Raw genomic sequence first — 72089 nt, forward strand, 5'->3', positions numbered from 1 at the left:
CTAGTACATTCTGTTTCTTTCAGAGCACATTAGGCCTTTATTTTTATTTTTTTTTTATTCCTTACAAATGAACTACTGAAAAACCATCTCCCTGAGCCTTTCTGTTTTAATCGCTTCTGTGTTCTGAGGCATTGGGGGAGCTACATAACTAGCAGGGGCCGATCAGCAGATAAGCTTGCATAACACGGGCTTAATTATACAAACAAGTCTTTCTGGAGAAAGTCTTCTGACAATTACCTACCGAAATAAATATACCTTGGTGACTGTCAATAGTAATAAAACCTGCACAATCATTTCTTAAAGCTTTTATTGTTTGCCTGTAATTAGCATGTTGATGTGATTAAAGCTACATTTGACTTCTGATAAACCCCAGACTCCTATAGATAACATTTCCAGCAGTTCAAAGCTGCTTTCATTAGAAGCGATATTTATCTGATTTGTAACCAATCAATTGGAAATAAAACTTTCCTGTGGCATGCCGTTAAAACAGCCAGCAGCAGCCGTGGTTTCCTCAAACCCCTCTTCTCTATGTCCTTGGATGAGATGGATTCCATATGGTTGGGTGCAGGAGAACCGGCAGGGAATTGAAAAGGTAGAGAAGGCAGCTCTACGGAGGCCCCGCCACACTTACTGCCTTATTTCTATTTGCTGCTGTTAGCAGGCATGGTCACTGCTGTAACCAATTTTCCCAAAAAATACACTTTTGTGTGGCAGTAGAAGAGCCTGCAGAACTGGGGTTTGCAAAGGGCATATTTGCGATGTTTACGGTGCTCCCATGTTTTGACATTTATGTTTGATTTTTTTACCAGAGCCTTTCAATCCTGTTTTTAACTTTATCATCTTTGCCCTTCCCCAAAGTTATTTCTCCTTTTATTTCCATATTATTATTCTCCTTTTGTATCCCCTTTCTTTCTTCCTTTCTGATTTGTGTTTTTTTTTATTGTGTCCGTTTTCTGTTTGTATTTGGTTTGCAACTACTTTAAATTTCCTTGCTCAAAAAAATCACAAAGCTCCAAATTTCGAGATTCTGACAAACTGACAAATAGTGACATTCAAAAGTTTATCTGACCCAGCAAATATGCTGAGGACGTTCTAAATGTCCATAAGAATTTGAGCAGCACAGAGCTAATAGCATCTCTATATTATCCCTGCCGTGATGCTGCATCCTACACCTCAATTTCTGTATAATTTCACCTCTGCACGAACTAATTGATTCCTGTTCTCAATAGGAAGAAAGAAGAAGGAAGGAAGGAAGGAAGGAAGGAAGGAAGGAAGGAAGGAAGGAAGGAAGGAAGGAAGGAAGGAAAAGAAAGAAAAAGGAAGAATAGAAAAAAGAAAGACCACTTTCAGAATTTGTATGCATTTATTCAGAGCACTTCTTCCCTCTTATCCTCCACACTCTCCAAACATTTCATATTTTTAGAAAAGAAATAGAGAAGTAAAGTATTTTCTATAATGCATCCAGTGTTGACATGCAAACCTTTATGTATTCCCAGCCATGGCTCATTAAAATCTGTCTTTAAATATATGGTAAACATGTGCATAAATGCCATATATGCCATGCTTTTTAAGTAGGGCTTTAAAGTGACTGTACATAAACAAAATATTTTATTGCCATTAAAATGAAAACATGAAATCTGTGTCTGTGAAGCCATTTATACTAATCTGAACATGTTCAAAGGCTTTCAAGTTTTATTTAATTATATGGTTTCTCAGTGCCCATGTCAAGTGTTTTCACAAACACTGTAATTTATAACTTTATAGATAATCCTGTACATTTCCAACCTTATGTAAACACATGTATGTCTTTGCACAGATAATTCAACTGCATTGTTTTGAAAACACTGATTCTTTCTAATCCTAAAATGGCCTCAGTTATGACATTTAATATCTTGGAAAGGAATGTCATTTCATGTATTTATCACCTAGAGGCAGTTGCATTTAAAAACTGAGGAACTAGGAAGAGGAAATATTTCTGTAAAGTGAACAACTAAGAAGATAGCAAGATTGGGTGTGACAAGTATGTCTTCACTGGTCTGGTGTTTATGAATATGTCTTATAGCCAGGAGAATTTCTGGAGAAATCAAAGCTCAGGGAAAAGGTCAGTAGTATACAGTTTGTCTCTTGAAAGCAGCTTTTATCAAATAGTTTAAACATTTTCTTTCCAGTTTTTTAAGAAAATATCTTAGAAATGATTAAAAATCCATTTTAAGTAAGTCAACTGTAAAGTAATTCTTCACTTTAAATACATTCTCTCATTTCTCCATCTCCTAATTAATATACATTCAGGTAAGTTTTTTGGCAAATAAATTTTGGCAAATAAATAAAAAAAAAAAAAATAAAAAATTTTGGCAAATTTTATGCTCCTAAAACACAAAAATATTTATTCTCATCATTTTGATTTGAGATTCCTTAATTTAAGGTTATTAATTGTGCCCTTCAGATAAAATTTTCATTTCTGTTGAAAAAATGTTAAGTATATTTTAGGAACTGAAGCTGGAAATTTTTTGCACATAAATTATCTTATATTTCAGCAACCATACGATCACTAAAATAACAGACAAGTTCAGAGCACTTTGGAGTTGAGCAGTGCTTTTAAAATATAGTCTGCACATAACTGAAACCACAGTGACAATATTTCAATAGAAGGAAAAATGGTTTGCAGATTTACAAAGAGAAATCATATACTTCTGCAAACTTTTACTCTCATAAGAGTTATCAGGCTTACAGATGAGTAAGATTAAGATAATATCACATCAGATAACAAAAGTTAGAGAGGGAAATCTGGCTTAACTGGGTTTTTAAAACTTGGTGTTTGGTGTGTGCTTATATGTTTGTGTAGAAAAGAGACACATAGGTGACCATGGCATCGTGATGAGCTGTTTTTTTCTGTGCGTGTCTCTATTATCTACTTCTCTTGTATTACCTATCATATACCTATCATATACCTCTTGTATACCTATCATATATATATATATATATATATATATATCCTTTAAACTTTTTTTTTTTGGTGGAGAAAACATACACTTACCTAGCCATTGATTGTAGCCACACAATGAAAAGTATCAGAATGAAATCTTAAAAACTCTGAATTGTTTCCTTTTATAAGGCCAAAACGCAGAGTGTCTGAAAATCATCAAGGCACTGAACTAATGGTTTCAGTTTTTACCCAAGTGTTTGGCATCATGTAGACATGGCCACAGGCTCTGTTCCCTGTTGGCTGTGGGTTCTTATCATCTGTAGATACGGGATATTTCAAAAGAATTCAGCAGAGCAGTGGCAGGAGTGGTTGAAATGACAGCCTCCAGGCTACATACTTAAAGAGGGAATGTCTGACCACCTTCTCCTGCAGTTAGCCAAGCCAAATCATTCCAGTTCACATCTCTCATTTTACACCTCAGGCAATTTTCTCCCACATCGGTCTTTGCAGTTGTGTATATTAATGCCTTTAGTTTTGTTTCCTGAAATTAACATGACTGTTTTTACCATCACTATTTTATCCTATACATAATGGATATTTAAATTTTGTTCATAAATCCTATGCATGTCATTAAAAAATGGCTCTGTGTTTCTGTGTCTCTTTGAGAAACATTCCTGATAGAGTGAAAGAAAAGGAATTTTATTTCAAATTTTACTTGGAGACAGAGCAGGGTTCATTCTTCACAGGTAGGTCTTTCACAGGTAAAGATACAGAATGTCCATGAATTTTGGGCAGGGTATGACAGGAACAAATAGTCTGACTCTACTGTCCCATTAAACTATAAAGCAAATTCAAGTTTAAGTAACTCAATTTGTTAAAGGAATTGATTTGCCCTTTTATTTTTATTTTTTAACATGCCTGATCTGAAGCACACTTATGAGTGTGTCTTGATGTTGAATGTCCTTTCCAGTCTGATCACACATGATGGAAACAATAACACAAGCAAAATCCACTCCAGCTCCCCAAGCAATCTGTAAATAAATTAATATAGTAACTTCTACTCTCTGGATCTCAAAAAACTAGCTCTTAAATGATGCTTGGAATCATCCAAGGAAGTCCTCCACACAAAATCGTGGCATTGGGCAAGTCTGCTCACAAGGGCACGTATAGGAAAAATTACAAACCCTCACAGAGAAGTGGATCACAGGCAACATTAATTTGCATTTGTGAACATGTCCCCAAGCTACTCCTCGAGCCTGCTCTCTCCATGTTGTATGAAGGCCTGATGGAAGCTGCCAGGGTGGGCTCCGGAGGCACGCCTCAGGTTTGCTCTGGTCTCAGCAATTTTTGCAGAGTCACTGCAGAGCCCAGAAGAGAGAACACCAAAACAGAACACTGAAAAAACACTAAAAAAGTTTTAAAAGGGAAGAAAAGAAAAAGAAAGGGTGGGGGAGAAGAAAGAGCAGGCCATCTCAGCTCCAACGGAAGCTATGCCAAGAAGCAACTAACTAAAAACAGACTGAACAGAGAGGGGAAATGAGGAAAGAATAAAATGGTTTGGAGTCAGGCTGACAAATGCACGAGAGAAAAATTCACATGGTTTTAGAGCAGTACTTGGCAACTATCTCAGAATTTCATGTGTGTGTATGTGTGTGTGTATGTGGGTGTATGTGTAGTTTTTCATTTTTATTTCTGGAAAAATAGTTTGTGATTTCTTTTTACTGAAAAAGATGAGTTATTTTCCTTCTTTTAGAACAGTGCCGAGGCCACCCCCATCTCCCCTCAAAAAATCTACCTTCACCGACTTGATATAGTTTTTAGACATGTTTTCTTGTGCTGAATCACTAGATTGCTTTCTATGGTCTCTAAGCAGAGATAGTACTAAAACCCAAATGTCTGGGTTCACTGTCTTTTTAACTAGTTTCCTAACACCCCCTTAGGAGGAAATAGAGGACCAAGGGGTTGTTTCAAAAGGAGGCAGGTTGCAACGTGGGACAATTTAGATTCTGTATTACTCTGAATAGTCTAAGCAGCCCCAGGGCTGTGGTCTGCACACATTTGGCTTATTAGATCTAATCCACTGATGGCTTGTATGGTAACGAATGTCTGAAATGCTTGTCTATGATTAGAAATTTTTAACGCTGTCCTCATGGGCTCTGCTGCGCTCTCCTGCTTGTAAACAGAGGCTTAACGCACTCAAATCATCCGTGGAACTGTGTGAGCTGGCTACACCAGCTCACCATTGTGATGCTAATTTCCGTCTCACCTTTGACCAGGAGGGGTAATTATATATAATTTGTAGAAGCAGTTGTTTGGCAATGAAAGAACCTAAGGGAACATGGAAGTTTGTTTAAACTAAATTGAATACCTTTTAGATAAGAAATACAAATGCAGTTTGAACTGGATTATTCCTCTCTGTCCTGTGATCAAAGAATGGTGGGACTGTGACAGCTCTGAAAGCCAGGAAGCAGTGTGTGGACATTCCCATGTGGACCTCTCTCTGCAAGGCTACAAAATCTAGACTTGGTGAAGCAAAGACCCTCCAAACAGCTGCCAGGGACTTTTGTTTTCTTCTATGACGGACATAGTCTAAAGGCATCGACAGTGACTAATTAAAAATGCTTGTTCAAAAGAGTAGCATTCAAGCAATCTTTTTCTGTGCTTCTCCCTTGCCCTCACTCCCCTACCAAACTTTACTAAGTTGTGTCAGGATAGACACTCTGAAGAAGTCACTCTGGGAAGTCACTCTGGAGAAGTGTGTAGGTGACCTCAGGTGGCCACCATTGTTGCCCCAAGACATGAAAGTTCCCTGTGCCTCTGAGAGGAATCTCTTGAAATATTTGTTCTACCTTATATGACCCAATTTCCAGCATTTTTTACTTCAGAAGTAAGCTCTTCCAAGGGGTAAACCTTTTAGTAGTACAGAAGAAGATGAAATCCAAGCAGACTGATGTGGATAATAATGATTCCCAGGTATAGCAACAACCCGCTTTCTGAGGTTGATGGTGGTAGCTAAGGCACATATATTTTAACCATTTTAACCACAGTCAAACAAAGAGCCAGAATGTTGGTATTTTAGTATTAATTGAAATATTATTTCTATCACTTTCTACTATCGATTGAAAGTTTCAAATACTTGAAACTCAAATCTGGCCACTCCCATGTCTTGGAAATAGCTTGAGTTTTAAAGTCAGACAAGTCTGGATTCACACATTAACTATACCATATTAACTGTATGACTCTTGACTTCTCTGATCCTCAATACCTCACCCCTAAAATGAACATCATCTTGTGGGATTTTCAAGATAAGATACAGAAAGTGCTTGGTATGTTAAAACAGACAAACAAAACAGAGGAAATAACCTCAATACTCAATGAAAGTTTGTTCTTTCTTCTCCCCTAAAAATAAAACAAAACAACAATTTTTAAAGGGAGCCATTTTGTTGCAAACCATTCTAAGGTCCAGTACTCATCTCTCCTTAATAATTGATGCCCTTGTTATGCCATAATAGATTACCATGGTTGTAGAAGTTAAAGAAGACATGATGACCCAATAGCCTAAATGATGAATCTGCTCTATAATCTGCCTTTGTACCAAGTATCTATAGATGGTTTTCTTATGCTGTAATAATCATAATCATGTTTTTGAATGTTGTGGTGAGAGCTATAGACATATTTTTTCATTTATTTCACATAACAAGTTTACAAAGTCATTTTTCCTATTTTAAAAATGAGAGAGTTGAAGCTCAAGATGGTAAAGATGTTTGCCATCACACAAATAGTGGAGATGAGATTCAAATCCAGTTCTATTTGGCTCTAAATCCTAAGCTCTCAACTGCTATGTATGCTGTCTTATACTACTGGACAACACAGTGCAGAACTTCAGCAGATAATCATTTAGACTCTACTCCAATACTCTGATGACATGAAATTCACTTTGCCATCTAGGCAACTCATTCTACTTCTTGATAGTAGTGCTTCTCTACAGTTCTTTAATTGGAATCTGATGGTCTTCACTGTGAGGCCGACAAGGACATTTAAACACTTATATGCAAAGAAATGTGCTATGATAGGAAGTAAACAAGAGAAGAAGCTGTTGAATGCTCTACAGGTCCCCTGGCCATTATCAGGTTTCTCGAAATATTCCCCAAGGTCACCAAGTGTTATGTTTCATTTGCATGAACATTTTCATGACCAACATTTTAGAACTGTGCTTGCTGCATTTGGCTATTAAGAAACTGAAGTGTGTCTAGTCCAAACTGAGATGTAAATGCGAAACATACACTGGGTTTCAAAGACCTCATGCCTAAAACAACAATAATAATACTTTTGAAATATAACATAAGATGTTTACTAATTGATTATATATTGAAATGATCATATTTTGAATATGAATAGTTTATTAAAATTATTTTCACTTAAAAAAAGTTTAAAGTATGTCTACTAGAAAATGTTAAATTCCACATGTATAGATTTATATTTGCAGCTGACATTTTATTTCTATTGCACAACATTGTTCTGTACCCTCAAGCCTGGAATGTACCAGATGTTTGAAATGTATCAAATCTACACCTTGCCCCATAGAGTCTCAGAGAACAATAAAAGCAAAAACTTATTTTTCTCCCGACCTATGCTGCTTTGCTGCTCTGAGTATAAAAGCCATTTTGTACGCACCAAGGGACTGGGGCACGGCTGTTGGTAAAGTGACTATCCCTTATCCACCCTTGTTTAAGGTTGACAGAATCTTTATTTAAACCAGAAATATCGCTGTTTGTGTTACAGGGGAATGCATGGCCTTTGCCCTTAAGATCCATGATGTTAGCAATGGAAAAATTCAGGCATTTGTCCCCAGGTTTGCTGAGTGTGAGCAGATGGGGTACAGAGGAGATGTGGAACAGAGGACGAATGGGGAGCTATACTAAACAGGCTCCAGGTGTAAGGATGCTCACTGAACACATATAATGAGTTCTCCATCTAAACACAACACAACGTTATACAGGGTAACCAACCATGTTGAAGACCTGAGTCAGCTCTGATAACTGTTCCCTGAGAAATCAAATGGTGTTTCCAACCACCCCACCTAGAAACAGTCTGTTCAGGTCACAGAGAGGAGGCTGCAGCTGATTTCCATCTTGGAGGAAGGCATTGTTCCCGTTAGCCTGCCTGCCACCGGCCTGCCTTCCTGGGACTACAGCTGAGGCATATTTAGCCTCTAAAGCTAGATGTTTTAGTGCCTGGCTTTTTTTAACTGGCATATGTTAAGAGCTTTGAATTAACAGGTGCATAAAAACTGTCAAAAAACACTTAAATCTCAAGACAGACTGTCAGTTGTATTAAAAAATATGGTGTTACATAACCATGCACTCTCAACACGTCCAGCGTGTAACAGCTTGGAAAGTCCTTTCTCCCTGCTCGCAGCCCAGCAATGTGAATCCATCCCATGAAACAAAAGGCCAGCGTCCTTTAACTCTTGATGGAGGGTGTGGGGTGTGTGTGTGCATGTGTGTGTGTGTGTTCCCAAATGCGTGTGGATGGGGGAGTGGGTCAGACGTCTGGAGGGGCGACGTTTCCCTTCTGCAACAGAAACTTCTTTCCATTTCAAGACTCCCATTTGTAAGGAAAAAAGAACTCTCAGAGCCCTGGGAGGCACATTTGAAGTTGTTCTTTTTAAGGAAAATAAACAATTCATCATGTAATATAGTGAAATTCAAGTTAAAATTAGCAAAGGATGGCAGAGAGTGAGAGAGAGAGAGAGGGAAAATGTGTTGTTTAAAGTTGAGTGTATTACACAAAAGCCACTTTGTGGTTAAAATATAAAGTAAATAGAATCAAGTATGATGCAGTTAAAGCAAAGAATAAATAATGTTTGCTTCCAGGATATTAAGAGTTGCTTTATTATGTTAAGATAATAGTTATAGATCAATAACTCTAAAATTGGAATGAGAGAACCAAGCATTTCTGAATTAAGTATTTTCTTGCATATAATATGTACTATAAAAGCATTTTTAAAAAATCAAATTAGAAGTTAAGTATGACCTTGGCTATGTTTTATAGAGTGATGTCTTGGATTCAGCATTGAGTCCTAATCTACCACATAGCTGGGTAACCATGGGCAAGTCCGTGACTTAGGCCTCATTTATTTTTTGAATTGTGATACGCAGGTGGAAGGGGGTGGGATGGGAGAGAAAGACTCCTTAACATTTGTATTGATTCTAAAAAGAGTAAAATCCTATGATTTATGAAACTCTACCTGGAATAAGAGGGTCACTTCTTAGATACCTCTATGTTGAGTACTAGAATCACTATATTGAAAAGATGAAGCAGGTTTCTGTTTGTTTATATTTTTGTTTCTTTTGTGTCCTGGCATTAAACTTGTTGTTGTTTCATTTTAATGTGCATTCCAGAAGGCCATCATCGGTCAGACTTCCCAGAAAATAGACTGGAATGAAGAAGCAAAAGTTGATTGGAGGCTACGTTTGAAGACAATGGTTAAGTGGGTCAAGGAAGTAGCACTGGCCAGAGAGAGGTTGTGTTGTGTGCATCATAACAGAGACCTCAGATGGTCGAGGAGTTCTGGCCCTGGTTCTTCTCAACTGAGACAAGGGGGCCAGTCCTTTGTGCCCCCTTAACTATTAGTCTTCGATTGCAGGCTGCCTCCAAGGAAGGGGGTACTATCTTTGGCAAGGCCATTCTCATTAGCCTAGGGCAAGTCCTGAGGAGAGTATTGCCAGTAAGCCATTAGTGGCCAACACCTCCCCCCCCCCCCTCCAGCTGGGAGACTAGTGGCTTTGGCCCTGAAAGGGTCATCCAGTAGTGCACCACCGTATCCACTATAAAGACAAATGTGGGTGTCTGTTCTCAAGGCTATTATTGGAGTTTTCTCTTATAGGATGTATGATCCTAGACAAGATACTTAATTTTTGTCTTCTTAACCCATACTGTGCTCATTCCCAAATTGGAAATAATAAAAGAATCAGGTACAGTTATAATGAAGACTAAAAGAAATAATGTTTGTAAAGCACCTAATGGAGTGCCTGACACATAATGTACACTTTGCCTTCTGCTCTTATTAAATGATAATCCTTCTTTGTGTCTAGGGATAGTTTCATAAAAGGGAGAGCTAACAGATATTAGATTGTCTTGAGGTTAGTCCACAGATGAAAATATTTTCCTGTTGTAAACTGCCTTCCTTTTTGAGGAGTGCTGACATTTTGGATCTAGGTTGTACTTTCTGCCTTCTGAAGGATGTCACTCTCGTCAGAAAAAACTTACTGAAATGATACAATCTCCCCTGCACCACCCCCAACCCCGTCTCAACATCATCCCCAGCTCTAGCATTACTGAGCATTTAATTGTTAATACATCAGGGATTGACATAGTATGTATCCTCCAGAAATGCCTTTCTGTCCCACGTATACATTAATTTGAGAGGCTATCACTAAGCACCCTGCCAAATTCCTCAGACATCAGTTTATTAAGATGCACAGTGTTTGGAAGGGATAGAGGGGAGGTAGACAGAAGCCCATAGTTATTTTGCCAAATCCCATTTTAAATATGAAACCAAGCCAAAACCAGATACCAGACAGTTCCCAATGCTGCTTGCCCATTGGAAGGTGTTAACATTACCGTTACTGTTTTATCCATATTGATTGGCAACGACAAGTTAGTTTCTGTAATGAGTATGGAGGAGAAAGAGTTTTTGCCAAAAGGAATTACATTCTAAGAGAGATCAAAGTGTGGGTGTTGCATCTGATACACATTTCCTCTCTGCTCGGATACTAGGCCTTATGGCCTGTTTTGAAATTCCGATGTGCATGTCACATAGTTAGGGCTTGCCCCTCACTCCTGCTCATTTTCTCTTCCCCCCCCCTCCTCTTTGCTCACGGACTACGGTTTCTTGGGGCTTCTCCCCTGCTCAACGTCAGCTAGTCTTATGCAACTATCAGAGCAGGCCAAAGAAGGAGATGCCGTGTCATAAAACCAAACTCTGTTGGTAAATATTTTGATTTCAGAAAAGCCGAAAAACAATTGTTATTTCGGAAGTCGGACAGCCAAGTCCCGGAAGGAAATTCCTGGAAAGGGCCCTGGCCCTGGCATTGCCAATCTCTTTAGCTGGGAGATATTTTTATCTTTGAATATGGAACAGGAAGATCATTTTCTCCAAACATTGGAATGAAACTGAATCTTTCCCAGCCCGCCAGCAATTTATAATAGAAGAAAGTCACTTGAGCCCTAACTGTGGAGAAGTTAAAACCATATCAATAAAACAAATGAAAAAGACCCAAACAAACAAAACCCACTTTTCATTCCACTGTGTGAGCTAAACAATCCCATCCCTCAGGGTGTATTGGCTTTTTATTTTAGTTTATTTACATTTAGCCATCCATTTTGCCTCTCTTTAAAGGAATCTGAGGTGTCTCCGGGATGGAAATCGAGTTTTTCTAAGTTATGTATATTAGCAGTCTTCGGTGTGCCATCTTGATGATTATTTAACGCATCAAATCAGCTTCTTTTTTTCAACCTTTAAAATAGGTATGTAACAAGTCCCTGAGAAACAGTGAAAACTCCATTCATTTTAGACCTTCAGTTTTACTAAAAAGAGATGTTCAATGGCCTCATAACTGATTCATACTGGACACTTTGGTCAAAATGTAATGCACTTGTGTTTCTGTAGCATAAACCCCCAAGTAAACCAAATCTTGTACTGACTTATAGAGTTCGGGGGGGGGGGGGGGACGGGCCTTGAACGCCCACAAGATGATGGGGGGAAAGAATAGGATAGAGGCGTGGGGAAGGACCTGGAGGTGAATGGATGCATTGTAAGCACCTCGCAAGATTACCTGGGAGCCTCTCACTTTCCAGACCCTCACCTCCGAATTGCCTTGCTTTGCCACAGCCCACCAACTCCGATGGGCCTGCTGGCTCACCTGCTGGGGTGAGAGGTCTGCTGCTTTGTGAATGCCCTGTCCTCCCCCTCAGCTGCTGCTCAGAGGTCCAGAGTTTCTGTCTCTGTCCATGACCTCCAGACTTGGATAAAGCAGTATACTACAGGCATACTACACATACGATACAGATTACATATCTGACAGACCAGCAGCCACCAAGATGGCGCCAACCAGAAGGGGGGGGGGGCCCACCCCATGAGGCAAACTTCAACCAATGAGAAAGGGAAACAGGTGGGAGCAGGCTACATGAATTCCCTCATCTTCTTCATACCATGGACTGCTCTGAGTATCATTTCTTAATAAAGCCTGTCTGCAGAAGCTCCTACTGGATATGCCTGCTGTGCCACCAGTGACATCTCTTTACCATTGCAGATTGAGTATCCAAAGAATTGGCCAGTGCAGTATTGTTTCCTATTCTTTCCTATCCTCCCTTGTTTCTTCCTCTCTATCTGACTTGCCAAGCAAAGCCTTGTCAGTGAACACTTGCCTCAAGATCTGTCTAATAGGGAGCCAGAGCTAAGAGAAGGGCATGGCATGAAGTGTTCTGAAAAACTAGTCTTTTCAACAACCCTCATGGACTACTGTCTGAATCTTAGAAAAGGGGTATGCAAGTTAAGAAATCTCTTTGAGGAACTTGGAATTCTAGACAGTCCCCTTAGTAGAGGGTGGCACAAATACATGCCTCGGAGGGCAAGGGGGGAAGAAGTCTCTCTATTTCCCCAGAGCAGCAATTCTTCAGGACAATGTGGGCACCACTGGGGAGGAAGAGACCACTGGGCGGCAACACCACTAGCAGGAAACAGCCCAACCCTAGTGGCTGTGATGAAGAATCTTCATAGGAAGATCAGTAAAGAGGAAAAGAGAAGAGGAGAGTATGACGGGTGGTACACAGTGGTTTGAGAACTTGTTCAGAAGAATTTGTGAAGCCCCCCCTTAGAAGTTTTAGAATTATTTGGAAATTTTGGAGAGGGGATGATTGAGGGAAGGGTCAAGGATTCTGCAATACAAGTTGGACCAAAGCCAACTTTCATAATGCAGTTGTTGGGTGAAAATGACTAACGGCATTCTACATGAGCTAGCCACACCGTGATAACTATTTGCTATGTACCCTTGCAGTATTTCTGTAGGGCACAGTGTGACAGTTGGTCCCATTTACTAATGGGATGTATCACAACTGACCTGACTTTATTATCTGTTTCCTACCTCCAAAGCCCAGTAATCAACCCATAAGATGTTCCATTTCTGTTAGAAATGATCCTGCAACACCAACATCAAGCTTTCTTAAATAAGACTTTCAAGTTACATACTCAGAGCTAAATGCTTCTCAAATGATAGCTCTGGGGAAAATGGGATAGAGAACTAGACACTTGAAAAAATAATATGTTCTGGGGTAAGGCTCCTTATTATAAGCTCTCTACTTATAATGAAAGGCAACTTCCAGATGCTCTCAAACTATGTTTGAGAAATTATTAGTAATTATTAAGCTCAAAAAAGTGGATATGGGGAAAAGCAAACAAAACAACAGCTAAGAACTTGTACTTGAGACCCGGTATTAAGTAAGAATAAAGGCAGGACAAATGACTTCTTCCCTTAAATCTTAAATTATGTCACAATTTCTTTTTTAAATACTTATTTATTTGAGGGAGAGAGAGAGAGAGAGGCAGAGAGAACAGGGATTCATCTCATGAACCATGAGATCATGACCTGAGCCAAAATCAAGAGCTAGACAACTTAGCCACCTGATCCACCCAGGTGTCCCACAGTTTCTAAGTCCAGGAATAACTGATGGGCCTACCCAGGTGCACAGCATTAAGTGTCTGTACAGCAAGGAAATCGATATGAAACAATTGTAGTCATAAACATATTCCCTACAACCCAAAGTAGCTCAAAAGTCCTTACCAGCTATACTAATGAAATTCCTATTTTGGAATCATATGATTTTCTTTTCCTCCTAACCCTTTCTTTGAGTAGTTAGAGGGATCATTATTATTTTAATTTTAAAATAAAAAGGCTGAATAAAAGCAATAAAATGTCAAAATTATTACACAAGATTTAAGGTTCAATATCTTATGGTCAATAGTTCTATTACTACTGCTTTATTTTAGTAGATATTCAACTGTGATACATTTGTACATATGTTATTATCTATACTCAAAAGTTACAAATGGATATTGTTCATTGCTGTTCATTACTGCCTCTCCTCTCACACATCTCCCCACCTATCACTATACCTTCTTTCATTCAACCCAGGGATCAAACTTTGGTTGATTTTCATTCATGTGTTTCTAGTATCACGGCACCTGACATATGGTAGATATTCAAGAAAGGTATGTTCAAAGAATGAAATGTATGAAAGTAGATTAAATCCACTGCAGTGGATAAAATCTCTTGAAACTATCTTCTCTTCTGAAAAATCTACAGTCTTTCCCCTTAGGCTACACACTAAGCTATATGAAGCATATAATTTTGAGACCTAATATTTATTCCTTTTTGTCTTTTACCCTAGAGAGTATATTCCAGTTAATCAGGCAAGTAAGAGACCACAGGTATAACCATACGATGGGAGCAATTATATAATTTTCATGGAAAAAATATACACAGCTTTTGTGTGTGTAATAGGGCATTATCTTCCTCATCAATGTGATGATCCCCGTCTTCGTCATCCACTGTGAGCTACCAAACACCACAGAGAAAGGTGGAGGAGGCAGAGGTGAGGCCAAGAAGGAAGTCTCCAGGGACAGTAGGCTGTACTTGAAAACAAGAGAGATGGGGTCTTTGATAACTTACTTAACCTCTCGATCCTCTACTTCTTCAGCTATAAAACAGAGGTAATAGTAATTGCTTTGTCAATCTTAAGTGGTGCTTGAGAACTCGAAGTTCTATACAGCTATAAAATGTTATTTGATTCACATAACAATCTACTGAGGAGGTAATGGGGCGTTAGAATCAGACAGACAGAGTTAAAAAATGTTTTAAAGTTGTTTATTTATTTTTGAGAGAGAGACCGACAGAGTGTGAGCAGGGGAGGACCAGGGAGAGAGGGAAACAGCATCTGAGGCAGGCTCCTGGCTCCAACAGAGCCTGACGCGGGGACTTGAACTCTTGTACAAGCTGTGAGATCATGACCTGAGCCGAAGTCAGGCACTTAACCGACTGAGCCACCCAGGCGCCCTGAGACAGACATGAGCTTAAATCCTGAATCCCCGAAATAGAAGTCTATGATCTTGGCAGGTTTACTTAATTTTTCTGAACCTCTGTTCTTCATTTTAAAATGTGTCTAATCGTACATATTAGAGTGGACATAACAATAAAAGACCATCCTGTTGCTAGATGTAGCACTTGAATACCTTGTTCACGTAAGTTTTGTTTAATCATTTTAAACAAACAGACATTTGTGGAATATTTCAATTCAAGAGTCTGACAAATTGAACCTTCTCATGTATTTACTAAAGTAGATAGCAAAACTTTGATGTACTCATAAAAATGTTTACAAGTGGCAGAGGACATGGTAAGAGCCAACAATTTATTTAAAAATTTTTTTTAGTTTTACTTATTTATTTTGAGGGAGAGAGAGGGAGGGAGAGACAGAGAATCCCAAGCCGGCTCCATATGGTCAGTGCAGACCTCCATACGGGGCTCAAACTCACAAACCCACGAGATCATGACCTGAGCCAAAGTCAGACGCTTAACCGACTGAGACACCCAGGTGCCCCAGAGCCAACAATTTAAATCAACTTTTACAGATAAAAGACTAGAAACAGCGGCATACACAGTCTTTTTCCAAGACTGCTGGATTTGGTGGGCATAAAGTTTCAAGCCAACTTGGCTAGTTTACAAGATTTGCAAAAGGGCAAAATTACCCTTGTGTCTTTTCTGTTATTGTCTCTGAGGAGACTTGAAGAAAGGCATTTTGTAAGATAACTTTTCATGAGATAGCAAGAAAGAATAACATAATCGTGAAGAAATATACTAATGGCAAAGCCCAAGGTTTGGTAAGAAAACAACTATAAAGATTTTCCACAGATAAACAAGAGTTACCTGAAAAGATGGCTGATGAGACTTTCTAGAACCAGAAAGTATGTAGTCAAACAGTGAGAGGAAGAGAAAGAAGAGGCACCTGTGCACGGTCTCAGACATGCTCCGCCCCTGGGTGGAAGAGTGGAGCACTAGCTGCCAGGTGACATCAGATGGCAGCTTAGACAGGATGCTGAAATCTAAGACTTCGTTCCCTGCCAACTGTTGAAACCTCTCTAGAACCCACCATCAGATTCTGTCTGATTCTGCCTTCTCCCGTGCTCTACATTCGTGTCATTCTGGACTCTTCTGTGGGGGCCGACTGCAAACATGTTTTTGCCAAATCATCATTGCTTTCTACTTTTCTGGTTAGGAAAAAACAGTGAGTAGAAGAGAAATAGAATGGGTGCATAATGGTGAAGGGCTTTAGACCCGCTTGTAACCACAGGTGCCTTGTAGGACTGATTTATGTTTGGCCAATTTAGAGAATGTTTTACCAAAGCAGTCCGGTCCTAATTCATAGAGCTATGCAGTCTTTCACTCTCAATCTGATGTAAACTACTAACATGATGTAAGCGCTCAAGTGCACACACTGCCCAAGGCAAGGATTTCGAGTGAGAGTCAAGTTCGCAGTCTTTTACAAAGTATACTTTTTTTTACCCCGTCACTTCTCCAGTTACCAAATCATTTCCAACCTGTCTGGACCTTCTGAGGCTCGTGCATAAATCAGGAGAAATGTGGTTGGAAACGGCTTCCTTTTCTTCAAAGCAACATGTACCCACCTCAATGGAGCATTAGAAATCTATAATGATGCATGTGGTTTCCATTATGCCAGGGGAAAGCCTGTCCTAACTGCTCCAAACTGTCTCTCCTGTGTATGACATCACAGCCCAGGTTGATTAAAAAAAATACAGAGAAGCCCCTGGGTTACAATCAAGAAGGGATCTTCTGGGATCTCAGACCTAGTTTCTCATTCTGATAGAAGAGGCTGATGTATGGTGGTTTGGCATGATCTCTGAAGAAGAGACTCTGTTATGAGATTTCTGGACTTTAAATACCACTATCCTTTTGGGATTTCAGAACTCCTCTGAGGTTGTTCCCAGCCTGAGCCAGAATGATCACGAGAGGCCTGGGAACAAACATGAAACATGCAGCCCTTGAGGCAACAACAATGTGTTCACAGCTTTTTTTTTTTTTTCCCTCTTCTTCTGTTTTTCTTCTTCTTTTTTCCCCTCTCCTCTCTCTTCCCCCACTCCTCCCTCTTCCCTCTCTCTTTCCTTTATATCCTCCCTTCCTTCTTCAAATTCTTTATTATTAGTAGTTTGACTTTTAGTTTCTAGTTTTATGGTATGGGTCAGGATCCTAGGCAAGTGGAAAAGGTTAATAACTGTACAGATTTGTCAAATGCCTTCTTCTAGCTCCCTTGCTTTATCCTAAGATTATTATTATTATTATTTTTACTCTGCTACTATTTCCATTAGTGGGGAATAGCACTGAAGTTCATAGACAAATGGGTTCATTATCATAAATGGATCTTTACGTGCCATTGAGAGTTAATCTAGTAAATAGGGAGGCCAAGCACTTTAGGAGAAAACACTCATCAAAACTCCTCAACAGCGAGTATACCAAAGGACATGCATAATCTCTGTGCTCTGAGAATTACAGGGTAGTAGAGAAAACAAAATAGAAGAAGGTCAATGTTTACTACATATATTCATTAATTCAGATAACAAGCATTAAGTGAGCACCTACTCTGTGCTAGGAACTCTTCTAGGTGTCAGAGATAAAGCAGGGAACAAAAGAGACAGAGCTGTGACGTACTTGGTAGAGTAAGGGACTAAGTGTTTTGTGCAGATGACTTTATTCGATGTTACCCAGAACTCTGTCAGCTGGATATTATTACTTCCAGTTTACACGTGAGAAAACTAAAAACCTCAGAGAGGTTAAATTACCACAGTTTGTTAGGGAGAGTTTCAATCTACACCCAAGTCTATCTGATTTCAAAGCTTATATATTTTCTATTATCCCACATGGCCTTCAGAGACTAATGAAATCACGAGACACAACAGAGTAAGGTAGTCTAGGCGAAGTACCAATTGATGGGAATCCAGATGAGAGACACCTGGCAAAGGCTGGCACTGCGCAGGAGGGTTCCATGGAAGCATCCAGTCTGAAGGATGGAAGACAGAACTAAACCCAGAAGGAAGGGAAACAGCACATGAAGGTGCAGAGGCACATGAATGCACGGACCAGTTAGGGAAAATGAGTGCAAATGGCTTCAGTGAAAAGCAAGATTCTTCTAGGAGAGAACTGGGAGACAGAGCCAGAGAGAGGGCTCGGACACACTGCGGTGCGTCTTAGGACAGTGGAGAATGTGGAAGGTTGGACTCAGATACGACAGTATGTACCTTCCTGCTCTATGACTGCTGAAAATTGTTTACCTTTTCAAAGTGATCATTCTCTTGTCAGTGAAAGGGAGGATAAGCATGTTTTTAGGTGACTTCAAGAATGAACAACTAATAGAAACACCGGCACATTACTGGATATAAAGGCTAGAATATGATTAGATTTCCACCCTGGATGTAGTTTTTTAATACCCACTCAGATTCTTTGGGCTGGCTTGGTGTGCATACAACTGGATACATGAGTATGTAGCCAATAAAACTGGTTGAAGAATGTGAGAAATTTATCTACTACATGAAGTCATTGTTTCATATTTGTCTGAAGCTCCCAGCGGACTCTGAACACCAGATTTTTGTTCCCTCTGCTTTCCACATTGCTCTTTCCCATGAGGAGAGTCTTTTGATATCAGCATGGGGTATATGGAATTCTTTGGGGGTGAAAGGTGTTCTTTCTATTATAGTAACTTTTTATTTAACCAGTTCATTTCCATGTAAAAGCTGCTATTAGTGCAACAAAATTTGAAGGGGTGGACCAGACTTGTTTTTTAATTTTCCTCTGGTGCGGCAGTGTTGCTGAGCAAATTTGTCTGAGCAGCTGCAATTGCTAAGGTCACACTAACACTGAAGAGAGAAGGTCCTGACATCAACATATCCAAAGATCTGAATAATTCTGGGCTGCCTCCAATTTTAAAATCCATTTCTCTAGGCTGTTCGTTTCTTTGTTTCTTTCTCCCACACTGGTTTCTGGCTTTTTCCCTTTTCCTAATGAACCCAATTTTATGTGAATGTTTTAATTCTGCCTGCTATAATGCAAACAGTTCCTACGGTATAACCTTCAGGTCAATTCTATCAAGTATTATTTGCTCAGTGTGTTCAGGGGGGAAAAAAATCACTTTCTTCTGCCTAGACCTTGTGTAATTGCATGAATTCTCTGATTTAGTTGGGTCTGCAAATCTATTCCAAGGTGCATTGACTTCAGGGATGGAAGGGAACTCATTATACATTCCCTGCTGAAATGGTGACCTGCAAATAATGATGGGGAAATCAAGCTTGATCGCTGTGCTTTTTCTTTAGTCTAATTTCTGCTGAACTTTGGACTGTAACTTGTTTTTTGGCTGGAGAGCCCCAGGACATACTGGAGTCTGACCAAGAGGGTGCCGAGACCTGGATTTTCACACCGTGAAGCTGGTAACAGTTTTGACTTCAATGCCTTGAAAAGTAGGTGATTTCAATTGCCCTGTTTCCTTTCAGGGGAAAATGCTTTCTTTGCACCTAAACAATCTTCCGGTGCTTTTGACTGACAAGCATATTGTTATGATTATGACTGGACTTCTTGACTCCTGCAGGGATAGCATTTAAAACTGCTTGAGACTGGCACAAATCAAAATATTCATCAACTTAAACTATGTCAGCTAAAATGGAAAAGCCAAAATTGTAGTGTTTTATATCATGTCAGAAGTCCATGAACACGGTGCAAAACTGCTTAACTCTTTCTCTGCCTAAAGAAAAGTAGAGCACGTAACAGAAGTTATCTGGATATTTTTTTCATAATTATAACTACCATAGAAGTGCCTTACTATTCTCCCTTTATAGTATCCATTAACGTGGGGGGCTTATTGATCCAGTGAACTTTCCTTCGTTCCCATTCATGGACTCATTTGATCCTTCAATGAATACGTTAGAATGCCACTTCGTGCAGGGCACTGTGTCTGCCTTTGTGGGAGGGGAAATTAAGTTCTTGCCCACAAGTTGCTGGTGGTCCATTAGAAGGGAGAGACATATCCATAAATAGCTATAAAATAAACAGTATGGTAAGTGCTATGTGATAGGTACAGGTAAGCTGCCAAGATAGGTTAATAAAGATGAAATCATCTCCATGCAAGAAACAGTAGACTGGACATCTAAGGAACTGCTGCTCGGCTTCCACTTTTTCAAGAATTTTCCTCTCCTTCACTGGTGGTGGGTAGTCGCCATCCTTTTTGTAAAATGGGATTCTGCCCTTCCCTACTAGCCCTCCCTCAGGGCCACAATGACCTGATCAGTAGCCCTTCCACTGGAATTTGGATAGTAGAGCAAGGGACTTCTGTCTCTGCATAGTAGAAGGAGCTTTAATTTAGACCTACCTGTGGTGGGGCCAGAAAGTGTAGAGTGAACAAAACCATCGTGATAAGGAGAGCAAAAATCAAAGAAGGCACAGTTCTGGTGGGGTTCAGGTCTTCGGTGCCTTCGTAAGGCATGATTACGTGTCTGTCTCTGCCTCCAGTCCTCCCCTCCCCCTCTCCCAACACCTGCATTTCATTTTCAGAGAAAGGGTGGGCAAGAGTGAGTTGGTTCCTATTACTTACATCCCAGAGAACCCTATCTAATGCAGAAGGCTTTGTAAGAAAGGAGAAGGATGGGTTTGTCTCCGCTTAACAGAGAATAAGTAAGAAAATAGAAATCCTAGTGTTGCAGGATCATATTCTGATGTATTAACAAATGTGTTTTTCCCTGTGATTTCCTGTTACCCTTGACCCTCCCCCATCTGGGCAGCTAGACCATGAGTCATTCCTTGCCTCAAGGGAGGGTTGTCACAGCAGAACCAGAGAACAAAAGAGACAAATTCTTGGCTTTTGAGTTTAAAAGGCTGAGCTTCAGGCTTCAGACAAAAAGATTTGGAAGAATATTTGATCCACTTGAGCCAATTTTTTCCTGCCCCCGTAAAATAAAAATTCCCCTGGCTGGAATACAAGAGGCTCTTCTAAGGCAAGCAAGAGGGTTAGATGCTGGTGAGTCCCTTAAAGCGGCTCTTGCTCTCTACTCTTGCCCCCCTCCACAGGCCGAACCCTAGCATGAATGTGGGGTTTTCAGCTTCTAAGAACAAGGAGACCTGTGCCTTATTTCCAGGTTAGAATCCAAAAGGTGGCAAACCTCAGAGAGATCCCATCTACCCAGCACATTGCCAGAGAAGCTGTCTGACACACCTGGAGCAAAAGAGGGTGGGTTTTCCATGGTCCCAGAGTGGTAGAGGAGGTGAGCCATTTCCCGTGGCCCTCAGAGAGGTGTTGAAATAGGGGAAAATAAGCAAGCCCTGGAGGACACCCACTGTCTGGTCTAAGAGATGTTGAAGATGTAATCTATAAGAATTGAGTATGAGGGATGAGTGGTACCATATAGGCCTTAGAGGATACCAACCTTGACAGACAACAACCAAGGACCAGATCCTGAGACATGTAAGGGCAATTCTGAGAAAGTAGCTTAGCCTCCCTTCAGGTGGCAATTTGAGCTGGACCCACAGTTCTCTGCACTTTGCACTAAATACTTCCCCAAATGGATGCTCTGGTCAGATGGTCTAGGCATCTTTTAGATACGGCATATACCTCCCAAGATGAGACAGGGTTTCTGCTAATCACCCTAGGGGTGGCTGGCCTCCTTTATGGCCAGCTTATATTTCATTGCCTCATATATACAAGAGCTCGTGATTCAATCTCCTGTGCCATATCAATGATCTATTACTGCATTAAAACTACCCCCCAAATTCTTCCTGTAAAACAACGATCATTTTATTTGTTTCTGATTCCGTGGCTAAAACATCAAAAGAGCTAACTGCTCCTGCGATTCTGAACCAAATTGCTGACACGGAATGGTAAGAGAATAAAATAATTGTTTTAAGCCACTATTATTCTGCAAAGTCTTGTTTTCTGAGGCATGCTGTATATAAAATTTAAATTACCCCTTCGAGATGCGTAGTTTTTTGTAAGCCATACCTGATTGATTGATTATTTTTTAAAAAATATTCAATGTTTCACGAATTTGCCTGTCATCCTTGTACAGGGGCCACGCTAAGCTGTACCTGATTTAGATGATATATATTTATTTATTTTTAAATGCTTATTTATTTATTTTGAGAGAGTGGGAGCACATGTGTGCACATGTGTGTGCATAAATGGGGGAAGGGCAAAGAGAGAGGGAGAGAGAGAATCCCAAGCAGGCTCTACACTGTCAGTGCAGATCCCACAAACCATGAATGAGATCATGACCTGAGCCAAAACCAAGAGTTAGATGCTCTACCAACTGAGCCCCACCCTGGGCACCCCATAGATGATATTTAGATGAGACTTTGGCCTTTAGACTTCAGACGTTGGAATGCGTTAAGATTTCTGGAGCTGTGGGATGGAATTTGTCATAGCAGCGTCTCATTTCTTGCTACCAAAATCTGTGTTAGCCTAGGCTGCCTTAACAAAATACCATAGGCTAGATGGCTTATACAATAGAAATGAATTTCTTGCAGTTCTGGAGGCTGGAAAATCAACATCAAGTTTCCACCTGATCTGGTTCCTGGTGTGAGTTCACTTCCTGGCTTGCAGGATGGCTACCTTCTTGTTGTGTTTTCATATCGAGCACATGCAAGCTCTCTGTTGCCTCTTATGAGGACACTAATCCTATGGGATCAGGGTCCCACACTTGTGACCTCAATTATCCTTTGTTACCTCCTTATATGTATGCCCTATCTCCAAATACAGTTCCACTGGAGATTAAGGTTTCAACAGATGTAATTTGTTGGGTTGGGGGGCACAATTCAGTCAGATACAAGGATACAAAGAGAGAAATAAAGTCAACAGAGGTTTTCATAAAAAAATAATTATAAATGTGGCTTTGGAGTTAGGAGTGAACCCCACTAAGAGTCAAAGAGAACCAACAGAGTTTTTAGAGAGTTAAGCTGGCAAAATCACCATCAGTTTGAACTAAAAGGCACTGAGATTTTCCAAAAATGAAAAGAGGCCTCTGGACCCTCTAGTTAATACGGATGGGAAGCAGGCTAACAAAGCTACTCGGTGGCAAAACATGGCTCATTTCTTAAGGAAAAGGAAAACTAACTCCGAGTACAGAGCCCAGAATTGTGGAGAACGCTGGACTAGGGAGCCACCCCCGGAGATCAGAACTCAGTCCCAGATGAAGCCGAACTGACAACGCGCCCAGGCTAGATGTCAGAATGCCTTCTGTCTCCTGCTCCTCTTGTTTTTAAAAGGACACGTCCGTAGAAGCTACCCTGTCCCGTCGGCATGTGGAGGTGTGGTGAGAACAGGTAACTTTTCATCTTAGCTCACAGGTCTTTAGATTAAGAGGAACAATGCTGGGGGGTGGGGACGCATGGGGGGCTCAGTCTTTAGGCATCTGACTCTTGATTTCAGCGCTGGTCATGATCTCACTGTTCGAGGGTTCAAGCTCCACATTGGGCTCTGCACTGGCAGCACTGAACCTTCTTGAGATTCTCTCTTTCCCTCTCTCTCTGCACATTTCCCACTCATGTGCACACACTCTCACAATAAGTACATAAACTTAAAAAAAAAAGGGGGGGGGAGCCACACTGAAGGGGCTATACCTGAGGCTTATTCACACCTGGGCTTGATCAGGTGAGGAGATCCTGGACTGCATGCCTGAAACCATAATGGGATGAGACTTCTGAGGGAGGAGGTGCATGCGTGGTACGTGTGGAACAAATGCGGATTATGGCTGCAAGCAGGGGTAAACGGAGGTAAACGGTCTGTGAAGATGGCCACCACAATTCACCCTATTTCTAGATGACTATGCCTTCGCAATGTGACTCTTCTGCTCCTCCCATCAAGATGCAATGTCCACTTCCCAGCCACCTGAATCTGGGCGCATCTTGTGACTCACTTTGATCAGTGGAATGCAGCAGAAGGGAGGTACGTGATCGCAGAAACTGGGTCCCAAGAGCTCTACTCTTGCCATCTTGAAATCCCGGCACCTTCGTGAACAGAAATTCAAGCTAGCCCTCTTGCAGATAGGAAGCTAACTGGAGAAGGCCCAGGTGACAGGCATCACCAGCTGCCAGAATGTAAACAGGCCTCTCTTAGACCACGCAGCCCCCGGGAAGCCACCAAATTACTGCAGCCACATGAGAGATCCCCAGCAATATGAGCAAATTGCTCAGCCTAGACCAAATTATTAACCCACAGAATCTTATGCGAAAGAGTGGTTGCTGTTTGAGGATGGGATCACTCAGTTATGGGATGATTTACTATACAGCCATAAGTAACTGATCTATGTGGCTAGAATGGCAGACTTGGTTTCATTTCTTTAACTGCATGTTGTACTAGCAACAGAAAGTCAGAGGAGGAGAACTTGGGGTAATTTCCCTCGAATGGAGATTATCATGCCACGGGAAATAAAGGCTCCAGGGACTCATTTCTCAGCTCATGAGGTGGAGTTTGACCTCAGGATCTCCTTAAGTCCTCTCCAGGCAGCAGCATACACCCCCATTCTTCCACCTGCTCTCTGATGCTTGAAATTCTTTTAGCTGGGGGCTAACATTTCCATTGCACCAGCTAAAATACATTGCTTTAAAATATTTCATTATATTAAAAAGGGACACTCTCTTGAGAAAAGTAACCTACTGACTTCGCTTCCCTAAGATATAACTGTCATCTTAGTGTGTCTGGGTTGCTGTAACAAAATAGCGTAGATTGTGTGACTTATAAACAACAGTTTACTTCTCACTGTCTAGAGGCTGGATAGTCCAAGGTCAAGGTGCTGGCAGACTGGATGTTTGGTGAGAACCTGCTTCCTGGTTCGTAGACGACTGCCTTCTTTCTGGGTCCTCACATAGTGAGTGGAAGGAGGGAGGAAATATTCTGGGGTCTCTTTTATAAGGGCACCAACCCTATTCATGAGGGCTCTACTCTCATGACCTAGTCACCAACCCAAAGTCCCAACTATCACATGAGGGTTGTTTCAACATATACATTTTAGAGGGAGGCAAACATTCAGCCTGTAGCACTATCTTCAGAGCTTTTCTTAAGAGCAGATTTTGAGAGAGAGAGAGAGAGAAAGGTAGAGAGAGTACTGGTTGCCTGGGCTATCTCAGATAAACCACTGTTTGGCCAGAATTCTGTCCAGGGCCTGTGCCAGGGGAGACATTAAGAACCACAGAAAATCTTGTTCTCTGAGGTTGGTCACGAAGATTTTTAACAACCTTCTGAAGCGATGACTAAGAATCATAGAAGCATAGAGAAGACGACTGCCTCGATTTGCTTTTCTGGGCATATATCAGTTTGGAAAATTTTCACCCCACTATAGCCAGTGAGTATCTTGCTTCTCCTCTTGGGTGGAGGCCTGCCTCTACCACAGTATAGGGTGTAGTTGGACACTACCTCCCGAGTTCTCCCTGTCTTCCACCAGCAGCACAGCAGTAAGGGAAGGAAAGCTCGGGCTAAAAGACCAGGGATGTTTCTGGACCTGTGCAACCCTGGGGCCATGTCTACTGGTAGTTTCTGAGGGAAATGCACATGAGGTAAATAAGCCAAAATACTGAAAATGACTCAGTGTGAGTGCTTCAGCTATTTTTCAGTTATAAAAGCCAGGGCTAAGCAACTGCCATTACAATTATACCAGACTGCAGTTCCACGGATGTGGCTATGGGCTTTCAAGTTTGCAACTTAATTGCCTGGTTTGTGTTAGCTAAGAAAATGAGAAGACGGACACTTCTGCGGGGTTTTCAAGTAAGTGAAGGCTCTGGTGTAAATGTAGAACTTCACAATGGATGCTGGATACAACTAATGGCCACATGTACTATACACATGGAAGTATCACCCAACAACTGAATAGCTCCTGAAATGACTCTTCTAACTTCTATTATTCATTTCCTTCTCCCTCTACCCTCCCAGTATGATGCTATATACATTGCAGGGTTTTCACTCATCACATGAACCTTTGGCCTAGTGACTTATCCCTTGAGGCATGCTATAATCACTGAGAAATGTGCTCCGTGTCTTGTCTTATTGCTTAATTATGGCTCTATTTTAGGCTCCTAGAGTCATTTGGCTTGGAAAGACCTCTCTTATATGTGATCTCGGAACATGCATCCATGTCGAGTTACCCTCGAGCTCACACGAGTCTGTTCCATAGCCACCTTGTTCTGGCGTGGACAGTAATTATTACCCCTCGATTCGGCAGCTCCTCGAGTTATTGTCATGAGAGCTTACATTTATGCTCCTCTCCACGTAAGACACTATCAACCCTTTGTCAGAAAGGCATGTCTTTAAAGCTAATTTTTCTAATATTTGGGGATTTTTTTGTACCGATAGGTCCCAGTGGCCCCCTCTTTTAACTCAGTAGCATGCAAAAACCTCTTTTTCTAATGATCTTGTTGTGGTGGTGACTTTAACTCAGGATCTGTACATGTTATTTAACACAGGCTTTTTGTTGTCGTAGTTATGTGTCACTCCTCAATGCTAAAAGCAAACTGGAAGATATGGCAGGTCCTAGATACATTCATACATTGCAAAAGAACTGGATGGAATATTTAAAATTAGGAATGTTCTAAAAATTGTGGGCTTTTGAACCTTGAGAGCTTGTTTGGAGGTTCTAGCAGGGGAGCGCAGCTACTCGTATACCCTTGACCGAGGAACGGTCCTCCTCTAGCGGGGAAGGTCGTCCTCTTCGACAGAGCACGCAGCTTCGGGAGGGACGCACATGGAGCGGTGAGGGAGGAAGGGGACACCCGCCTAGCCAGCCAGATCAGCCGAATCAACCCTGGCGATCAATGGGGTGACAGATGTCGCAGCCAGATCGCCCTCACATCCTAAAAATTGTGGGCTTTTGGAGCACGCATCCCTGTTGTGTTCCAACCACTCATTTCGTCTCAAGACATGATGTTTTGTTGTCAGCCTTGGAGGGTCAGTCCTGGTCCTTCAAGTAGACCACACAAACTTAAGGACAAAAGGCACAGATCTTACACCTCTCACACAGCTCTGTCCATACATGCAGCTACATGCGGTTGTTTGATCAACTGCATGAAGAGATAATGTTGCATTTTCAAGACAGCTGTTTGGGATTAGGAGCTTGCAAAATAGCCCCACATTAAGGTAAAGGCAGACTGGAGAATAGTGGCCTTCTTCATTCCTCCAGAGAGCAGTTCCAGTCAGGCCTGGGGTAGATCTTTGTTGAGAGAGGGTGTAATTACCCTGGTCCAGAGTGGCCCCAAGTCTTGTCTGGCAGACTGAGTTATATCTATCAGGGCCTTTTAAAATGCTGACTTGGCTCCTTAGAAATACAAAACCCAAAACATCATTTATAAAGGTCGCCAGGAATGGCCTGGGTCAGAATAACTTGAGTCCATTTTGTGCCAGTGTCTTAAAAGAGGAAGTTGCTGAATACTTAGATAAAGCTCCTTGAGAATACTATGTTGCTAAATCCAAACAAAGAATGAGCGAGGTTTATAGCTGAGTTTTTACTGTATAATTCAAATGCCAATCCAGCAATATGTTCTAGAAATTCCAATCAGAGATTTCTATCATCTGACTTGGAAACCAGCTGTGCTCTCAGTAACTATAAAGATTTACCACCTGCAATTGCTGTAATCCAGTAGAATTATGCAGAGGTGAAAAGCGAGAAAAACTCTATGTTTTAAATGCAAGGAGAACTGTGCTTTAAGAAATGCTGCTTCTCTGAAGCCTATAAAAATTTAAAAGTAGTGGGGCATCAAGGTGTACGGACACTTAAATTCAGGAATTCAGGTTTACCCTTTCGAGTGTAATTTTTAAAGATAATGAGTGAAAAGTACTACCATCGGTTGACTATCTTTTAAGCAGAACAAGTGAAAGAACACCAAATAGTTAACTCTTAAATTGCGTTATCACATTAAGAGCCCTGATAACCTTATGCTTGAACTATTTGAGAAGTAGAAGCAAGAATTTAACCAGAGAGGGACAGCTCGACAAGGTGCTCCAATAAACTCAGGGCTATAATTTTGAACCAATAATTTCCTTCACAGAAAGTAACAATTATTTGTGGATTTGTGAATCCATATATCAAAAGTCTTTTGAATGTGTTTTATGATTTTAAAAGATATCAGGGCTATTTTACTAAAGCCAATGCATATGGTCCTCATACCAGTGAGCTCCCACTTCTTCATTTGCTCTTACTCCTCTCACACATGGGATACAGCTGCCTTGTACAAAACTGATGCAATATAACTTTGTCACGTATATCATCACCTGAGCACTCGGATACCACCCTGGGAAAGCAGAGCAAGGCAAGTTTTTCAAAATAGTGGTATCAGCAAACCTTTTATAGACATTTGAAAGCATTTCGCAAACACAAACACAATCCCTGAATGAGTTATAAAGCAAAATTTTCAAGTGGAGGGAAGCAGTGAACTTTATGGCCTGATGTATAGAAGACATACACCAAAAGTTTTTGAATGGCAACGTTACTAGCACTTGAAGGTTACAAGAAGCCAGTTGGCCAACAAGCCGTAAATGAAATCTCAGGCTCTCAAAGCCTCCTCTGGAAATCAAGATGATTAAATCAGATGACCTCTGAGGTCCCTTCCAATTCATTTGTTTCATGGTTCTCCTTTTTTCTGTATACCTTATAAATACTTCGACAGAGAATTAGATTGTGGCTACATGTATGGAGCCAATGTTACAGAAACTCATTTACTGATGAACTGTCCTTAACAGAGGCTTAAATAAAAGCAGATGATTGTTTCTACCACATGGAGATACTGGGTGCGTGACTGCCATGTAACACTTAAGTATACATACTAAACTGTTGGAAACATTAAAAAAATTTTTTTTAATGTTTATTCATTTTTGAGAGACAGTGTGAGTGGGGGAGGGGCAGGGAGCGAGAGGGAGACACAGAATCTGAAGCAAGCTGCAGGCTCTGAGCCGTCAGCACAGAGCCCGACGCGGGGCTCTAACTCATGGCCTGCGAGGTCATGACCTGAGCTGAAGTCGGATGCTTAACTGACTGAGCCACCCAGGTGCCCTTAAACGTTTTTAAGAGTAAACAAATGACCACATCATGGATGTATCTGACTCATTTATTCCTTAAAAAATAAGAGTGTACTCCACAATAGCTAAAACATGGAAAGAACCTAAGTGTCCATCAACAGATGAATGGATCAAGATGTGGTTTATCTATACCATGGAATACTACACGGCAATGAGAAACAATGAAATCTGGCCATGGGTAGCAACATGGATGGACCTTGAGGGTGTTATGCTGAGCGAAATAAGTCAGGCAGAGAAGGACAAATATCATATGTTTGCACGTATAGGAGGATTAGGAGGAACTTGGAGGAACAAGGGGGAGAAGAAGGGCGGAAATGGTGGGGGAAAGGGAGAGAGGCAAACCATGAGAGACTCNTGAATGCTGACAAAAACTGAGGACTGATGGATGTGGGGGGGAGGGGGGGATGGGCATGGAGGAGGACACTTGTGGGGATGAGCACTGAGTGTTATGTGGAAACTAATTTGACAATAAACTATTTGTAAAAAAAAAAAAAAAAAAGAGTGTATTGGACAATGATGCTTTCAGTTTTTATGAATGTCATTCATAAATAAAAACATAACTACCTATGTAAATGCTTCTGTTCAGAGAAGTCAGTGCTGGAAAGCTATAATTTCAACACAAATTACATAATATAAAAACACACAGCTCATCCACATTGCTAGAATACACTAAAACTCATTTAAAATTTAAAATTAGGATGGCCCCAACTTTTTTGGCATTATTATACATACAATATTACGTTTGTCCTTATTCTTTTACAATAGTTTTTTTTCAAGACTTGAGTAGTATTTGTACTTTTTGGAATTTCTGGTAAATAAATCATAATTTATTGTGAAATTCACAGGTTTTGTGACAAAACAATAGTATTTATACATTCACATATAGCACAATATGGTGGTCAAGTATTAGTGAAGTGTTAGTAATTAACAGACTATTAAAATACTAAGAAAATCACCATTTAAACGATTTAAATGCTTTATGTCAGGATAATTTATAACCAACATATACAACACCTATTTACAGACAACTTTAGAAAGAAAATATATCAATTTTGCTGATAAAATAGATTTTCTCTATTATTTTCAACTCACTATAGAAATGTTTTCATTGTCTAAATTTAATCAATATGCTGATTAAAGACAATATATTAACAGTAAAATTACATATTCTAATGGTGTATTTGTCTGTGTGTGCGTGTAGCAACTAATCAAAACTCAGGTTGTAAGTTAAAGCCATTTAAAAGGTGAACTGAAGAATGTTACTGAAGCTGTCTGGTTCCTTTTGTAAACTGCAGCTTCCAACTTGGGTTTTGCAGCTCGCCTAAGATCCAATAGACAATTCAGTGTACTACTTCTGTTAGTTTTTTCTCCTTCTGTCCATTTCACATGTTAATTTTTGTGTCTTTATGGACTACATACACCAGGACTCTCATCATCAACACCTCTCCTAAGCAACATCACAGGAGTCTGATTAGGTGTTGAGGATCACTTTCCATCTCACTCCTCCAGATTTCCCTGGTGCAACACACTCTCAGTCGTGTAGTGTTTCTTCAGTCTGTTCAGGTGGCTTGTTTCCACCTGGTAGTAAGAGCGCACTGTGGGGAACTGGCCCTGGATCAAGGTGAACTGTGTGCCTATCTATCAAATTATCACAATGGGGGTTTAGAATGTCAAACGTGTTCTACTAAAACTAACCATGGATTCAAAGTTAACAGTATTTTAAAGATGCACTTATCAGAGCTCATGGCATAACCCACAACAGAAGTTTACTTTACTCAACACCGCACTAGCTGGAAGATACAAACACTGGCACTTCACGTGGTCAGGGCAGCTGAAATGTCCTTTACAATAATTTCAACTTCTTGACTTCGGTCTGCATTCAGAATGGGAAAGCTACTGGAATGTTCACACTGTTCGTCTACCTTTTGACAAGCGCCTTGGTCTTGATGATTTCTGTTCTCTTTGGCAAGCCCTAATGTCACACTCTCCCCGGAAGGCTGAAATGGCTGCTGCAGATGAACCATCTGTTTCCCTGCTTCAGCTTCTTGTTTGTGCAGCAATCTCTCCACCTCCACCTCAAGTTCCAGAGTCTCCTCATCAGCTTGTACATCCAGTTGTTGCATCAACTCCTCCAACTTCTTGGCCTTGCGGAGCTCATTCTGCTGTATGATTGTACAGAGGTGTTCAGTGAGCTGCTCTTTAATCTCAGTCTTGCGCTGCAGATCCAGCTTTGCTGTCACATATTCTGCTTCAGCCCTGTCAAAGCGCTTCCTGGAAGGACAGGTACAGAGATTGGGACATTGGTTTTCCACTAAAGAAGATATTCAAAGGAGGTTCTAGAAACAAGAATTAGGCCCCAGAACTGGGGGGAAAATATATTGAAGATATTTATAGTAATACTTTGTGAACACCTGTTCTACATGTTAGACAAACCAGGCTGCGGCTGCTAAAACTTCCAGCACATCCACACTTGGACTGTAAGCATCTTCTTTTGCACTCACGTCCTCTTTCTGAAGCAGCGCTTGGATGAAAGCAGGCTGAGGGGTTAACTCAGTGGTGAGCTAGCTCCAGTGGGGGAGAACCCTGATTGGCAGTGTTTGTCAATTTCTGTAGTACAAACACTACCTTCACCACAGCCAATTTCAGGCTATCAATGTGGCACTGCTGAATGCAGAACTGGGAAGAAATACACAACATCTGCTCTGGTGAACCAGTGCTACCTGGCTCCAGTACACAACTGGTTAAAATGTATGAGAGGCAAAAAAGTAAGAGAAGCAAAAAGCAGAAAATCTGCATCTCTTGATTAATGGGTTAGAAAAGGAAGAAATATTCTGGTGGAGAAGGATATGGACAGTGAGTCCAAGATGAACATAATAAATACTACTAGGTGAAGCAAGAAGCAAGCATCAAGTAAGAGCAGAGAAACTTCAGGACAAGCTTAGGAAGGGTTTCTCAGTCTTGGCACTACTGACAATTTGGACCATATCAGTTTTTGTTGTGGGGAGTTGTCCTGGACATTGTAAGATGCAAAGCAGAATCACTGGCTTTCTCCCACGAGCTGCTAGTAGCACCCACTACTTGTGATAGCCAAGAATGTTTCCAGATGTTACCAAATGTCTCCTAAGGGGCAAAAGTGCCCCCAGTTGAGAATCTCTGGGTTAAGTTGTTCTCTTTCCATTTTGCAACCACAGACTACTGTTAGACTTCGATTAGGGTATTTTACCTATTTATATAAATATAAACTCCACAGATACACAACGCCCATCTTAGAAGTAAGGTAATTCTGGGATGTGTGGGTGGCTCAGCCAGTTAGTGGATGACCTGACTTTTGATTTCAGCTCAGGTCACAGACTCATGGGTTTTGAGTTTGAGCCCCACATTGGGCTCTGTGCTGACACTGCAGAGCCTGCTTGGGATTCTCTCTCCCTCCCTCTCTTTCTGGCCCTCCCCTGCTCACGCTCTCTCAAAATAAACATTAAAAAAAAAACAAAAAACCAAGAAGGTAATTCTATTGGGGAAGTCACCCTGTGATCTCTCTTCTTTTGCATTAGGTTAATACAAAAAGAAAAATTATTATATTGGTTCACGGTCTTTGGCCTTTTCCATACAAGTTGTTTGGTTTGGTTTGGGCTGGTCAGGAAAAGAGACTGGCCCACATTTATCAATGAATTATTCACTTTAAAAGCCACTAATAGTGGTGAAAGCCATGCTGCCTTACCTGTTATGACTGCCTACATCAACTACTTTGAGTTGCAATAAAACAAAAACTAGTATATCTCTTAACACAAGATTCTCTGTCTTGAAAAGAAATATAATGAATAAAATGAAAGGCTTTGATTTTAGAACACCTAGGGTTCAAAACCTGCCTTTTCCATTTTATTATATATGTACCTGTTTTGGTCAAGGTCCTTTTTGGATGTAAAGAACACTCAAACTAGCTCAGGTGAAAAGTGGGTTTTATTGTAGGATACAGGAGGCAATCTCCCAGGCATGTCATCAGAATCAAAAGCTATTCTCTTTAATGCTTTGAAACCACAGAGTCTCTCATTCTGGCTTTCCAATCATACTTACAGCCCAATATGGCCACCAGCTGTGGCTCCACATCGAATTCACTCCAATTTCTCAGTGTTCCACTTCCAGGGGCGGACCTGGGTTGGCTTACCTTGGCTCGTTATCAGTTAAAAAAATTATTTTTTTGCATTTATTTATTTTTGAGAGACAGAGTGAGACAGTGTGTGAGTGGGGGAGGGGCAAAGAGAAGAGACATAGAATCTGAAGCAGGCTCCAGGCTCTGAGCTGTCAACACAGAGCCCGACCCGGGGCTCGAACCCACAAACCATGAGATCATGACCTGAGCTGAAGTCGGACACTCAACTAACTGAGCCACCCAGGAGTCCCCAGTTTAAAGAGCTCTTAGTGTCCACCCATGCCATGAAACCCTATTTAGCCTATGAATTAAATGTTCTGGAGTTAGTAGCTCATCTTTGTTTTAATCAGGTGTGCCCCAAGGTCAGCCCTGTGGCTGAGTACAAAACGCAGACAGGTTCATAAGGAAGAGGCTGAAGAATATGTGTGCAATGTCTGAAAATTCCACTATAGTGACCCTTGGCACCATCTTCAACCAAGTTTCGGCTTATTTGTAAAATGGTGATGATACTAATACTGCATAAGAGTGTTAAGGATTAAACAGTATAAATAGGGCAAACGTCTAGCCCGGAGACTACTAGGCACTCAAGAAATAAACTTCTTCAGAGCAACAGAATCAAAAAGCATTGTTCATGTATCACTATAAACATGTACTGTACCTAAAATTAAAATTATACAAAGTTCAAGGTCTTGGTGTTTATATTTGAAAATTTTTATTTCCATCATGTTTATATTTCATTTTTTTTACTGTCATATAGTAAATATTAGAATGAGAAAACTAGCTGTTTTTCAATTACCCTCTACGTTAAAAGAATTATTCTAAAGGAGCTCTGCCAGACATGTGAATTTCTGATTTCTATACTTTGTAACATATCCTATATAAGAACGTTCTTGCATCAAGCTTAAGAGCTCTGACAGCATTCTCTACAGGTATATGAATGCCTTGTCCCCTACCCTGACTCAAACCTCCTTTCTGTGGCCTGTGGTCTCCCTCAGCCAGCCAAAGTCAGTTAGTAAAGATTTACTGACTGGACTCATGAATGCTGAATTGAAATTAAAATTTGCAAATAGGTCCCTAGGTTTACATTGATCTTTCACCCTGGATAAATCACTGAAGATTTTGCATTTTGTTTATTTATTTAAAGTTCTTCTGGCTAGAAACATGCATATATATTCTTGTACAGAATGATTTATGATTAAAATATTGATTAATTTTACAAACTGCACTATGAGCCTGAGGGTCAGGTGGAGAATACCAATCAGAGTATGATGACATGTTTTGGAAGAGAACAACAAACGCATTATATAGAAGACAGTACGACACACTGAACTGGAAATGTAATCACAGAATTGTTTTGTTATTTTAAAGGAACACTGAGTGATTTAATGAATGTTACTTAAAGGATTCTAGACATTGTCTCTTGGTTGGGTATTCTGAAATTTTTTAAGAATTCAATCATTAACCCTCAGCATTCCATTAGGTTCCACTGATCTACTTTCAGTTTTCAGTTCCTTTTCTGAGCAGTTCTAACTATTTATAATGATCAACATATAAAAGTTTTTATCTTTTCTTAGCAGTCTTCCAGAGAACAAAGAGAAAATTTACTTATATTTTAAAGGACAGACGAAAACTACCTTTTGCAATTACTGTATGTGGCCATTGGACCCTCTTATAAATCTGAGATACATTATGGGGCGTTGAGATAGCTTTTTCCTGTATCTTGAAACATTTTGCCATTTTATCACTCTGGGCATTATTTCCTCATTACTCATCAATTATTCCCATTTATACAGAAAAAAGATTAATAAGAAAACAGAGACTGATGGAATGGCCGAAAGAATGATGCCACAGTGAAATAAATCATCACTGTTATAGTGAAATAAATTACTGTTTAGTTGTCTTACTGTGTTGTCCAAAGTATTATATCACCTTTCCTTTAACTTTTTTTTTTTTTAATGTTTATTTATTTTTGAGAGAGAAAGAAACAGACCGTAAGCAGGGGAGGGACAGAGAGAGAGCAGACAGAGATAGAATCTGAAGCAGGCTCCAGGCTCCAAGCTGTCAGTACAAAGTCAGACGTGGGGCTTGAACCACAAACTGTGAGATCATGACCAGACCCGAAGTTGGATGCCTCTACATCACTTTTTTAAAAAGTATAAAAAAAGACTAGAAACACTATATTTGTAATCTGTTCTCAGCTTTCACTGAACACAATTCAGAATTAATATTTTTTCATTTTCTGCCCACAGTAGAAAATAGAGAAAGTTGACAGCTGAAGATGCAGCTATTAGACAAACCAAAAGACAAACGTTGTGGTAGGCTAAAAAATGACCACCCAGACTTATTCACTTCCTGATCCTTAGAACCTGTGAATATTACCTTACACAGCAAAAGATGTGATTAAGTTAAAAATTTTGAAAAGAGTTCATTCTGAATTATCCAGTGGAACCCTAAATACAGTCACATGTGTCATTTTAAAAAAAGAGGCAGGCTGGGGCACCTAGGTGGCTCAGTTGGTTTAAGTCTCCAACTTTGGCTCAGGTCATTATCTCATAGTTTATGGGTTTGAACTCTGTGTTGGGCTCTGTTCCGATAGCTCAGAGTTTAGAGCCTGCTTTTTATCCTAGGTAAATTTTCTCAAATTCAGGATCAATGAATGAAAAATATACTAAGGACAAAAAGAAAAGGTTACTCTCAGAGAGTTAATAACTTCAACAGAGCAAACTTGATCGCACAATATTTTACAAGTACCTGAACCATCTAATATTGTGAAAGGATATAACCACATTCTTTCAACTTTTTATGTTTGGGGCCAAAAATTACTTGAAACAAGGAGGATTGCTATGCTAATATTCCTATTAAAACTTTTAATAAAGTTGTTTCCCATAATCATTATTTTTCCTTCTGTAAATTAGACATAAAAGTTTAAAACATTTATGTACACATGTGCAGATGTGTATGCACGTGTATATATTACATGTTAAGGAGAGGGTCTATTAAACACAGATTGCAAACAGTGCTCGTAGGTTTTCCTGGTATACTAGAGGTCAAAGAGATGCTCTACGCACAGCAACTCTATTTTACAAGCTGGTCTATGCAGCATACAGCATCCTTGTAGTAACAGATGTGAACAGTAGCAATAACTCTCAATTTGGCTCCTTCAAACTACTGGTCTTCTTAGAGGGATCTACCCTAACACTGATCTACAGAAGCCAGTTTTAAAGCAAATTCTGGCCTATTCTGTATCCAAAAACCTTCTGAGGACAAAGCACTGTACCAGGTACTCTAAAACTACAATAGTATTAAAAAAAAAAAAAGTCAAGGAAATCTCCCACAGAAACGGACTTCCCTGGAGACTGGCTACCAGTAGAAATCTAAATCACAATACTGTATCACCAATCTCTAATCTCTCAATAACCACAGATGTAAATTTAGAAAACGTGTTAATTTTATGTATGAACAAGGTATAATGCTGGTCCTAGTCACAACTTTATTTATGACTTACCTCAATAGTTTAGGTTTTTAAAAATAGCCTCACACATAAAATATGGATATTCACATACAACTATGTCAATAACAGTACCATGAGAAACGGCCATCTTTAGTTTGTTAAGAAATGTAAAAATTTATGTCAAATTTTTTTTACTGGGTAAAATAAAATTTGATTACACACATTTTATATTATGGGATGTTTTCTTTTTTAACCAGTAAACCCATATTCTTTGTGGTTCTCTGAAGGATAAAATTATGACATTTCTTATATAATGTTCAACAAACAAACATATCCTTCTCCAGCCTCCTCTAGGACAGAATTAAAACAATCGGATGATTTTCTGTTGAGGTATTTAGGATAAACTGAATTATTCACATGAAGGGCTACAAAAGCATAAGAATGTTCTTCTGGTAAACTTAAGTTACAGACTAAAATATGCTAAAAATCTAGGCTGAGTTTGATCTCAAAAAATTAATAGAAATAGGAACCTCCAGTTACCAGCTACTGATGGCATTAATTTAAGCAGTTAATTAATAAAGGCAACCCGTTAAGTCTGATAGCATGTGGTCAAACAACAATTACAAAAATCACAAGGACACCACAAATCTCTTTCTTAATAAACAGTGAACTGAAACCCACAATCAAGCATTTCCACTTTATTAAACTGTTCTATAAACATTCTGCTGCTGTGGTTTACCCTGGACTAAAGAGGCATTTGGATGGATTTCTAGTGTTACAGAGAAAGATGCAAAACCGAGTCATTAACACAGCATTCCCTTGTGAGAAAGATGAACTGGGATGATTAAAGCAACACGGGAAGGACTGAAAACCCTGAAATTGGACTTAATTTTTTGCCCTTTTATCTGCTTGCAAAATTCATGTAATTCTTTACATGTGTTCGTGCATTTTAAAAATACTCCAAGATGATTTTTTTCTCTAAAAAAATGCCAAGGGTTGAAACTAAGGAAGCACATGATAGCAAACTATTATAGACAAAACACAAACGAGAAGAAAAAAAAAAGAGGAAAAACTTCAAGCTTTCAAGACAGAGTGGTATTTTTTTTAAGATACTCATAGACGTTTTAAAAAAATAAGCTGGATCTTCTTTCCTTGATGAATATTGAAATAAGAACTAGGTTGATCTCTAAGGACCATCTCAGATCATCAAATTTTCTTAATGGAAAGAGTACAGACTTGGTGTTAAAATATCAGAATTAAAACAGCAGAACCTGGGGGCAAGTCATTAAGACTCGTCCCAAGCATTACACAGATGATTGATGGTTTAGTAAGAAAGACTAAAATGTATGTAAATAATGCAAGAAATGTGCTAACAGAAATAAGAACAGGAGTAGGGCAGGGCTAAGGAAGACTTCAGTAAGAGGAGGCACTGGGTTTAGTACAAAACAGGAATAAACAGCACCAAATGGGACTGGTATGAGGCTTAAGTTATGACATACACGAAAACTCCTGGCCCTGACAGCAACAAATACTTAGGAAATCTCCCTCCTGATTCAGAGTTCTCTCAACTCACTGAGCATATGAATATTCAAGGCTGGCTTGATCAATCCGGTTTCTGAGGATCCCAATGTCTGCTGACACCATGTCATCTAAAGCCTGCAATTCCTTTTGGATCCGCTTTAGTTTCAGGGTCTCTGCTTGAGTTCTTTTAGATCTGGAAAAATGAACAGAAAAATAAAAACATTTTAAAATCATGTATCCATAGGCAAAAGAAGAAAGCAGCCTACTGTATATACTATATGATTATAGTGTATGGTTTTTAATAATCAGAAATAACACAGATTGAAATATAACAAACACTGGTAAAATTTTGGTATGTCTCTAAGACTGCATTTGTGCTGTTTTCCCTTATTATTCCAAGTTTTCTATTAGCATATACTATTTTCATACACAGAGGAAACAGCAAGATTTTTCAAAATACTAACAGTTCACTTATGGGTCTATATTCATTCCATGAGGATGAGAATAAGCACTAAAAGAACGTGATCTATATTCTCTTTACATAGAACATCTAACAAAGCTTTCCAAATTTCCAGCCTTAAACTCTTGCTAAGCCCATTTTCATTCGTCCAACACTTAGTGGACAGAAAGAATGGACGCCTGCATTAAACACCATTTCTTTCTATGTCTGTTTGGTTTGAACCTTCTTAGGGCTCATTTCCCCAAACTTTTTTTGCTTTGATCCCTATGTTTGAGGCAATACCACAGGTCCTCAAAATTCTTTTTCTCCCCTTTCTTAAAAGCACATCCAAGCACAGTCCCCTCACCACCCCCAAACACATTACTACACCGAAGGGCAGAATACACAAATACAAAGGCCTTTAATCGGATTTCACTCCCTTCAGAATTTCCCACCCATTCTCAGAGGAGAATAAAACTCCCAGAGAAAACCACTATTTTGCAACTCATATTCTCCTGATTTTTACTCCATTATGCACTTCCTCTTGTTTTCTGCCCGCAAAATTAACGTATGATTCTTTTACTTCAAGGACTTCACTGTTGCATTTATCACAAATCTAATCATGTTGTGTTTTCTCACATTTTGGCCTATTATCAATACTTTGTTTTAAACCAAAAGTGCATCAAGAACAAGTGCTGAGCCTAAAAATCGTGTAAAATACAGTGAACAGTCTCCCCAAACACTTCTAAACTGAAGACTACGGAAGTGATTTTCAAAAATCACTTTATACTTTGAATAATCATGTTTTTTTCTTGAAACGTAAGTTCAGTAAGTTGCACATTTCTTGTTTCATGCAAATCAAGAGAGACTAGCTGGAGGGGAAAAAAAAAGTTCAAATACATATGTCCTTTTGACAGATAAAATTCTCAATTACTCTTCTACGTACCTGCCTTTCTCCCTATCCTGTCCCTTCCCCTCCCCAACACACTGGGCAGTGTCAATACATAATTTTGTCAGGCTCTTCTGGAGATAAAAAAAGAAAATGCCAAGAATACATGCTTGCATTTAATTCTCACTATTCTCAGTCATTGCTTCGCTGACCTAAGCTTGGGTTCCTAAGGTGACAACACACTGGAAACTACAACCTAAAAGGACAGAAAGAGTGGGTGAGGGGTGGAAAGTGGCTCAAACAGGCACGTTGCTGCTGGAGGCTAGCATGATGCAGTGAAGGAAAAGGAACTGCCAACAAACTGACACCAGCAGCGGACAGAAAAATAGAACCGCACACAGTATGGCAGAGTGCTCACAACGGTGACCCTGAGTCATCAATGAAAAGTTAAATTATACTGTGTATCAGTGGGGGCAGGGTAAATTATTTAAGAAAAATGTCCACAGAAAACACAAATTAAAAGTTCTGGGAGTGAAAGTCACTTATGTGGAATAATCTTATTCTTCTACATGTCACATGATTAAGGCCTCCCACGTCAAAACTAAAACCTGCATTTGCTGTTGATACACTTATACTGATGGCTATTCACCACTCCCTTAGAACATGTAAATGGTTAAAAGTGAAAACACTGATGCTGATTCTGAAGTTTTACCTGCACCTGTATTCACAAATTTGCTATAGTCTACACTTACAAAGTCCTCCTTAATGAATTAACATTGGGATTTCTGTATCATTTATAAAGCAGAATTTGTTTAGTGAGCCTTAAAAGTCATGTTGTAGAGGGGCGTGTGGCTGGCTCCATCAGTAGAGCATATGACTCTTGATCTCCGGGTTGTGAGTTCAAGCACATTGTGCGGAGAACCTACTTTAAAAAAAATTTAAAAAGAATACTACAGAGAAAATGTCACCTTATCAGAACAGACAAGGGAAAATAAACATAAAATGTGACAGAACTTATTGCAGGTTACAAACAACCTCTCCTAGTTCAGGTGCCTCACCTTTCTGCAATAGCTTTAGCCAAAAGAGCTTTCTTACGTTTATTTTTCTCTTCCATTAGCCGTTGTTCTTGTTGGAGGACTTCCCAACGAGATTTTTCTTGCCTAGGGAGTAAAGAGTATAAAAATGAGTTTCTGAAACCCCATGCCACACCTTTCCAGTCTCAAGCCCCTATGTATAAAATGTAATCAACCAGATTATATATATTTTCCTTCAAAAGTCCTCTTAAAAGGAACCCATCTGTAGCCCATTATTTTGTTCTAATTGGAACAAAGATTATCATTTGCAGTCAAGAAGGCTTACATAAATTGGCCCTTTGAAATTCATTATATGTATATAATCTAGGAAGCCACAAACTGGAAGCCAGAGTACTGTGGCATTTCTTAGGAGTATAAAAAGAGTTGTGTAAGTTAATTATGTATTATATGCAAAATGGAAAACAAAATAAATTGGTATGTAGCTAATGTCATATCTTTTAGAGTTTTCTATAATGAAAGTCTCTACCATTTAACACCCTTAAGACAATAACCAAAGTTTATTTCACTCACTTTTTAAAAAATTTACTCCTTTCCATTCTGAAACATTTTTAAACAGAGTGAAACATGAGCTAAGACTTGAATGCTAGACTCTAATTTGTCCAATTCTGAAAGAAGTATATCAAAATTACCATAAATTTAAGAGCTTGATGTCAACTCAAAGTAATGACAAAGCTATTTATTACTACTGTCGTCATTTCTTATGGCCATTGTGTCAAAAATCTCTATTCCCAGACCTAGTAACCACTTCCAAATTTATCATTTTCTTTCCCTTCCTAGAGTCTCCACCTGGGTGCAGGCACTGGCCCTCTCTCATTTTGACTATTGCAGGCACCTTCTCACCAGATACCTTAGTTCCAGCCCAGCCAGCACCCTCCTCAAATGGGCCGCAATCCTGACACATGGGTTTTCTCTAACCATCGTTGTGATCAGGGCATCTCTCCTCCAGAGGCCTGGGTGATATGCTACTAATTGGGAACTCGCTAGGCAGGAATCCTCAGCTTCCACATCCTTCTTCATTTCCCTAATTCTCTGCCTTCACTTTTGCCTCTTCCAGAGAAGGGAGATGTCATCTCTGAGCATTCTCTAGAATACAGCTTTCCTTTCCCCTTCTTGTAACCTCCGAATTTCTCCTTTTCAATGACAGTTTCTGATATTACAGGTCTATGAAAATTTTCCCAAGTATCTAAAAAAAATTATTTTCCCAACAACATTCAATCTAAATTATCCAACTCAATTTAAACCCACCTTCCCTGCTATTTCAGGCCTTTGCTGGGGAACTACACTTAAAGACATTTAAATATATGCACTTGTTCAATGTTGTTCTCATAATTTACGTGGCTTTAGATCTCCTGTAAAAATGATTTCTTGGTTGTAAACCTCTGGTGGGCAGGAAATACTTTAAACTCATAGACAGAACCTGGATCAGAGAAATCATAAGACACATCAAAATAGAAAGACTCAGAAAATGGAAAACAGAAACAAATGCCAAACTGATAATAAATCAAGAGGAAACAAATATGAGTGGATATCAAAACAAAAGCTATAGGATAAAAATTCCGAGAATTCATAAGTCATACACAGAATGGCAATTTCCATAAAGCTGTTACTAAATTCTGGAAGTGGTTTCTAATATAAGCACATTAAATAAATAATAAAAAGAAATCTAATGATGTAGCTGAATTGTTTTATCAGTCCTCTCAATTTCCGACACAGTTTTCTTTGACCATCCCTTCACATTTCTTCATAAACACCCTTCTCCGGGTCAGTGGAGACGGAGTGAAGTTGAAGAACGGGTCTGGTCTAGGGGGAGGGGGAGCACTATGCATGTAAGAACTGCTTCTCATGAGGGTAAAGGGCAGACGCTTTGGATCCAGAAAGACTTGTATGTGAACCTCAACCTTGCCATTTATTAGCTATGTGTTTGCTTTGGGAATAAAGCATCTTTTCTGAGTCCATGAGACCTCACCTGTCAAGTGACAATAATGAACATGTATTGAAAGACTACATGGCATAAAACATAAAATACCCAGCATTGACTGGCTTACAACATATTTAGGTGGTAGCTATTCTTCAATCATTTACTCATTATGCTTCTAGGTTAGAATAGAAAAGAGAAAACGTTAAAACTGTATTTCTTCAAAGCCCTGTGGAGGAAAAAAAATAAAATGGAAAAAATCTCAGGGATATATAGACTTACTAACAATTCCATTTTCTTTTTTTCCATTTTGCAATCTGGCTTTGGAGGTAGAACTTCAGTGTTTTTGTGACTATCATGGGAATTCTCAAGTCCCGGTTCCGTTGGCTGACTTTCAGTGCCCTGTGGTTTTCCATCACCAACAGGAGAAGTGACTGTAAGAGGACTAGGAGGAACAGGGGAAGAAGAATGTGGGTTTGGAGCATTAAATCTTGGTTTTGGTGTAGAAAGCAGCTGCTCTGGAGGTACTGAGCTTGATCCATCTTGAAGCCCAAGTTTTTGGCTTTGCTCTTGAAGGGCTTTTTCTCGCTGAAGTTGTTGTCGACTTTTCTTCACAGGGAGACGCCGCTGTGGTTCAAATGTATCTATGTGAATAAGAGAATTCTTATTCATCTGTCTGTTGAGTTAAACCTCAGAATAAAAAAGAAGGTTTCTTTTTCAGCTTAAATTGATAATTGACTACACAATTAACTAATCTGACCAAACAAGGCAGACAAGTGAATTCTTTAACAGGTCTTAAATTTGACTTATGATTCTATCTGGTCTCCCAAAATAAAATGGTGGGTTGCGTTTACAAATGGGCTGCACCTTTCTTAAGTAAGTAACAGCAGATCTCAGGCCAATTTGATACATAGGTAGATGTTATACATCAAGTATAACCAAATGAAGTCTCTTATTTCTAAGAATGCTAGTTTACCCTCAAATGTTAACCTTCATCTTCCAGAGCAGTGCAAGGTTGTCTTCTCCAAAGTTAGCTAGCCATTAGTCAATATAGGCAAATTAATTTTAACAGCAGCCTGAACAAACCTATAGAGGAAGATAAAATTGGGAGAAAATTTTTTTAAAAAAAAGACATAATACCCCTATTATACTTTTTGGTTTGTCCAACCAGTGTTAACCTTGTAAGGTAGAGTCCTGGAGAATTTGACTCACAGTCTTATTATATTTAAGAAGATCTGTAAATGGAATTGTTTATAAAATGCCTGGGAAGTGAAATTGTGGTAAGTTCTTATAAATTAAATTAAATAGAGCTTTTAAAATTCTGCATATTGACCCATGAAGCAACACAAACCTATTATTTAAATCTCCCAAAGGAAAGTTAAAAGCTCTGGAGTCACAGTTCCGGCACAGCTTTCGTCCAGCTCAATAATCGTAGACAAGTCAATTAACTGTCCAATAACTCAGTTTCTTCAAATGTCAAATGGGTTGAATATTTACCTGCTCTACCTAATTCATGGAGTTGGTGTAAGAATTAAATGATATGGGTAAAGAAAATATTTTAAAACATAGATGTACCATCAAAAGTAAAATGTTATTGCTGTTGACTTGAGCCAGGAACACAAAGTAGCCTCCTCTATCTTGAGACAGGAACTTATTCTTGACTACTGAACTTTATGTACACCATAAGAAAATGCCACTGAGCTTACTTCCCAGTTACACTCACTAGCTGAAGTGTTAATAGTTCCTATGAAATCCAGTACTGCTGCTTCCATTCTATTTTGCATTTCATAGAACTTGCACTGGAGATTAAAAATGCTACAATAAAATAATAAACCAAACAATGAACAAGTCAGGCCTGAAACAATAAAAACAAAACAACAACAAAAAAACTCCTGAAACTAATATAGCAAGGTTGCAGAATCCAAGATTAATATACAAAAGTCAACTGCTGTCCTATGTACCAGCAATGAACAAATGGAGTTTAAAATTAAAAACATGATACTATTTGCATTAGCACTAAAAAAACAATAAGTAATACTTAGGAATGAATCTAAGAAAGTAAGTATAAGATCTACAAAGAAAACTACAAACTGTGATATGAAATTAAAAAATTAAATAAATGGAGAGATAATAAAAATATTCTTTTCCATATTCATGAAAAGAAGATCCAATATGGCCTTATTTGGGGAATACTGACACAATGATTCTCAAGCTGACTGGAGAGGCAAAAGACTCAGAATAGCTAACACAACATTAAAGCACAAAACTGGAGAACTGGTATTACTTGACTTCAAGACTTACTTACTATGAAGCTACAGTAATCAATACAGTGGGCATTAGCAAAAGACTAGATAAATAGAACAGTGGAACAGAATAGAGACCATAGGAATATCATAAAGCTTTGAAATAGTGTGGTATTGGTGCAGTAATAGACAAACTGACCAACGGAACAGAACAGAGAACCCAGATATAGGTTCGTACATGTATGAAGCACTGGTATGTGACTGAGAGAGCATGGCCTAGCAATAGCAAAAGGTGGAATCATTCAATAAATGGACTTGACAAAAACCCAGCTATATGGAAAAGATAAAATCAGATCCATACCTCACACCATATAAAAACAAACAAAACATTCTCCAAATGGATTAAGGATTTAAATGTCAAATCAATATTTTTAAACTCTTATTAGAAACACATTTCTTTATACAGTGTTTTGAAATCTGTTATATCTTATATAATAAAAATGATTCTTAAAAACTCTTAATTGAATATAAGGACTAATGTCTTATGGAAGGGTACTACCACCTCATGGTAGGGTACTAAATTAAGAGACAGAAAATGTGTACAAATCTGACCATATTAAAATTAAATACTTTGTTCACCAAAAGATTAAAGTTAAAAGACAAGTTACAAGCTGGGAGAAGATATTCATCGGAGAACATATTCATAATATACCTGGCAAAAAACTAGTATCAAGAATAAAGAACTCATTAATATTTTCTTTAGACATTGACAGCATTGTAGCTGCATTGTTTTTTTATTTCCAATTTTTATTATGAAATAAATCATACATCAATACATGTATTTGTTACTGACACACATCCAACCTGTATGGATTATAAAAAAATAGTAACATTTAAAGAAATAAAACATGACTCAGGGTGCCTGGGTGGCTCAGTGTTAAGTGTCCAACTTTGGTTCAGATCACGATCTCACAGTTTGTGCTTTAGAGCCCCATGTCAGGCTCTGTGCTGACAGCTCAGAGCCTGGAGCCTGCTTTGGATTCTGTGTCTACCTCTCTCTCTGCCCCTCCCCTGCTCATGCTCTGTCTCTGTCTCTCAATAATAAATAAATGTTAAAAAAATAAAATAAAATAAAACATAACTATAGTAGACATAACTGCTATTTCTATCCTCTCCTCTGGAACACCAAGATAATTGTATTTATTGCCCTCCAAATTGTATTGCTTGCTTTTATTAAATGAAATGTAAGTATGAGTGACACCTATTGTTTACTGATGGAAACATTTAATTGCCAATGCTCAATTCTTAACTTTTTTCTCCTCATGCCATGGTGAACTCCTATATGACAGCATGAAAACACAACGAGAAGTGACTATGTGGAAAAGAGTCACCTGCCAGTCTATGTCAGATATGAAGCTATAATAAAAAATAAATGTTATTATTTTAAATAATTGATATTTTAGGGCTATCTGTTAACTGTAGTGTAACTTGTCTCAACTTGATTTCATTATTACCAATACTTTTAAAGTTTCCTATGTATCTACCCCTTCCTGATTATATCTCCCCTTCTAGTACTGTGTATTTTGATTTCCTGTATTCCGCAAATATACCTGCTTTGTATGATTATGACCTTCTACAAGTGGTACCAGGTTGTATGTATGCTTCTGCAACTTGCTCTTTTCAAACATTATATTTCTGAAATTTATACATGTTCATGTATGTGGGTATTCCCACTAGCTATATAATGGCCTACTGAATGCTTGTATCACAATTTATTCATCCACTTTAATTAATGACCACTTGGTTTGTTCCCAGCTTTTCAGTATTATAAATAAGAATGCAAAGAACATTCTTAATTTTTCCCAATGTTCTAGAGAAACATGGGGTTTCTCTAGAGTACTGTCATCCTTATTTTTACTGGCAACCAACTCTATCTTCATGGATTAATTCCACTTTTGGAGAACAACTGGAAGAAGTCTTAAAAATGAAAAATCCAGCTCTTCTACTTTTACAAATGAGAAATCCAAGACAGAAAGATTTACAAGCAGAGCTAGGAGATCTATATGTCAATCACTATCTTTGGCTATGAGAGTACAAAGATGCTAAGATGTTTTCTCTTACTCATGGTGGTCATAGACTAGCGGTTGGGGTCTATGCTCTAACATCTCACCATGAAATGATAGGCCTTGAAGCTAAGGTCTTTCCAGCCCCTCTCCATCCTAAATTGCAAAGATATTTAGAAATGTACATAATGTATCTACTGTTACAATTTAGTCTATATTAAGTCTTTTTTCCCTTGGCAAACTCAGGTCTAGTCACACAAAATATCTGTGAAATCTTCCCAAGCTCTACCCAACCCCCAGCACAGCCAGGTTCCTACTAGCTCTGTTAACAAGCTCTTGTAAATTATCTATTATCACATTCTATTATAGCTTGTCTCCTCAGTAGGCTATCAGTTCTCTGAAGGCAAGGATGATGACTTGTTCATTTTAGTATGTATAATACAGAAGCTGATACCTCTAACTTTGGGTCAGACTAGAAACAGGTATCCTTTTTTTTTTTTTTTAATTTTTAATGTTTTATTTATTTCTAGGAGAGAGAGACAGCATGAGCAGGGGAGGGTCAGAGAGAGAGGGAGTCACAGACTGAAACAGGCTCCAGGCTCTGAGCTGGCAGTCAGCACAGAGCCCGAAGCGGGGCTCGAACCCACGAACCGCGAGATCATGACCCAAGCGAAAGTCAGACGCTTAACCGACTAAGCCACCCAGGCGCCCCTAGAAACAGGTATCCTTGTACTCTGTACATACAAACATGGGAATGGATGTTCAAAACAAGGAGCAAAAAAGACCCTGAGAATATGAAGCTTGATAGTCAATTACACACTGCAGTATAACTTTTATGACATAGTTTTTAACGACCTCTAGACCAGTCAAAACTTCCTCCATCTATATAATCTACCTTGGCCCTATATTTCTACTTTACTTCCTTTTCCACTTGTTAGCCATATTTTTACATCTATGCTAAAGATGCAGACTTCCCTGAACAACATCCAATTTGATCACAAACTCTAATAAAAAGCATGCCAGGGCTTACTGAATTTTCTCCCAAAGTATATAAATTATGGTGCTAAGAGGGATGCAAACTCACAGAAGTAGTGCGCACTACCAGACTCACCATGCAGAATTTCATGACATTACATTTCAACTACAATCATAGTTTATATCACCAAGCGTTTCTCACCAATCTTTGGTTAAGTACACTTAACTCCTTATTAAGAGAAAACAAAATAGTAACAAGTCCATCCAATAATTACTCTACAAAGCCAGCGGGAGAAGCACATTTTAGCTTACAATAGCCAATAGGTATAATTTCACATCTAACCTTTCAAAAAGTCTTAAGTTTTCTGACTCTCAACAGTTCGAAAGAATTGCAAAAGTCATCTGGCAACCAGAAGTGAAAGCAAGACTCCAGATGCATTATGAAAACCATCGTCTTTTTGCGCCTATTCAGATCCCTGTGCTCCCTCGTTCCCAACCACTGTCAACTTTTATACATTCATCACAATTGGAATATGGTGTGCCCCTCCCCCTTCTTGTACCCCAACCCCAACCCTCTAGCCATTGACTTAGGCAGCAATCTTCCCACAAGAGACGCCGAGGCTGTAGGCTCACTTCCTCTCCCAAGTCCCGTACCCTTCACAGGACAAACTCAAATCCCTGAAATGGATTCCTGAACTTTCTTTCTAAAAGATCCCAGTCCCGTGGACCCGCCCCTCACGCCGTGGCTCCCAATACTTCCACTTCTGGAATCCCACAATCCCCTCCTTCCATAAGAGCTCCTTCCCCAAACACCAACACTTACCCTCTTTCCCGCCCCCTTCCCCCTCGAAAGCTGCAGTCCCACCCCCCTCAAGAGACCCAAAGATTAAACCTCTGCAGGCACGTCCCGTTACCTTTAGTCTGCTTTAGTCGCCTCAGCTCCTCCTCAGAGAAGCCGGCCCAATCCCGAGCCATCCGCCTCGGCTGCCAGCGCCCCCAAAGCGCCCACACCTCAGAGCCCCGACTGCCAACGCGACGATCCAGTCACATCCGGGTTCTTCCCGGCCGCGGCCGGCCGACCAATCAGCGCGTCAAGCTCTGGATACAAGGCCCCCGTCGCTCGCTGCGGGGTCCTGTCCCTTGGAGCTGCCCCCAGCAGTGCCGTACAAACGGTCTGGAGACATCTCGGCCGCTCAGACATTCATGTCTTCTGACCTGAGTCCGCTTTCTCTCCCTGTCTCCTGTTCTCGTTGGTTAATCGCTTCAAGAGATAAGGGGGGAACTGGCGATGGGGATAAGGGTGGAGATAAACAGGCAGTTAGGAAGTGGCTACAAGTCGGTGGCGGGTCAGGGCCGACGCGCCAGCTTCTGGGGCCCTTTGGGAAGACACTGCGGCGGAGCTTTCTACCCGCAGGGTCTGGCCCGGTGGGATTTGGAGCTCGCTGGGGTCTTTTCAAAACTCCTGGTATCGTCCTGCGAATTGACTCAAGAGAATGTTCGGATTTAGACTTATAATTGTGAAGAAACATTTTAGAAGGCCGGGGTATAGCAATGGGGAGGGAACAGACACATTTAGCAGGATTTCTCTGCATAGCTGTCTCCCAAATAACTATTGAACGTGGGTTGTTTCCCTGATGTTTTATGAACGGTTCTCGAAGATCTGTAACGTTTCTAAGGGATGCCTAAATCTCTCCACTTAAAAGTGATCCGTTATCAGTTTTAAGTTCAGAGAAGACAAAGTAAAAACAACGTTGGTGCTGGGGCGTGGAGAAACACTAGGCTTTTCCCTCTTGAAGTCCTAATTTCATTGCTCTGGTTCTACCTTAAACACTTCTCTGGGCGTCTGTTTTCTCATTTTAAGCAAGATTTCAAACGTGAAGAAGGACGACTTAAGAGATCAATTATTCCATTATTTATGTGTCTCCTCACTAAAAATGCATTTTAAAAAAGCATTATTTTAGCATACATTTTAAAGTCCCGAGTGTGACTTAGTTTTAGTGTACCAGTGGTTTTAAACAAATGAAGTAGACAAAATAAAATACAATACCAAGGAAAGAGTTGAAGTCAGTATTTCAGGTTTAGGTAGGTAGTTAGAAAGTGAAGGATATTAGGAATTCCTCTCGTAACTTTTGAACTTTTAAACTTAAAAATGATTTCTGAAATTTAAGAATGCACAAACTCTTGGTTTTAAATGTGAACTCATTTTTCCTAACACTTAAAAATTAAAGTGCCATTCAAAAAGATTGGCGAAAAAGATCATCAAGTTTTGAGACATAGACTAAATGCTGGAAAGGTACAGATGTTCTAGCAGGAGGGGATCAGTAGCAATGGTAATTAATTCAGTTTCCCATTTACAAGCATCAGCCATGTAGTTTCATCTAATAAAAACGAAGAACGTTGTAGGCCCCTGTTAAATTTTATATATAAACTTTTTTTTTTTAAACTCAGGGTGAATTTGAAGAATTCTCAATAACCTTAACAGAGATGGAAATTACGGTAGTTCAAGAGGTTTGTGTAAGCACTGAATAAGAACCAAAATGTGAGTGAGATTATAGTAAAAAATCAGGTCTCTATAAAATTACAATTTCCAGTTTGCAAGGTTCTAACTCTTGTTTGTTGTTTCTGTTGACTTTCCCTCGTGGTGACCGTTTTTTTCAAATGTTATGTAATATTTTATTGGGAGCTTAGCGTCAACGCTTTTTGTTTTGTGAAAGTACTCTGTATCTTGGACTGAGAGACTAACTTTGCAGATAGATTTTGCTGGTGCTAGAACTTTGAGTTCCTCTAAGTCAAATTTAAAGTAATTTTTTCAACTTGTGGTATAAATTTGGATCTCTCCCCAGTGTATGATCCAGGGGTCAGGTATTAGTTTTTTGTAGGAGCCCTTAAAATATGTATGTATATATTCTGTATTGTAACTATATGTGTAGTTTAACAGCAGGCTTCCCACTGCTTTTATAGAGCAGTAGGCTGAGTTTTTTCTAATCCTTTGTTATCACACGGATCATCCTTTCCAGGCTCTGAATTTTATTTCAGTGAACTTGTCTTCAAATGGGTATAGGAATCCCAATACCTAGCACTTATACTCAAGTAGAGTCCCTATTGGGTTTGCTTTAGACATCTTTTTGCTTTCTTTTAAGTTCTAGGCTATATATATATTTTTTGAATAAAAACGTGTTACTCATCAGTTATATTTGTTTATGGCAAAAGGAAGCCGTCTGTGATAACCTAGACTATTATATTCCCTCCAATTGATTCTCTTAACAGAACAACTAGAGATGATCTTATAAAAAATGAAAATCTAATGTGTGTGCCTGGTTAACACTATAAAATGGCTTCTTGTTGCACTTTGAATAAAATACCAGTTCCTACATAAGCCTGCACGATATGACACCCATCTGCCTCTTTTCAGTGACCGTTAGGTTTATCCTTCCCTTTATTCCACAGTCTATATACTCCAGCCAAATTGACTTTCTTTAGAGGTTTGGACTATGCTAGGCTTTCCCCCAAATCCCTACTGTTCTACCCAGGGCCTTTCCAAAGGCTGTTCCATTTGGCCATAATAATCTTTCCCTTGTCTGGTTTTGACTTGGATGTCCACTTAGACATTCAATGACCTTCCTATTCCTATGGTCTTTATTACTTTAATAGCACTAATTACAACTTTTAAGTAATTTGCAATTGTTTTTTTACTCGTTTATTTTCTATTTTCCACTATTAGGTAACAGCTCCATAAGACGAGAGGATGCATCTTCTGTTCACCAAGGGTGTAACAGGATGTTTGATGCCTACTGAGACTTTAAATAAATGCTGAAAGACTAAACCTTCCCAAGTTAAATATTGAGATTAAACATCCCCATATTTCATGTATTCTGAGATTCCTTTCTAGTATGGATTTCTTGATGGTGAGTAACATTAACCCCGTTTATTACTTACTGCTTAGTTGCACCTATAGACTCATTGGTTAGTAAATAAAAAACTAAAAATAGATTGAGAAGAATCAATATGCCCTTTTATTTTTTAATAAAGCCTTAAAATAGTATTTCAACACTATTCTGCAGTTTTCAGTAAATGGATCTTGCACATCTTCTGTCAGATTTATCTCCAAGTAGTTAATAGCATGCTATTGTAAATAGCACTTTTAAATAGATATTCAATTTTGTGTGCATGTGTGTCTACTATATAGAAATAAAATTGAGTTATGTTTGTTGATCAGTCATGATAAACACACTTATTAGTTATAGCAGCTGTTTTTAAAGGTAGATTTCTTTGAATTTTCTACATGGATGATCATGTCTGCAAATCACAATTTTATTTCTTCCTTTCCAGTCTGTGTGCCACTTATTTTCTTGTTGTATTGCACTGGCCAAGACCCACCAATATATTGTTGAATGGAAGGAGTGAGATTGGATACGCTGTTTTGTTTCTGATCTTAGAGGAAAAGCATATAATTTTTAGCTATTAAATACTGTGTTACCTTTAGGTTTTTTGGTAGATGCCTTTTATCATGCTGATGAAATTCCTTTCTAGTCCTAGTTTCCTGAGACCTTTTATCAGATATCGATAATGGATTTTCTTACATGCTTTTTCTGGGTCTGTTGAAGTGATAATAGGATTTTTCTTTTTTAGATTGTTAATACGGTAAGTTGCATTGATTCTCCTGTGTTACACAGACCTGTTGCATCCTGAGATAAACTTTACTTGGATATAATATATTATGCTTTTTGTATATTCTTGAATTTGATTGGCTAAAATTTTGTTTAGAAGTTTTGCATATGTTCATGAAGGATACTAGTCTATAATTGTTTTGTGTGGTGTCTGCCTTCTTTAGGGATCAGATTGATGTTCTCACCAAATGAGAAATATTTCTTTTAAATTTTCTGGAAGACTTAAATAGCTTTGATATAATTCTACTTGGTAGAATTTACCAGTGAAGCCATCTGAAATATCATTTGTGGTAAACTTTTTAACCACAAATTCAATTTCTTTGATAAAGTGGATGTTCAGACTATTCTTGAGTGACTTTTCATAGTTTTTCTTTCAAGATACTTGTTTCATCTTTGTTGTTGACTGTATTGGCATAAAATTGTTCATAATATTTTCTTATTTTGCAGTAAAGGGTTCATTTAGAGGGTTTGTGATGCTCAAACCCTGCACGTTCCAAACAAAGGACTGGCCTTTGACTGGCTCCGTGGAGAAAACTTCTAAACCCTTGGAATATCCTGCGGGATAAAATTGTCTTTCTATACCCAGGGCCTTTGTGCTCATGTCACTTTTGCTAACAATGTGATTTATGGTGAATGCCTGTTTTTGTTAATCTGAATTCCTAGCCCATGCTTTATCAGTTTGATCTCTGGAGGGACTGGAGACTGGGTAGCTAAGGTCAGTCCTGTGGGTGTTCCATGCCTGCATGACTGATCCAAGAAGAACCCTAGACAATAAGGTTTAGACGAGAGTCCCTTGTTTAACGACTAGGTAGTGATATCACTTCTCTAATCCTAATATTGGTAATTTGTATCTTGTGTGTGTTTCTCTCTCTCTCTCTTTTTTTTTTTTTTTTATCACTGTCCTTAGAGGCTTATCAATTATGTTTTTTTTTTTAGTTTTTATTTATTTTTTTAAAACGTTTATCTATTTTTTTGAGAGAGAGAGACAGAGCATGAGTTGGGGAGGGACAGAGAGAGTAGGAGACACAGAATCTCAAGTAGGTTCCAGGCTCTGAGCAGCCAGCACAGAGCCGGATGCGGGGCTTGAACTCATGAACCATGAGATCATGACCTGAGCTGAAGTCAGACGCTTAACCAACTGAGCCACCCAGGTGCCCCAATTTTTTCTTTAATTTTAAAAAAATGTTTATTTTTGAGGGAGGGAGGGAGGGAGGATGAGCAGGGGAGGGGCAGAGAGAGAGGAAGACACAGAATCAAAGCAGGCTCCAGGCTCTGAGCTGTCAGCACAGAGCCTGACAAGGGGCTTGAACTCATGAACCTCGAGAGCCATAAGCCAAAGTCAGTGTTTAGCCAACTGAGCCAACCAGGTGCCCTACAATTCTATTTTTCTTAAACAGCCAGCTTTTGGTTTTGATTTTCTCTGTTTATTAGTTTTCTACTTTTTGATTACTTCTTTAATTGTTACTATTTTATTTTTTCTGCTTACTTTGGGTTTCATTTGCTCTTTTCCTAATGTAGAAACTGAGGTCATTGATTTAAAACCTTGCTTCTTTTCTAAATAAATATTCAGTGTTATAAATTTTCTCTTTTTTTAAATTTTTTAAATTTTTTAAAAAATTTCTGAGACAGAGAGAGACAGAGTGTGTGAACAGAGGAGGGCCAGAGAGAGAGGGAGACACAGAATCTGAAACCGGCTCCAGGCTCTGAGCCAGCTCTCAGCACAGAGCCCAACGCAGGGCTCGAACCCACAAACCACAAGATCATGACCTGAGCCAAACTCGGACACTTAAGCGACTGAGCCACCCAGGCGCCCCATAAATTTTCTCTTACATACTGCTTTAGCAGATTCCCATGTATTTGGTATGTTTTTATTTTCATTCAATTCAAATGTTTTTTAGTTTTTCTTTTGATTTCATCTTTAGTTACTTATTATTTAGTTTATTATTTGAAATTCTGTTGTTTTAACTATTTGGAGATTTTTAGAGACCTCTCTTATTTGTTCTTTTTTAAAAATTTAAATACAAATTAGTTAACATATAGTATAATAATGGTTTCAGGAGTAGATTTAGTGATTCATCTCACACACACACACACACACACACACACACACACACACACATATAAAACACCCAGTGCTCATACCAACAAGTGCCCTCCTTAATGCCCATCACCCATTTAACCCATTCCTCCCACCCAACACTCCTTCTAGCAACCCTCAGTTTGTTTTCTGTATTTAAGAGTCTCTTATAGTTTGTCTTCTTCTCTGTTTTTATCTTATTTTTCCTTCCCTTCCCTTATGTTCATCTGTTGTGTTTATTAAATTCCACATATGAGTGAAATCATATGATATTTATCTTTCTCTGACTTCATCCACTAGCATAATACATACTAGTTCCATCCACATTGTTGCAAATAGCAAGGTTTCATTCTTTTTGATCAGTGAGTATTATTCCGTTGTGTATATATATATTTATATATATACACACACACCACATTTTCTTTGTTTAGTAGTCAATGGACATTTGGGCTCTTTCCATATTTTAACTATTGTCAATAGTGCTGTTATAAACATTGGGTATACATGTGCCCCTTAGAATCAGCATTTTTGTATCCTTTAGATAAATACCTAGTAGTACAATTGCTGGGTTGTAGGATAGCTCTATTTTTAATTTTTTGAGGAACCTCCATACTCTTCTCTAGAGTGGCTGCACCACTTTGCATTCCCACCAGTAGTACAAAAGTGTTCCCCTTTTTTTATATCCTTGCCAACATCTGCTGTTTCCTGAGTTGTTAATTTTAGCTATTCTGACAGTTGTGAGGTGGTATCTCATTGTGGTTTTGATTTGTATTTCCTGATGATGAATGATATTGAGTATCTTTTTATGTGTCTGTTAGCCATCTGGATGTCTTTTTTGGAAAAGTGTCTGTTCATGTTTTTTGCACATTTCTTCACTGGATCATTTTTTGGGGGGGGTGTTGAGTTTGATAAGTTCATTAAAGGTTTTGATACTAACCATTTATCTGAAATGTCCTTTGCAAATATCTTCTCCCATTCTGTCAGTTGTTTTAGTTTTGTTGACTGTTTCCTTTGCTGTGCAGAATCGTTTTTCAATTCTATTGTGGTCAGAGAAGTAGTTTGTATAATTTGAATCCTTTTATATTTAATGAGATTTGTTTTATGGCCCAGAATGTAGCCTCTCTTGGGAAAAGTTTTGTGTGCATATGAAATGAACATGTATTTTACTATTGTTTGATGGAGTATTCTCTTAACACCAGTCAGGTCAATTTTGGTTGATTTTAATTTTTATGTCTCTCATATCATTATTGGTTATGTATTTATTCAGTTATTTATTAAGAGACAGTAGTTGAAATCTGCTACTACAATTGTGGATTTGTTCTTTGTTTTTGAACTTCTCTCCGTTTTGATATATGTGCCTTGAAGTTCTGCTATTAGGTGCATAAACATTTAAGATTCTATGTCTTGTTGACTATTTGACCCCTTAATCTTGTAAAATTTGCCCTTCTTTTGCCTGATGATGTTAGTCTAAAGTCTTAGTCTGATACTAATTTACCACTCTAGCATTCTTCGATTAATGTTAGCTTGGTTTATCTCTTTTTCCTTTTCTTGTTTTCTTTTTTTTGTACTTTTAACCTACTTGTACTTTTATTTTAGGCGGCGTATAGTTGGTTTTGCTTTTCTATGTAATCTAACAATCTCTGCCTTTTAATTCATATGTTGATAATTTAATTTTTTTAAGTGTTTTATTTATTTCTGAGAGAGAGACAGCGTGAGCAGGGGAGGGTCAGAGAGAGAAGGAGGCACAGAATCTGAAGCAGGCTCCAGGCTCTGAGCTGGCTGTCAGCGCAGAACCCAATGAGGGGCTCGAACCCACAAACTGCGAGATCATGACCTGAGCTGAAGTCAGATGCTTAACCAACTAAGCCACCCAGGTGCTCCTGTATGTTGATACATTTAATGTGATTATTATGTTTAGGTCTTAATACCTTTAAGCTAAACCTTAAACCAAAACATTCAAGTCTTTGTTCTCTCTTTGTCTAATATGTTGTTCCCTTTCCCTATCGTCTTTGTATTGATTTTTTTAAGATTCTATTTCCTGTGGTAACTTGCTAGCTATAATTCTTTGTTGTTTTAGTGGTCAGTTGGCATCATGGTATATATTTTTAATTCATCACAGTTGATATTAAGGTAATATAACACTTGACATATAGTATAAGAAATTGTGCAGTAAAACCTTGGTTTGCTAGCATAATTCGTTCCAGAACTATCCAAAGCACTTGTATATCAAGCAAATTTCAAGAACCATTGGCTCAGTTGTGATCATGTGACAATCAGCATCACATACTAGTCATATTGCAAGACTTCACTCGTTTATCAAGTTAAAATTTATTAGAAATGTTCGCTCATCTTGCAAAATACTCATAGAACAAGTTATTCGTAATCCAAGGTTTTCTTGTATATTTTTACTTCCCTCCTGGCCTTTATGTTATTGTTTTTATACATCTTGATTTTACATGTCACAAACCTCACAGTTTGTTGTTATTTTTGTTTAAACAATTATCTTTATCTTTTTTTTTTTTTGAGAGAGATCATGCATGCGCGTGCAAGCATACAGCAGGGGAGGGGCAAAGAGAGAGAGAGCTAGAGTGAGAGAGAGAGAGAGAGAAAGAAAATGAATCTTAAGCAGGCTCCATGCTTAGCTCAGAGCCTGACATGGGGCTTGAGCTTATAACCATGAGATCATGACCTGAGTTGAAACCAAAATTTGGACACTCAATTGACTGAGCCACCCATGCACCCCAGCAGTTACCTTTTTCAAAGATATCAATAAGTCTTATGTATTTATTCATGTAGTAACAATTTCTTACACTCTTTAGTCCATTGTGCAGATTATATCTATTTCTATATAGCTATCAGGTGTAATTTTCCTGCTATCTGAATGAAACATCATTATTTTGCTTTTGTCTTTGTATGATATTTTACTGAGTATAAAATCTAGTTTGACTTTTCTTCTTTTAATACTTTACAGATGCTACTCCATGTCTTCTAGGTTGTATTCTTTATGATGAGAAATCTATTATCATTATCTTTGTTTCTTCGTATGTAAATTATCTTTTTATTCTGTCTGCCTTTAAGATATATACTTTATCACTGTTTTTGAGCAATATGAGCATAATGTTCCATGGTGTACTTTTCTTCATATTTCTTGTGCCTGGGGTTATTTGAGGTTGTTGGATGTACAGAGTTATAGCTTTCATCAAATTTCAAAATTTTCTGGTCATTATTTCTTCAAGTATATTTTCTATCTTCCCTGCTCTCTTTGGGGGCTTCCATTACACATGTTAGCCACTTGATGTTTTCCTATACTTCTCTGATGCTTCTTTCATTTTTAATTTTTTTTTGTTGCTTCATTTTAAATAATTTCCATAGCTATGTCTTTAGATTCACTAATATTTTCTCCTCTAATGTCAAATTTTCACTAATCTCATCTGGTGTGTCTTTTCATCACAGACATTGTAGCTTTCATCTGTAGATGTTCATCATGGATCTTTTTTTATATATATTTAATGTCCATAACTTTTTGAATATGTGGAATATAATAATGATGTCATTACTAACTACAATTAATGTCACTGATGATTCAAACATCTGTGTTAGTTCTGGATCAGTTTCAGTTGATTAATTTTTCTCCGTTTGATTCATATTTTCCTGCTTTTGTGCATACCTGGTAATCTTTGATTTGATTCAAAGCATTGTGAATTTTACTTTGTTGTGAATTTTGCTTGCTATTTTGTTTTCCTATAAATGTATATTTTTAAATGTTTGTTTATTGACAGAGAGAGAGAGAGAGAGAGAGAGAGAATGAGTGGGGTGGGGCAGAGAGAAAGGGAGGGAAAGAGAATCCCAAGCAAGCTCCACCCTCAGTGAGGAGCCTGACATGGGGCTCAATCCACAAGTGTGAGATTACGACCTGAGCCAAAATCAACAGTCAGACACTTAACCAACTGAGCCACCCAGGCACCCCTTCCTATAAATATTTTTTAACTTCGTTTTGAGATGCAGTTGCTACTTGGAAATAATTTTGTCTTCTTGAGAATTTTTTTTAAAATCTGTTAAATAGGATCAGAGAAATATTTAGTCAAGACTAATTATTTCCTGCTACTGAGGTAAGAACCTTATGAATACTCTACCAAATGTTCTGTGAATTGTGTGGTGTCCCAGTATGACTGGTGGCAGTAGCCACTGTTCCCAGTCCTATGAGAGTACTAAGTACTCTCTGATGCTTTTGAATAGTTCTTTCCCTCACCTCACATAGTTTCTTCACCTGGCTGAATACTTGAGGGAATGCTCTGCTGATCTGAAGGGTTTTGGTTTTTGTTGGTTTTGGGTTTGTTTGTTTGTTTTTGGCAATACTCTCCTTCCTGGCACTTTGTCTTGCAAACTCTAGCCCCATTCTTCTCCTCATACTCTGAACTCCGTCTTCTCACTTTAGGGAGTCTTGCAAGCTTTGCCTGGATCCTCCCCTCAACTTCCTTCTATCCTGTGACCTGGGAACTTTCTCAAGGCAGTAAATTAGGGCAATCATTCATTCACACTTGCTTCATTTGTATCCCTTGTCTCAGGGATCACTGTCCTTCATTGCCTGATATACTTACTGTGTTTTGAAAATCATTATTTCATATATTCTGTTTGTTTGTTTTTGGTAGCTTTAGGTTGGGAGCATAAAATCAGTCCCTGTTACTCTGTTTTGGTCAAAAGGGCAAGTCCTAGCACTGTTTTAAATGTTTTATCTTTCAACAACCATATGGAGTAGTTTCACCTGTTTATTCCCATTTGGTAGATGAGAAAACTAAGACATCAAGATGAAGTTAGTTGCTTCAATTTGCATAGCTTGTTATTAGTAGAGCTAGGTTTACAAATTCGGGCAGTAGGGCTCCAGAATCTATGATCTTACTACCCTGCCATTCAGATTTTATAGCATTTCAGTTTATAAAAAGCTGTGTCGAAGGGCGCCTGGGCAGCTCAGTCCGTTAAGCATCCAACTTCTGCTCAGGTCATGATCTCAAGGTTCATGAGTTCAAGCCCCGCGTCAGGCTCTGTGCTGACAGCTCGGAGCCTGGAGACTGCTTTGGATTCTGTGTCTCCCTCTCTCTCTGCCCATTCACCGCTCGTGGCCTGTCTCTCTTTCTGTCTTAGAAATAAACAAACATTTGCTCCTATGCCTCAGCATTTCTGTATCCCTTGGGTAAATTCCTAGCAGTGCTATTGCTGGGTCATAGGGGAGTTCTATTGTTAGTTTCCTGAGGAACCTCCACACTGTTTTCCAGAGGGGCTGTACCAGTTTACATTCCCACCAACAGTGTAGGAGGGTGCCCGTTTCTCCACATCCTCGCCAGCATCTAGAGTTCTCTGATTTGCTCATTTTAGCCACTCTGACTGGTATGAGGTGGTATCTCAGTGTGGTTTTGACGGAGGAACAAGGGGGAGAAGAAGGGCGGAAATGGTGGGGGAAAGGGAGAGAGGCAAACCATGAGAGACTCTTGAATGCTGACAAAAACTGAGGACTGATGGATGTGGGGGGGAGGGGGGGATGGGCATGGAGGAGGGCACTTTGGGGATGAGCACTGAGTGTTATGTGGAAACTAATTTGACAATAAACTATTTGTAAAAAAAAAAAAAAGAAATAAACATTAAAAAATTTAAAAAAAGAACTGTGCCGAATATTTCATTAAATTCTTATGTAGCTCATATAATCAGAATGTGAATGACTGGTAGTCCTGAACCCCACACTTCCATGTTATTTGTAGCTTCAAAGGAGTATGCTTTTTCATATAGACGAATGTTTAGTAAATTACTTATCACGAGATCTGACAAAGAAAATGAGTAATATTTCTGAAGTGTAACAAAAACTTTCTAGTTACTGACTCTCCCAGTTTTACTCTACCTTGGAGTTTTCTGGCCTGGTTTCCCCAAGTTGGTCTTGATTTTTGCCAACTTTTCTTAGTCCATTCTTTAGATTGTTACAGATGACCTAAAAGTTTCCCTTTTTTAAGGCTTTGCATCTGTAGCATTGGGCACTAGGAAAGATGGTGGTTATTTGTTGCTAGAGTCTTTTAAAAATCAAGTGTTACACTTTGACATTGGCCGTAGTAACATTTTTCTAGATATGTCTCCAGAAGCAATGGAAATAAAAACAAAAATAAACTTTTGGGACTAAATTAAAATAAAAAAGCTGTATAGCAAAGGAAATAATGAACATAACTGAAAGGCAGCCTACTGAATGGGAAAAGATATTTGCAAATGACATATTAGATAAAGGGTTAGTATTCAAAATACATACAGAATAGATACAACTCAATACCCCCAAAAGACAAAAAAATCCAATTAGAAAATAGAAGGTATGAACAGATATTTCTCCAAAGAAAACATCCAGATGGCCAGCAGACACATGAAAAGATGCTCAACATTGCTCATCATCAGAGAAATTCAAATCAAAACTACAGTAAGATCATCTCACACCTGTCAGAATGGCCAAAGTAAAAAACCTAAGAAACGAGTGTTGGCAAGGATGTAGAGAAGAAGGAACCCTTATGTACTGTTGGTGAGAATGTGAGCTGGTATAGCCACTGTGGAAAACAGTATGGAAATTTCTCACAACGTTAAAAATGGAACTACCCTACAATCCAGTAATCACACTACTTGGTATTTACTAAAACAATTTAAAAAACATTAATTCAGAGGGATACATGCACCATTATGTTTACATGCACCAGCATTATTTACAATAGCCAAATTATGGAAGCAGCCCAAGTATCCATCAATATATGAATGGATAAGAAGAAGTGGTGTATATATATATATATGTAGATATATACATGCACACACAAACACACACAATGGAATATCATTCAGCCATAAAAAAGAATGAAATCTTGCCATTTTCAACAACATGGATGGAGCTAGAGAGTGTAATGCTAAATGAAATAAGTTAAAGAAATATATGATTTCACTTAATATGTGGAATTTAAGAAAGAACAAATGAGCAAAGGAATAAAATAAGAAAGACAAATCAAGAAATAGACTCTTAGCTATAGAGAACAAACTGATGGTTATCAGAGGGGAGGTGTGTGGGGGCATGGGGAAAATAGGTAATGAGAATTAAGGAGGGCACTTATCATGGTGAGCACTTAGTAATGTATAGAATTGTTGAATCACTATATTGTACGCCTGAAACTAATATAATGCTGTATGTTAAAATTTAAAACTTAATTTAAAAAAAAAAGTGCTGTAACTAATTTAACAGCTTGCATTTTCATTTGAGAAGCATTCAGAGCTCTTTCCATCAGCTTTTGGATTCGAATTTATTACTTTGTATTAGAATTTTTGTCTATCTCCAAGTATATAACCATTAGGCAGTTAAGGGAAGTATGTGGGAATGCATTTTTGCTATATAACAAGTAACTAGAACAGTGCCTGAAGCAGTGGCTCAGTATTGTTGCCTAAATGAATGATTAGATAGATGAATCAAGGTTTGCTGGTGGCCAGTTGGAGGAACCAAAGGGAAACTGGACAGGGAAAACATATATTGTAGAGAGCATATGCCCTCTGAGTGAATAACTAGCACACAGGCAACTGACGCCTGAGAGTATGATGTTCTGGCTTTGGGACACCTTTTCTACTTACATCTGAATATAGTTTTGTTTTGATTTCACAACTCATTATACTTAAATCATACCGACCCAAAAATGATACTGGAAACCTGAGTTTCTCCTTTTTCATATGGCATCTTCACTGGAATTTTAAATATGTTTCTCAGTGAAGAGGCAATTCCTTTTAATTGCCCTAGCATTTTTAAAAAATGAAAATCCATTAAAAGCATTAACGTGAATTGCTGTGCAAAATAGCTCTCCTGTTTAACAGTTTCCATCAGTCCTCAGTTTAATTACTACGTTATTCTGCCAGCTTTCTCCAGAAATAATTGACTGAATGAAGTCATTTCATTGGATATTTACAAACACCAGACTTGTAAAGGGGGTGTCTGTCAATTCCCCTTTGGCTTGGAAATGACTGAGGCCAACCTGGCAGTGTATAACTGCTATTTTGGGCTTAGCATATTTTCATAGTCACCAACTCAGGAAGATGTGGGAAGGAAACACAGGAAGGTAAAATGTTTGGCTTTTACACTCAGTCCTAGTTTTATAATTTGTGCTATAAATTTACTTGAAAAATGAGAGAGTAAAGCCTCAATTTGGTTTAAGACACAGAGTGGTTAGATAGTGATTTTTTTGTGGTTGTTAGCATATCTTATTAAATTATGAATAGTTGGGAATAAATTTGCAAAGCTTTGAGTATCAATAGTCAAGCTTAAACATTGGCTTATCAATCATGGTGAAAATGAATTACCAAGGCCAGTCTGTTAAATGTTACTGATTTAATATTCTCAATAAAGAGTTTGTTTTGGATTAAGTAATAAGATTTGATTTTGAAGGCATAATGTCAAACCAGAGATCAGACAAGATGAAGATTAGGCTGGAAATTATTTTATCTGAGGCAGCTTACAGGAAATTCCAAAAGACAAAATCAATATAAATGAAGCTTTTAAAGAATTGAAGTAGAATGTCAAATTGCAGTACTGTAGATTCAAGCTTAAATATGTCAGTCCCTACTCATGGAAAAAATTGATGCAAAACTTCAGATGGTCGTCAGAAGGAATTACAACTGTGGTAATATTTACAATGTGATGATTTCAGAGTGACTGTTCATAGTCTTAAAATATCGAGAGGTGGGAGAGGAAGGAAGACTAGGGTAAGATGCTTATTTAAAAAGAAATAGTAGATGTGATAAATATCTTAGGAGGAATGCTAAGAAATGAATGGTTCAAGTTAATGTAATTATGAAGGTTATAGAAAGAATGAATCTAGGTTTAGTTCTCATTCAGATGTACACTTTAGCTTCACAGGAAGACAAATATCTCTCTCAAAGGCAACCCCAAAGTAATCCAAACTGCATTTTAGTCTGCATAGCATTAGTAATTTAAGTTAGATGGTTTTAATCACAACTTATAAATTTGTTGAAAACCCATTAGGCCATTTTCATCTTCAATGGCAGCAGCAAGTTTTGCAGGCTATACAGTTTTGTGGGGCTTCCTTAAGAAAAATAAATAAATAAATAAATAAATAAAGCACTTAGAAGCCTCAAGCAAGTAGAAGGCCCTTACACTTGACCTGTAGTAGCTTCAAGTCAATGTTTCTAGTTAACAACTTTCATTTCATTGATAAAGGATGAAAAGACTCTTGTAAGTGAAGAGTAAGTAGAATATCAATGTGGTAGAAAGAGGAGTGGATTAGATTTAAAACCCATATTCTAACCTAAGCTGGCCCATACATTTCACATACATTTCATTATGTGTTTACTGAGTGCAGCTGTATAAAAGGAATTCTGGAAATGACTGTGAACACAAAGAATCCATACTTAAAAAGTAAAGCATTCCAAGCCCAATCTGAATTTGGGAAATAGTATATACACTACCCCCTCTTAGTGAGACACAATAGACTTTAGCATATAAATGGCTCTGAGAGATATTACTGTTTAAAAACACACATATCACACACAAACACACACACACACAGTTTAACCTCATTTATCCCGGTTTTTAGCTCTTTTCTTCTTAAATGTGTGTAACACACAGTAAGATCACCTGGAAGACATTTTGGGGAATGCTGCTCTGAGGAATTCTCTTTCAGCCTCCTTAACTGTTACAGGTGTTCCTAAGTTTTCCTCTTTGGCCAAGTGGGAACTGTCATTCTTAAAGGAATTCCAAGCAGTGTAGTTTACACAGACTTGCACACTTGGACTCAATGGCTCTTGATAAATGGTACCACCCATCAAGTAGAGATTGGCGGTGGGGTGTGGATGAGTCAGTGCTTCAATGGGAAGGAGGAACTAGCCCTTCACAGCTCAGGCTTGTTCTTCATGATTTCTGAGAAGACTTTGCACTAAGCACCCTTTGGCCTTTTTTTTTTTTTTTTTATTTATTACTTAGAGAGAGAGAGAAAGCATGAATCAGGGAGGAGCAGAGAGAGAGAGAGAATCCCAAGCAGACGCCATATAGTGCAGAGCCCGACTGAGGGCTCGAACCCATGAACTGTGAGATCATGACCTGAACTGAGGTCAGACACTCAACTGACTGAGGCACCCAGGCACCCCATCCTTTGGCCTTCTTAAAATGAGCTGTCTGCTTTGTAGTGTTGCCTTTGGCCTTAAATGAGCTGTCTGCTTCGTAGTGTCGCCTTCTATGCCTGTGTGCAGAAGGCACTGCACTGGAGACTGAATGCCACCCAAGCAGCCCATTGCAGTGGTCAGAGGCCCAAGCAAGAGGGAGATTCTGTCCCTTCTTCAGAGTATTCTGAATGTGGAGTACTAAAAAGAGGCCTTTTTGCCAAGTATGGGTTGAAATTCGAACTTAATGTCCGAGCCACCCCACCTTCTTAAGGTAATTACCACTTAACCAAACATTTCTGAGTTTCTTATAAATTGGTTCCCTCAGTCACTTAATCCTTTTAGTAACTCTTCTCTGAACTTGGTCCAGATATTCTACAATTTGGATAACAAGGTGTTTGCAGGGAATGCAGTGTCCAGGTGCCAGGGCATTTGGTGTGAGAGGGCGCAAGAGAAAGATGACAGCCACCCAGTATCCCTTAGGCTCTCATAAAAGTAATGGCAGCTTTCCAACAAACAGAGTCAAGCTCACAGTAAATGTGCAGGTGAGTAGACTGGAAATTGCCCCTTCCTTGATACAGGTGGAAGACCAGCCAGTGGCCTATAAAGTAAGTACTGAGTGTATGTGGGAAGTTGAGAAATCCTTCACTTTAAATAATAGTATAGCCGTCCTTGACAATAAGAAATGGTTCTAAAGAAAAGGCCAAGAGGTCCTTAATGGGAGTATCTTGAGAAAAGGCAAGGCCAAAACTGAAAGTTGCTGCTGTTCTAGCCTTTCTCAATATTAATACCATACCTGTATAAGTAAGATCATTAAAAGAGTGTTCACTATTTTTGTTTTCTCATTTTTTGATGGAACTGAAAGGAAATCTGATGAAATCTAAGTCTCTTGAAGTGGAGTGATATTCTCAGGGTCAAATAAATGAGTAAATGAAGGAGTCAGAATTACACCCCAAGTATGGATGGCTTCAAAACCTGTACTTTTCACTTATCATTAAACAAACCAAACAAAAGCACTCTCACCCCCAAATCCTATTTTTAACACCAGTTCAGGGAGTATGATGTTAACACTGACAAGTCTCTTGGCCTTTAAATATACTTTGTGTATCATTCGTGTCTATATATATATATATATATTTTATCATGTAGTCATTAGTTTACTTTTTTGGGACAACTTTCTTTTATTAAAAAAAAAAATCCAGAGACATAAGCATCTGGTATTAAGTTAAAAGTAAGTTATGTCAAAGTTTGTTGGGGTTCTGAGAGACCCTAACAAGGATACTGGTAAAAAGATTGCTAAGGTTTAAATGCAAAAGTCAATAATAAATTCCTGAAAAATATAGGGTACTTATTTCTTGATATTTGAGACATTTAAACAAGTATTTAACAATCTGATTCTAAGGCTAATTAAACATGTATAATGGACCACCCTAAGAAATACATAAATAAGTTACTCATGCAGGAAACTACATATCTCTGTGGCAAACCAATGTTTGAACCATATTTAAAATGCATAAATATCGCTATAAAACAAAACTGGGCAAAGAGAACCATACCAGAAGGAGTATAAATTTAACGACAAATATGCATATTATTGTGGCGTTTTAAAGATACTTTTTATAATCACAGGAGCTTAAGATTTCAACTGAAATGCCATTATTTCTCACAACCCTGGAAGACTGCTTGCTATTAAGATTTGCAATTCATTAATTCTGATGGGAAGGCGAGGGGGGAGGAGGGTCACATGTTCTCAATGTTTGATTGCGCTTTTGTTCTAAGTTTGCTCTATTGTAGATTTCCCCTTGACCATTGCAGGATGATTATTTCCTTAAGAAACTTCTAATCAAGGGGCCCCTGGGTGGCTCAGTTGGTTGAGGCCGACTTCAGTTCAGGCCATCATCTCACACCTTGTGGATTTGAGCCCCATGTCAGGCTCTGCACTGACAGTGTGGAGCCTGCTTGGGATTCTCTCTCTGTTTCTGTCTCTCTCCTCTCTCCCTGCTCCTCCACCACTCATGCTTTTTCTCTCTCTGAAAATAAACTTAAAAAAAAAAAAAAGAAGAAAAAGAAAAAAACCTCTAATCAAGTATGGGCGTTTAGGGGATAAAATACTATATGGAATTCAGAAATTCAGAATTATTCTTTCCTTTTCAGATCTAACAACCCTTTGTATCAGTCCTATCCAGCTTTGGAGGCTGGGTTCTGGAGATCTTTGAACACAGCTGGACTCTCAGCTACTTTGGTCTTTGGGGGCTGATATACCTAAAATAACTTTGAATAGTTAAATCTGACCACGTGTGAAATGGCAGTTGCCTTTTAATTTTAATGGAATATTTTAGAGCATTTTTATGGAAAAGCTCTTAAAGTTAGTTTTTTCACTACCTTAATGAAAGGGGAAAATGTGTTGCTGTTGCTGTTATTTTTTATAATAAATTTAAAGCAGTTCCTGCAAATCTTAACAAGTAGAATCAAATATTTAATGCTTTTGGCAAAATCCCTTTATAAAATTTCCAGAACAAAATAAAATACTCTGAATTTAAACTTCTTTGAATAAAACAGGCTGAATTTCGAAGAATACTTACATCATGTATCAGTATTTCCAAGTTAATTTAGTATGTGGAATCAAACTACATCATTACCACAATAGTTACTGTTGTGTCTGAAAAGATTTGTGCTCAGATTTTTAAGCCAGAATAGAAAGTTATATTCACGAATATAGCATCCCAGAGAGAAACACATTTGCTTTATTTTTTTTAATGCTGTATCTCTTATATATGCAAGTCAGGATATCTTATACCTGCTCTTTGCATTATAAAAACTGAATTGTAAAAGATTATGAGTGTACTCTTAACTCTGGGACTTAACAAAGGCTGATTCTTTTGGACAAGAAGCAGTGATGGGCTGGTGGCCTTTATCAAAATGCTGTCCAGGAGAAAGAAAAAGCCAACAACCACACTGATTTGATGATTCCTAATAGTGCAAACACAAAATGTGGAGGTAAGAAGGGATGTGCAAATCGATATGAGCCTGCTGCAGCGAACCACTGAAAATGGGTTCCTTTATTTTTGGTAAACATGCAGTATGGAAGTCATCAGTTATAAAAGCCTTAATTAATAGGAAAAAATTTGGTTTAACTGGGTAAGATAGACTAGCAGGTTACTTTGGGCATAAACCACCTGGGAAGGCTTCAACAGACTTAGCCATTTTTCAGATGGAGCATTTTAAGAAAATGCTTGTTATAAACTTTAGTAGCTATTAGATATGTGGTCAGACAAAATGAATGTAAAGAGAAAAAGTTGAAGTCACTTTTTATTTATGTTACTTGTTATTCATAAAGAATTTGTTTTGTTCTTAATGAGCTTTGAGCTGGATTTTTCAAAGCAGTCATCATTTGTATTACCAAACGTTAATATGATTCTGGGAAATATGGCTTCCAGGAAAATATTAAAATAATTCTAGCTAACGATAACTGCAGTAGTCTCTGTTCTAAGAGATTCTCACACATTATCTTACTGATTCCTCACAACGATCTTCTTATTACTCCCTCCACTCCCCCCCACATTTTACAGATGAGAAAACTGAAGAACAAAGAGTTTCAATAACTTACCCAAATTGCCACACCTAGTAATTGGGATTAACCCAGGCATTCTGCCTCAAAGGTTTATGCTTTTAATCAATGCACTCTTTTTTTTGTTTTTAAGTTTAAATCCCAGTTAGTTAGCATATAGTATAATAATGATTTCAGGAATAGAATTTAGTGATTCATCACTTACATATAACATCCAGTTCTCATCCCAACAAGTGCCCTCCTTAACGCCTATCACCCATTTAGCCCGTCCCCCGACTCAGCACTCCACCAGCAACCCTCAGTGTGTTCTCAGCATTTAAGAGTCTCTTATGGTTTGTCTCCCTCTCTGTTTTTATCTTATTTTTCCTTTTCTTCCCCCATGTTCATCTGTTTTATCTCTTAAATTCCACATATGGTTATATGATATTTGTCTTTCTCTGACTTATTTCACTTAGCATAATATACTCTAGTTCTATCCACATTGTTGCAAATGGCAAGATTTCATTTTTTTTATCACCGAGTAATATTCCAGTGTGTGTATGTGTGTGTGTGTGTGTGTGTGTGTGTGTGTGTGTGTGTGTGTATATATATATATATATATATACCACATTTCCTTTATATATTCATCTGTCAATGGACATTTGGGCTCTTTCCAGACTTCGGCTCTTGTCGATAGTGCTGCTATAAGCATTGGGGGTGCATGTGCCTCCTTTGAATCAGCATTCCTGTATCCTTTGAATAAATACCTAGTAGTGCAATAGGTGGGCTATAGGGTAGTTCTATTTTTAATTTTTTGAGGAACCTTGATATTGTTCTCCAGAGTGGCTGTACCAGTTTGTTCCCACCAGCATTTCAAAAGAGTTCCTCTTTCTCCACATCCTTACCAACATCTGTTGTTCCCTGAGTTGTTATTTAGCCATTCTGACAGGTTTGAGGTGGTATCTCAGTGTGGTTTTGATTTGTATTTCCTTGATGGTGAGTGATGTTGAGCATCTTTTCTTATGCCTGTTAGCCATCTGGATGTCTTCTTTGGAAAAGTGTCTATTCATGACTTTTGCCCATCTCTGTTTCTTTGGGTGTTGTGTTTGATAAGTTCTTTATAGATTTTGGATACTAACCCTTTATCCAATATGTCATTTGCAAATATCTTCTCCCATTCCATTGGTTGCCTTTTAGTTTTGCTGATTGTTTCCCTCACTGTGTAGAAGCTTTTTATCTTGAAGTCCCAATAGTTCATTTTTTCTTTTATTTCCCTTGCCTCCAGAGACATGTCAAGTAAGGAGTTGCTGCGGCTGAGGTTAGAGAGGTTGTTGCCTGTTCCCTCCTCTAGGATTTTGATGGCTTCCTATCTTACATTTAAGTCTTTCATCCATTTTGAGTTTATTTTTGTATATGGTGTCAGAAAGTGGTCTAGGTTCATTCTTCTGCATGACGCTGCCCCGTTTTCCCAGCACCACTTGCTGAAGAAGACTGTCTTTGTTCCGATGGATATTCTTTCTTGCTTTGTCAAAGATTAGTTGGCCATATGTTTGTGGCTCCATTTCTGGGTTCTTTATTCTGTTCTGTTGACCTGAGTGTCTGTTTTTGTGCCAGTACCATACTGTATTGATGATTACCACTTTGTAATACAGCTTGAAGTCTGGGATTGTGATGTCTCCAGCTCTGGTTTTCTTTTTCAAAATTACTTTAGCTATTTGGGATCTTTTCTGGTTCCATACAATAATCAATGCACTCTTATACCTCAGGTATTGGTTTGGTTTGGTTTGCATTAAACAGGCATACTCATTACTGTAGTTAGCTGATCTTTGAATGTTTAAAGTTCTTCTCTTCTGTAATTTAATTGACATAATGTTCTTTTAACATATGTGGCTAAGAGGTAGAGTGGAGCTGTCATTGATACTCAAAATTATAGACAGTTTGAAAACCATTTTAAGGTTAGGACAGTTCTGGGCTAGATAATCTCTGGATTATATTAATAAGATGGTGATTTAATAGTAATGTGGCTAGACCATACTCTTGCCTTTAGTTAATTAAAATCATCTATCAAACTATAAATGTACATTCTTTCTATCCCTGCCTAGGCCAGATATATATATATATATATATATCTCACCTTAAATTCAACATATATATACACACATATAAATGTGAATATGTACATATATACACATGTGCAAATACAATTTTTTAAAGAAATAAGGAAATCTAAATTAAGGGAAAATAAGGATAGGAAAAATGGAATCAAGAGTGAGAATAGGACACAAAAACCAGGTTTCAAAGTCTTATACTTTCTAGATCTATGTCACAATTTTGGCTCTGAAACTTTTTAGGCCCAAAGCAAAGGGGGAAAATAATATGTGGTGTTCATTGTGCTAATTTAGAAATATTTTTATATATTTATAATCACAGTGTTATCAACTTTACTGTTAACATCCAGAATTAATCAGAACCGGTGAAAATCTTCCATCTTCCAGAGCACATACATCCATTAGCATTTTTTTTAAATTTTAACATTTATTTATTTTTGAGAGACAGAGACAGATCATGAGCAGGGGAGGGGCAGAGAGAGACAAAGACACAGAATCTAAAACAGGCTTCAGGCTCTGAGCTGTCAGCACAGAGCCTGACACAGGGCTCAAACCCATAAACCATGAAATCATGACTTGGGCCCAAGTCAGAAGCTCAACCAACTGAGCCACCCAGCTGCCCTTTAGCACATTTTTTTTAAACACCAAACTATCCACTGTGTTTCTGATTCCTGATTCCTTAGGAATAATTTCCTAGCAACTGAGTTAACTTTAGTCAATTATCAGTTGCTATCAGAACTTACCTGCAGGCTTTATCTTTGCTTACAATTTTTTTCTTACATTATTTTCTTTCTCAAATTCAGTTTTTAGTTTGTTATAATACATTTTGTGTTTTTTCAGAAAGGTTATAGTTGTTTAACTCAGACTTTGCATGTTATTATGTGCCCTGCTTTTAATTCAATTTAATTTATCTGCCCTGATTTTTAAAAGATGGTTTACTTTTGAATATAAATTCTAATTGTCCCTTTTTAATTTAAAGTATTGTTGTGTTTTCTTCTAACATCAAATAAGAGGTCTGATTCTGTTTTAATTTTTCTTTCCACTTGGTTATATTATTTTTCATAGTTTTTTTAATGTTTATTTTTGAGAGAGACAGAGAGACAGAGCACAAGCGGGGGAAGGACAGAGAGAGAAAGAGACAGAAACTGAAACAGGCTCCAGGCTCTGAGCTGTCAGCACAGAGCCCCACTTGGGGCGTGAACACATGAACCGTGAGATCATGACCTGTGCCAGAGTCAGACACTTAACCAAATGAACCACCCAGGCGCCCCTCTTTTTCATAGTTTAGAAGGTATTCTTGCACTACTGTTGATGGGCTCTTTCAGTAATGAAGGAGACTGTTTATCTGGCAAAGTTTTGTTTTGCAAAACTTTTTCCTTCTATTTTTTATTTTCTCTTTCTTGAACTCCTACTAGATGGATAGCAGAACTTTTAGACATACATATCTCATCTTTTCTCTCGTCCTTTTTAATATCTGTTCTTTTCACTAAATTCCAATAGGATCTTTCATTTTACCCTCCAGTTCACTGTGTTCACCCAAAGTCTCATTCATTGTGCAATTCAGCGCATATTCCAATAATCTTGATGATATCTACAATTCTGCTTCTTTCTCATTGCAGCCCGTTTTGAGGTTTCTAAAAAAACCTTTTTATAGTTTATTTTTGAGACAGAGAGAGACAGAATATGTGCGGGGGAGGGACAGAGAG

At 38.5% G+C, this 72089-nt stretch overlaps 1 protein-coding gene, 1 long non-coding RNA gene and 1 pseudogene across 8 annotated transcripts; 1 reads left to right on the plus strand and 2 right to left on the minus strand.

Annotated features, from left to right (window-relative positions):
* Nucleotides 1–22052: 22052 nt before the first annotated feature.
* LOC120223518 lies at nt 22053–22146 on the minus strand (annotated as a pseudogene).
* A 7363-nt stretch (nt 22147–29509) lies between these two features.
* On the minus strand, nt 29510–48879 carry GORAB (golgin, RAB6 interacting). Of its 5 annotated transcripts, none has more exons than XM_039221689.1 (5): nt 48738–48879; nt 42829–43186; nt 40592–40693; nt 38258–38398; nt 29510–31357 (listed from the first exon to the last, which is right to left on the minus strand). In XM_039221689.1, the coding sequence occupies exons 1-5, from the start codon at nt 48796–48798 to the stop codon at nt 30901–30903; spliced, it is 1119 nt and encodes a 372-aa protein (XP_039077620.1). In that variant the 5' UTR covers nt 48799–48879; the 3' UTR covers nt 29510–30900. The 5 variants fall into 5 exon arrangements, with proteins under 5 accessions (XP_039077620.1, XP_039077621.1, XP_039077623.1 ...); XM_039221690.1 differs by having other exon boundaries at nt 42829–43232; nt 48738–48793; XM_039221692.1 differs by lacking the exon at nt 48738–48879 and adding an exon at nt 41873–42044 and having other exon boundaries at nt 42825–42879.
* Nucleotides 48880–49169: 290 nt separating this feature from the next.
* On the plus strand, nt 49170–53320 carry LOC120223516. 3 transcript variants are annotated; one of them, XR_005526322.1, is made up of 3 exons: nt 49170–49248; nt 51545–51728; nt 52938–53320. It is a non-coding gene; the product is annotated as an uncharacterized LOC120223516 (long non-coding RNA). The 3 variants fall into 3 exon arrangements; XR_005526320.1 differs by having other exon boundaries at nt 49198–49288; XR_005526321.1 differs by lacking the exon at nt 49170–49248 and adding an exon at nt 50279–50362.
* Nucleotides 53321–72089: the final 18769 nt, after the last annotated feature.

This window comes from Hyaena hyaena, unplaced genomic scaffold (genome assembly GCF_003009895.1).
Source record: "Hyaena hyaena isolate Hyena2069 unplaced genomic scaffold, ASM300989v1 scaffold_1006, whole genome shotgun sequence".
Lineage (NCBI taxonomy): Eukaryota > Metazoa > Chordata > Mammalia > Carnivora > Hyaenidae > Hyaena > Hyaena hyaena.

Excerpts from the sequence above, each read along its gene's own strand:
- GORAB (XM_039221689.1), bottom strand. The coding sequence starts at position 48,798 with ATGGCTCGGGATTGGGCCGGCTTCTCTGAGGAGGAGCTGAGGCGACTA. Across the intron at positions 43,187-48,737 it reads GCGACTAAAGCAGACTAAAG|ATACATTTGAACCACAGCGG; the intron begins GTAACGGGACGT and ends TTATTCACATAG. Across the intron at positions 31,358-38,257 it reads CTTGAATATTCATATGCTCA|GAAGCGCTTTGACAGGGCTG; the intron begins GTGAGTTGAGAG and ends CTGTCCTTCCAG.